This window comes from Centruroides vittatus, unplaced genomic scaffold (assembly GCF_030686945.1).
Source record: "Centruroides vittatus isolate TY-2023 unplaced genomic scaffold, ASM3068694v2 contig_596, whole genome shotgun sequence".
In the NCBI taxonomy this organism is placed as follows: domain Eukaryota; kingdom Metazoa; phylum Arthropoda; class Arachnida; order Scorpiones; family Buthidae; genus Centruroides; species Centruroides vittatus.
Genome location: NW_027122360.1, coordinates 1,348,018 through 1,398,615, shown reverse-complemented (window position 1 = coordinate 1,398,615; position 50,598 = coordinate 1,348,018). Strand labels below are relative to the sequence as shown.

The 50,598-nt window shown below is 34.8% G+C and overlaps 1 protein-coding gene and 1 long non-coding RNA gene across 2 annotated transcripts; both read right to left on the bottom strand.

The window, feature by feature from the left end:
- Nucleotides 1-4,236: 4,236 nt before the first annotated feature.
- On the bottom strand, nt 4,237-27,499 carry LOC136979228 (uncharacterized). The gene is made up of 3 exons (XR_010881359.1): nt 27,457-27,499; nt 4,452-4,492; nt 4,237-4,372 (listed from the first exon to the last, which is right to left on the bottom strand). It is a non-coding gene; the product is annotated as an uncharacterized lncRNA (long non-coding RNA).
- A 6,147-nt stretch (nt 27,500-33,646) lies between these two features.
- On the bottom strand, nt 33,647-50,332 carry RpL17 (ribosomal protein L17). Its single transcript, XM_067275172.1, has 6 exons — nt 50,228-50,332; nt 50,024-50,073; nt 44,903-44,943; nt 44,691-44,825; nt 33,935-34,130; nt 33,647-33,867 (listed from the first exon to the last, which is right to left on the bottom strand). Exons 2-6 carry the CDS (start codon nt 50,061-50,063, stop codon nt 33,722-33,724), a joined length of 558 nt encoding a protein of 185 aa, XP_067131273.1. The 5' UTR covers nt 50,064-50,073; nt 50,228-50,332; the 3' UTR covers nt 33,647-33,721.
- Between the last annotated feature and the right edge of the window lie 266 nt (nt 50,333-50,598).

Genomic DNA, 50,598 nt, shown 5'->3' with positions numbered 1-50,598 from the left:
TTAGCAAGCTCATCCGCCCTTTTGTTGCCTATCAGGCCAACGTGGGCTCTGACCCACCTGAATTTGATGGTTCCACGTCCTCCACAGCTTTTAATAATATTCTTGATTTCCATCGCAAGATGGTTGCTGTCTTTAAATTGCTTTAATGCATCTATAGCACTCCTGCTATCTGAACACATGGTTACATCCTCGTCACTCATCTTATCGCTATAATACTTGACTGCCATTTTAAGAGCCAACAGCTCGGCCTGAAATACACTGCATCTTCCGTCAAGCTTATATTGTCGGTTGGTCAGTTCTTTCCCATGTTTGAACACCACGAAGGCTGCCCCGACTCCTTCATCCGTCTTGGATCCATCTGTATACACTTCTATATTCTCGTGTCCGTTCTCCGTTGATTCCATTATAGTTATCCGATCTGGTGGGCTGGGAAGGTCGGTGAGAGCCGGCCTGAAACCATAGGTGCCGGCATCAAACCTGAGATCCCCAACACTGATGGCATCCCCTTTCCTGACCCGATAGCGTTGGGCCTTTTCATGTAGCACAAGGTCAATTGGTAAGATTCCACATATCACCAGGAGAGCCTCTGTAGAGACAGTCCGGAAGGCTTTGGCCATACGTAAAGCAGCATGCCTCTGGGCGGCCAATAAGGTCCGTTTGTTCCTTACCTTGTCTGCTGCTATATGCCATGCATTCGCAGCGTAAGTGATCTTGGGAATAAAGACAGCATTGTAAAGTTCTTTGATGGCTGCTGAGTCTAACCCCCAATCAGCTTTGGCCACCCTGGCAAGGTGATTGAAGAGTAAGTCGCTTCTGGTCTTGACCATAGTGATGTGATCTGCCCAATTCAGGTTCTTGTCCAGAACCACCCCTAAGTATTTCATGGATTGAACTATTTTGATCGAGTCGTTATTCATTTTTATAGTCGGGACTCTCTTATAAAGGTCCGTTTCTCCCGGCCTATGAAACACTATGCCTTGCGTCTTCTTTGAGTTGAATTCAAGCTTGTAATTATGCCCGACTTCCGTAACTTTTTCAAGCAGGGTTGTTCCAACTATCTCTATCTCCCTTCTGGAATTGGCACCAAATAGAAGCACCGTATCGTCAGCATAGGCGTATTCTGTCACTCCTTTGTCAACCCTCAAGAACCCGTCATACAAGACGTTCCAGAAGAAGGGGCCTGAGTTCGACCCCTGTGGGCATCCTCTATTGACCTTCCGAGTAATCTGGACATTGCCGTGTGTGTAACTGACGTTCCGGTTATTGAAGTAATTCCTCACAAGATTGTAGAGGTTTTTCGGACAGCGCCATTGCCTTAGATGCAAGAAGATCTGCGCCCACCAGGCGTGGTCAAACGCCCCTCTAATGTCCAAGCTTAGGAGGCAACAATACTTGTATGCTTTGATAGTGTCTTTGACATCGGTAACGACTGAACAGATGACATCTTCAGTAGATTTGCCCGGTAGGAATCCGTATTGTTTCGGGCTAAACGCCTTTTCATGCAGGACTTGGTAAGTTAGCCTTTGGACGATAAGGTAGTCCAAAACCTTTCCCATCACGGGAAGGAGGCTGATTGGCCTGTAACTGCCCGCCTCGTCTCTCGCCTTTCCTTCTCCTTTAGGTATTATAGTCAGTTTTCCCTGTTTCCAGCGTTCTGGAAAAACGCCATGTTCAAGACATGCGTTGTAAAGCGTGACCAAGGTGTCTGGTATCATCGTCCAAATCTTCTGAACAATCTCACTAGTCAGGTTATCCACGCCAGGGGCCTTGCCCCTCTTTAAGTGACGCACTCCATCTTCCACTTCTGCAAAGGAGAACGGAGGCCCATCCTCTGCCTGATAACTCTCTTCGATGGTTTCCCTGACCTTCCTATGCTCTGGACGGTCAGAGTCAGGGTCATCGACCGGAAAAAACCGGTCCATGAGGGCATTGATAGTGCTCTCAGTATCCATCGTAAACTCGCCGTTGGCATTGAGGCTCCGAAGAATGTTTGTTGTTTTAAGCTTTCCTGTGCAACTTTTATATAAATAACTCCATGGCCTGTTGGAACTAGAAGTACAAAAGTCCTTCCAGGAGGCAAGCTTTGTGCTCAAGATAGCCGCCTTATATTTCTTCTCGTGTTCTCGATAAAGAGTATATTTCCTTTGCCGTTCATTCTGGTCCCTTGCCCTTTGATAACGCCGCCTGAGGCAATTGTTCTCAGACCTTAAAGCCGAAAGCTCAGGGGTCCACCAGGGGACGGCCCTGTCCCGTTTTTTCTTCCTTGGAATTGTCTCACAACAAATATCCTCGAGGACATTAATAAAAGTACTGATTTTATATTCTGCAACTGTACTGTCCTGAATCTCATCCAGCCTAAGGGCCTCAACCGTTTCCCTAAGCTTTGATTCAAGGGTGGCCCAGTCGGCCCTTTTAACATCGTATTTCAGGACACCTTCTTCAGTCTCTCCCGTAATTCCGATCTTGTAAAAGATATAAGAATGATCACTAAGACTAGCGTGTGCCGACACTCTCCAGTCCGTAACATGCCCAAGCGACCTGCCGTTACAGCAAGTGATATCCACCCAGCTTTGCCCTATGGCGGCATCAAACGTGGGGAGGGAACTGGGGTCATTAATAACGTACAGCCCTTTGGCGCTGACAAACTGTAAGAATTCGTCGGCCCGGTCATCGTTATCGGGGTCGCCCCACAGTTGGGAGTGGGCGTTAATGTCCCCACCTATTATGATCTTCTCTCCTCGAAACTGCCCAACGATATTGTCCAATGGGGCAAGAATCTCCTCAAGATCTACGGTTATTTGGCAGTAGATGCTGACCAGAACATACTGGTTGGAACCAGTGCCTATAGTGGCGCAGGCCACCCTACGAGTGCTAAGGTTCCCGTGATAGAAAACTGGGATCCTGGCGTTCCTAACCACTATGGCGGCTAGTGGAGAGGGCTCGTGCAAAAGCACGTATTGCTTCCGAACACAACCTATTGAACCCCTAATACAGTAGGGTTCCTGAATAATAGCAACATCCACTCGCTCCATCGTTTTACATAAAGCTGCCATGGCTCCTTTAGACTTTTGTAGATTAACTTGTAAAACAGTCATTTCATTTTCTTGATTAATGACGGGACTATTGTCCATAATCGATCTTTGTCATTATCATTTTTCTGATTCTCATTATTGATGGGCAGCTCTTGTCGCATGAATTATGGTTATAGTTACTTCCCTTTTCTTTCTTGCAGTTAACACACTCCTTAATGGTCTTTTTGTTTGGACACTCACGATATGTATGGTCTTGGCCGCACTGACTACATACCCGTTTTCCTTCCGGGCAATCCTTGGCGAAATGCCCGAGACGACAACATTTAAAACATTGTATTACAGACACGAAATCGTCGACTCCACATCTGATCCACTGTATGTTCACTTTCTTGAATATGTATCCCCTTGTAACAAGCGACCGCCTATTATGTTAATAAACTGATTATGATTATGATTATATTTTCTTATTAAAGATTACAGCATTACTTCTTGCCGCCTGCAGATGGCTACGCTTGGTCAGCCATATTCAGCAAACAAAATCAACAAGGCAGTTAAGGAGACTAATTCCCTGACTTTCCACGACTTTTTCCGAAACTAATGAAAATCCCTAATTTTCCCTGACTTTCCAGGTGCATAGGAACCCTAAATATATCTCTCTACAATATTTTTGTTGTGCTGCTAAACATCACTACAGAGAAATTATTCTATAAATATTTAAAAAAAACTACACACAAGATAATGGAATGCAGTTGTTCTGGTCAAAGCATTCAATAAAAACTATTATTTGATATTTGCTTTCAATAGATTTTATAAATTCATTTTTTGACTAATTAATTTAATATTAACTTTAGCATTTAATAAAGCTCAAACAAATCAGAAATTTAAATCTCTATCACACAATCTTCTGATTCGCTTTCTTATTGTTCATACTAAATTCCTCAAAGCATTAATTTTTTAAATTTCATTTCAGATGTTGTTGCTTTCTTTTGTTCTCTGCAGTTTTTACAAATATTCATATATATTCGTGTAATCTTTCTCAACAGTTAAAACTCAATAAAATTAATTATATCATCAAAAAACTAAAATAAAATTCCATGTTATTATATTTAAGATTGGAAAGAACTAAAAAATATTTTTCTTCAAATGAGTTTCTTCTAGTTTAATTTCATTTAATTAAATTTAAACAGATTAGAAACAGATTTTACCTGTGCTTTACGTCCCACTCCTCCATTGAATCTTCTGAAGGGCACAATTTCTTTCTTAGTCATGACATTCTTTAAAAATCGTTGCGCACGTCTAAGGGGCATTCTTTTGACAGACTGAGCAGTCTCTCTTGTATTCTGTAACATATTTTTCATTATGTCGATGCTCTGTCACGTTTCAAACTTTAATACGTTTAAAACCATTTAAATCACTTACCTTAAAATGAACTGTAAGATTTGAACCTCGAGCTTTACAAGCTGAAAATATTCAATAAAATTTACTTATCACAAAACCAATTAAAGAAAAACTACATAAATTTATTTGCATTTTTTGTTTTTTAAAGGATCTCTGATAAAGAGTCACAAATTCCTATTGGCACAAGTAGTAGTGGTTTGGGAAGCTTTGAATCACAAAATTACCGAGTAAATTTCACATTTCAGGAAAGTCTTTTAACTATTTACTTTATGCAAAATTTTAATTTATTTTACAAATTACTAAAATATGTTTCTTCTAGCAACAAAGATTGTTACTGGTTTCATAAATCATCTGGAAGAGTTCCATTTATATACTAGATAATTATTACATGTGCAAAATAAACATTATGTTCATTTTAACTATTCATATGTATTTTGTAAAAATTATTTGTCACTAAATATGTACGTACAAGTATTTCATACATTTTAAACATTAAAAATTTAACAGAACATTTTATTTCAGTATAATATAAATGCTTCTATTGTTTAAAATTTACAGAATATAAATCAGTCAATATAAGAATTATATCATTTTTTATTTATTGTAAATAATTTTAATTACACAGCTATTATACAGTGTAATTTTTATTTACATATTTACATAAAATGGCTCCTGAGCAGTTGTTTTTGTATTTTTCTGGCTTTGTTGCTAAGTGAGACTTCATCTCCAAGTCTGGAAACTGTAGGAAATTCCATTTCTCCCATCATTTCATCATATAAATCTATATTCTCATCAAGAGAAATTTTATGTACTATGCTCATATTGTGTAAAACAGCACATGCATTAATTATTAATCCAACTTTGTAAGGTGAATAATTTAACACTCTGTGCTTGTGTAAACATCTGAATCGGGACTTTAGAAGTCCATTACATCATTCTACAATGATTCTCGTTGATGTCAAGCTTCTATTATAGTTTTGCTCATTTTGCTGCTGAAATCTAATATAGGTGTCAGAAGCCATGGTTCCATTGGATAGCTACTATCACCTATAAAAAGAAAGAAAAAAATTTTGATAAATGAATTTTGCCATACTTTCATATATATTTATAATAAAGTGAAATGAAAAACATAGATATTAATAAAGACAGTTAAAATATATTATAAAATAAAAACAATTGACATATGACACAAAAGATATTGTGTAACCATGGTCTTCTCTGCCTTGTTTTAATTAAACTTTTAATATTTTTACTGTTCTATTTACATATAATAAACCAAATATTCTAAACTTTCAATGAAGTTTCATGTGTACAAGTGAAAATATCAATATATTCATTTCACATACAACTTCAGTACCATTGTTTCTAATAAACTAAGTGAATACCGTATTACCAAATCATTTGTAAAATAAAATAACTAAAAATAAATCAACTATTACATATAGGAAGTATTATTTAGAAAAATCTAAAGAATATGTAATACTAGCAGGTAGGCCCGGCGTTGCTTGGGCAAAAGTAACGATAGCGAAGATTGAGATTATTACGTTATAGTCACAGAAGAATAAGAATAATTTCATCAATAAACTAAATATTTCTAGAGAGAGATCGAATTTAAAAAAATTGAATGTTCTAATATTGTTCAATTTTCATGACGTGTTCTGATTATATCGTTCGATTTTCATCGAATGTTCTAAAGAAGAAAAGTCGAGAAAAACCGAACTAATCTGTTTAAATTTAAAAATCGAATATGTTCTAACATATTACTCTTTTTCTTTTTTTTCCAGAGCCCGTAAATCTTGCACGTCGCTTTCTCTTGTTCTCCATTGTTACTTAACACTTTGGTACTTAAATTTGGTACCCTGTGTACCGAATTTCAACTCTCAACTCCTAACAGTTTTAGCGAAAATTAAGATTATTACGTTATAGTCAACTTTACCCGTTTTCACAGATTGCAAGAATTGGGACCCCTATTTCCAGACTAGAAAACCTTTAGATGGGTCTAAAAATAATGTTCGATTTTCAACAAAAACGAAAAAACTGCATATGCGTCTTGTACGTCGCTTTCTCTAAACACTTCCATTGTTGACATTTCCATTGTTGACACTTCCATTGTTGATGGAAGTGTTAAGCCTTAATCCTGTCTCTCTCCCCGTGAGAAGGAATTTTGAAAAATCCCTTCTTAGTGTGCGTTCTCGTGACGTACCCTAACTATGTACCAAATTTCAACTTTCAACTCCTAACCGTTTGTGCTCTTAACATTTCCATTGTTACGTAAAGCTTCCATTGTCGACTCTTCCATTCTTAACGCTTCCATTGTTGACACTTTCATTGTTACTTAACACTTACATTGTTATTTAACACTTACATTGTTGATGGACGTGTTAAGACTTAATCCTGTCTCTCTCCCCCGTGGGGAGGAATTTCGAAAAATCCCTTCTTAGTGTGCGTCCTCGTGACGTACCCTAACTGTGTACCAAATTTCAAATTTCAACTTTCAACTCTTAACCGTTTGGGCTCTGCACTGATTATTATTATGTTGGGTTAAGTAAGATATACCCGGTTAACACCGGTGGCTGTGTACTATGCCGGACCAAAGTCAAGGCATAGTATAAATTAAAGAAGTGTATCAGTGTGTGTGTCTGTATTCAAGAATTTTCTCACAATATGACATGTATTCAATATAGTGGCCTTCTGTAGTGAGATGTATGTGTTTCTACTCAATTGTAATGTGCCCAGGCTTTTGTGTAGTGTGTGTGGTATGACACCTGTAGAAGAGAGAACAACAGGTACAATAAGCACCCTATCCATCCTCCACAGATGCCTTATTTCCTGGGCGAGTTCTGTGTACTTGCTAATTTTTTCAGTGCATGCGTTTTGTATATTGTGAGTGTTTGGCAATGGATATGTCTATAATGTATGTGATTTTATTGTGTTTGTCAATGAGTGTGATGTCTGGTCTGTTGTGGTAAATTGTTTTACCTGTGATTATGGCTCTGTCGTAGTACATTTTGTGCGTGTTGTTTTCCAATACTGTCTGTGGAATGTATCTGTAGTATGGTTCGTGGATGTCTGCTAATTTGTGTTTCTTTGCAAGCTCTTGGTGTATCATATTTGCTACTTGGTTATGTCTGTGTAAATAATCTGTCTGTGCCAAGAGCTTGCAACCAGAGGTGATGTGTTGTATAGTTTCTGGCATAATGTGACATTTTCTGCATGTGTCATTTGTGAGTGTTGCATCTTTGAGTATGTGTTTTCTGTAGTTTTTAGTATTTATGACCTGATCCTGTATGGCAATCATGAATCCTTCCGTCTCCCCAAAGAGGCATCCCTGAGCTAACCAGCTGTTTGACGCAGTTTTGTCAACAAAATCCTGGGCCAGATCGTAAGGATGCCTGCCATGGAGTGCCTTTCGAGCCCACGATTGCTTAATGGTGTCTATGCTTTTTATATGTTGTGTTGTAACCATATGATGTGAGTGTAAGTTTAATGGTGTGTTATTCGAGTCTGCTAGAGTTACTGCTTTATGTAATTGTGATGTTTCTTGTTTTTTGTAGAAAAACTCTCGCAGTGACTGTATTTGTTTGTAGTGAAGGTTAACTATGTCAATCAGGCCACGTCCGCCATCTTTACGTGGAAGGGTTAATCTTTCTGTGGCAGATTTAGGATGATGTTGTTTATGCTTAGTAAGTGTTGTTCTTGTTTTCCTTAGGAGTTGTTCAAGATCAGTGTGAGTCCAATGTATAACTCCAAAAGAATATGTGAGTACTGGGATGACATATGTGTTTATTGCTTTAACTGTGTGTTTTGCATTTAATTGTGTTCTGAGAATAGCATTTAACCTACTTTGGTATTCTTTAATTAATCTTTGCTTTATTTGTGTATGTTCTGTTAGTTTGGCCTGTTGGAATCCTAAATACTTGTAGAACTCGCCCTCTTCCATGGATTCAATAATGTCTCCATTTCCAAGTGCAAAATCTTCTTTCTTCAGGATTCCTTTTTCTATGTGAACTGTTTTGCATTTATCTAGGCCAAATTCCATTTGTATGTCCTTGGTGTATGAATGTGTGATTTGTAGGAGTTGATGAAGTTGTTTTTGTGTGGATACATAAAGTTTTATGTCATCCATGTACATGAGATGTGACAGTGTAAACTGTGTTGTTTTTTTCGTGTCTGATATTGTAACCATATTGCGTGTTGTTTAACATGTTGGATAATGGGTTCAGGGCTAAGCAGAACCAGAGAGGACTCAAGGAATCTCCTTGAAAAATTCCTCGCCTAATAAAAATTTGGTTTGTTTGTATGGAAGTGTTATGGGCCCTGAGATGTAGTGTTGTTCTCCAGTGCTGCATAGTGTTTTGAAAGAATGCAATGAGTGATGGATGTATTTTGTACATGTGTAGGATATGTAGCAGCCAACTGTGTGGAACACTGTCGAATGCTTTTCTGTAGTCTATATATGCCATGTGTATGTTTCTGTGTTGTCTGTGTGCTTGCCGTAGAATGACTGAATCTATGAGTAACTGTTCTTTGCATCCCCTGTGGTTTCTACGACAACCTTTTTGTTGTTCTGTTAGAATGTCGTGTTCTTCAACATGTTTGTATATTTTGTTTGCAATACAGGATGTCAATAATTTGTAGAGTGTTGGAAGACATGTAATTGGTCTGTATTGTGTGGGGTCTGTGGTATTGTTGTTTTTAGGTTTCATGTAGGTGATGCCCTGGGTAAGAAAATTTGGCATGTCTTGTGGATTGATGATGATGTGTGTTAGATGTTTAGCTAGTTCCTGGTGCAGTGATGTAAACTTTTTGTACCAGAAATTGTGAATGTTGTCTACACCAGGTGTCTTCCAGTTGTGTGTTCTGTTAACAGTGTATTGGAAATCATGTATGTTTATTTCAACACAGGGCATAGTTGGTATGTTGTGCAAGTTTCTGTTCTCCTCCTCGATCCAGCCTGCATCAGCATTGTGCGTGACAGCACTGGACCAAAGAGAAGACCAATATGTTGTGAGTTCTTCTTCTGTTGGTGTGCCACTGTGCTGTGTATCAGTGTTTGCTTTGTTATTAATTTGTCTGTAAAAGAGTTTTTCATTGTTTGTAAATAATTTATTTTGTTGTTTTCGTAGTGTACATGTTTTGTATCGTTTGAGTCTACGTGCTTTGGCAGCAAGTTTTTGTTTTAGTGTATCAATGTATTCTGTAATGCGTGTGTTGTGATGTTCATGTTTTGTGTGTGTTTTTATTTTCTTGAAAATGTTTTTGAGCTGTTTCCTTAATTTGGGTGTTATGTTGTTTTTAGTGTATTGTGTCAGCCTGCCTAATTGCTGTCTAATGTCATTTATTTGTGTTTCTATTCTTCTCTGCCAGGCAGGCTTGTGATAGAATTGTGTTTTCTGTGTATTTGTCTGTGATTGTACTTTCAGTCCATGGTGTGTCACTACTGTGACTGCCCCAGCATACACTAATGTATGAATGTCTGCGAGTGTAGAAATTGAATGAATGTAGTGTTGTAGTGAGTGAGTGTTTACATAATTTAGTGTTTTTCCTACTTCCTTTGACGTGTTGATTTTTGGTATTCGTGGTCGTTGTGTGGGATCTGTACCTGTATATTTAGTGAGTGTTTCCTGAAATATAAGTGAGAGCGTATTAACTAAATCCAAGTCTATGTTATCAGTGATGGATGAGGAAGTGTCTGTAGTATCATTAGTGGTAATTGTTGTATGTGTGTTATTATCAATGCTTATTGCTGGATTATCCTGACAGGTTACATGATCTTCATTAATGTTAGATGTTTCTGTCTGTTGATGTATTTGATCAGCAACCTGTTGTTTGATAAGTTCAAGTGTTGTTTGTGAGATAAGGTTGTTGTGTATAATTGTTCTTTTTTGATCAACAACCCTTTGTTCGGTAACAGTGAGGTGAGGATATTGTTGTGTGAATTTATGGTGTAGTTGTTGTCTGTATGCTGTCATGTTTGTTTCGAGTTTTGTGATAATGTAATAATTACGGATGATAAACTCGTTCATTTCTACTGTCCATTTCATCCATTGGCGTGGTTTTCCAGCCTTTGTGGTCTGTGGATGCATTGCCACAGAAACACCAAGGCTGGGTTGATTCCTCACATCTGTTGAGGGCATTGCAGTAGCCATGCTTGGGCCGGTGCTGCTTTCGCCACCGGTAACCAAGGGAGATTGTGGCCTATTTTTCGAACGTGAGCCTCTGCCTAACCCATGAATGTGAACCTTGTTAACCCGGGCGACGTCCGATCCGGTATCACATTTAGATCTGGTTACTACCATGATATATATCTCCACAGAATGTGGGTGTGTGGTCACTCTTAGCTTCATTTCTCCCCATAGACCTTACTGGCATGGGTGTCCCTACCAGGAGCTTGTGCTCCAGCCTGCATTGCCCTATGGATCAGTAAAATTACTGGGCTCTCCCACCACAACCAGGTGGTGACCACAGGAGAGTTATTATTATTATTATTATTATTATATCATCATCATCAATCATCATCAACTCGTCTCAATTATATATATAGATTCAATATCAAAAATCTGTTGGTTTAATTTTACTAACCTATTAACCAAGCATTATTATTTGTTTTGATTCTTCCCTCTATAAAAGCTTGTCTTAAGTTGCAGCTTTTCCATATATACGAATAATGAATCCAGGAAATTTTGCATTAATGCTATTTATCTTCATGTCAGGATCACACACGTGACAAATAATGTAAATATAATAATTCATTGTATTATTTTTGTGTCATGAAATGATATTTAAATATCGGTACGACAATTTTCACGCCAAACACCGTATAAACATTGCGAAAAGTTCACTGAGTTCAGTGTTATATCCAGATTTGCTTGTCGCAAGTACTTTTGACGAACCTTACTGTCGTCGTCTTCAGGTGAGTGCATAAATTTGCCGAAAAACTTTAAAAAGGAACAAATCCGATGCAGAATAGGACGCGTAAAGCTTTACCAAAGCTGTTACAAACGTAAAGCAAAAATTCAAAACGTTTGAAAGCTGATTGAGCATCTGGCTCCGCGACTAGCGAGGCCACGCATGCGCAGACCCACGCTCACGCTAATCGTATATTAGATAACGCTAAAACGTGCTTAAATGCTTGAATAACATAACCCAAATATTGGGCAGATCAAGATTGGGAGTGTTGCATGCTTCTAGCATGGTGGTAAAGAGGGATTCCCAGATGAAAACTATTTTTCTATCATTGCAGCACTTCAGCATATGCACTTGCGACCACAGCGGATTGTAACCCTGTGCGAGAGCCTTTTTTGCCAGCTCTGTGGTGTATCTACCCCTCACCACGTCATCTTGGTGCTTGGCAAGGCGGCTGGCAAGCATTCTGGTGGTGGCCCCGATATATCGTGTGCTTACTCCCGTTGCTAGATTTTCCAGTGGGACAGCATAGACTCCCAACTTCTCGAGCGTGGAGAGCTTGTCTCTGTCGTTACACAGAAGCTTGCGTAAGCTTGGAAGTGGAGCTAATGGTAGTACCAGGTTGTGCTTCCTAAATATTCTGCAGATATGTATAGAGAGGGGTCTGAGGTATGGCAACGATGTTTGAATCACCGAAACCTCCCTGTTGCTGCTTAGCGTGGTACTTGGAAACAGTGATTTCTTTATCCTACTGAGCACATGTGTAAATTTTGCACATGAGAAGCCAGCTGTGCATACTGCCAAACTGATGTTATCTAACTCGATATTGGCCAGCTCCCGCGTGGAAGAAAGCAAAAGTGCCCTTCTTATGAGGGAGGTAATGGCTGCATTGACATATTGAGAAGGCTGAAAGGCCTCTGCTGGGATGATGTACGGAGCTATGTTGGACTTGTGGTGTACCGAGAATTGTAGACCTTCCGGAGACTTACGTATATGCAGGTCTAAGAACGTAATTGCAGCGTCGTTCTCTTTCTCCCAGGTAAAATTAATAGAAGGGTATACGCTTGAGAGGTGTTGCTTAAAAGTAAGAAAGGCCTCCTCTGTGTCTTCCCACACTACTAAAATGTCGTCTACATAGCACAGATACAAGCACGGGTAGCAAATAGCAAGTGGGGAATCGAACGTTCTGCGCTCTCTCTCTCTCATGATGAGTTCTGCCAAGATGGCAGATAAAGGAGAGCCCATGGGGACCCCTTGCTTTTGTAAATAAATTCTCTGGTTGAAACGGAAGTAGTTATGCTCAGTGACGAAAACAAGCACATCTTGTAAATCAAGTACCTGCTGAATGCTGAAGCCGTTTTTTAGTAGGAGAGAGTTAGCCAGCATTACGACCTCAAAGGTGGGTACAGAAGAATATAAAGAAATTACATCTAGCTTGAAGAAGGTGTAGGCGTCATGTGGTAGAACTCCAATGCTTAACGCGATGGTGGACTTGGCAATAACTTTAATATATTTTATAATTGGTTACTATAATTTAAAATTTATACTTTTATATATTTTGAAAGCAGTAAATGTTAATATTAATAAATCAAAATATATCAAACTATAGTGTATAAAGTTTAATTTCTTCAAAGCTGCAACTTACATTGTATATATAAGAAATAATGTTTATTCAAAATTCTTGTTAAAAATTACATTTAAAGTGTAACCTGCATATACTAATCTCCACGAAACTTTTATATATTTGTATTCAAAGCTATCATTTTAATTTATACATATGCAAATGAAACCTATTTCAAAAATAATGTTCATGCTATATCTACTTACTTTAAATTTTAACAAAATAGCAATTATAAAATAGTTAAGGTAATTATTTTTAAGTGATACAACAACATAGTTTATTAACATTAAAAAGCTACTTACTTTTATTTCTGTAGAAAGAGCATTTTTCTTAAAACATTTTGGCTCTAGCGTATCTTGTAATTCATCACATATACATACAACTAATGGTTTCGGAAAACAATAAAGTTGTTTAAACCATGTATTGTTCAACCGAAAAGCATCAGCTTGAAGATTAAATTGAGATTCGCGACGTCGAATTCTAATTTCCCCTCTCTCCAACTGTTCGTAAAGTAAAATCATTCTTACACCAAAAGACACACCATGTTGTTTTCACTTTCATTACATTCCTAATGGCAGCTCCAGAGTGACCAATAAGAAAAACTTAGTTATCGCACAGGGCTATCGGCACCGAAAACGAAACGTACGGCTCGGAATAGCATTTTTCACAGTTGATTAAACGCCAATCACGTGGTTCCGATAAAAACTGGTTTTTATCGTATTCGTTAGCTTAACGATACTACTCAGAATAGGTCCCCCTGGTCAGACAAAGTGGTGATAATACTTTGAAAAGTGATTATTTGACATGTGCTAGCCAATCAGCACTGGCACATATGTATTGCGTTTATTATCGAATTTTAAATTGATAAACTTGTGAAACATTTTCATTTTATTTTTGTCTCTTAAAATACTGTTTTCTTCTTTGAGAAAATAACAATCATGCAGCAATCATTAGTGATTTGAATAACCTTGTCAACAACTAATGAAACGAGTTAATATCAACAAATATCATCAAAGTCTTAATTGCTTGAATAAATAAACTAAAGAAATATTTAATTTTTTATACATGTTATGCCAAAAATGACATTCCAAAAGTTTCCTTTATACTTCAATAAAAATCAACTGAAATTTGCTAATAAGGCTTTTTGTTAACATTAGTTTAATTAATACAGTTAATAATAATACAGCGAAACCTCGCTTAAACACCTCTCATAACGAGCAAAGCAAATTGTAAAAAATTGACTTGTTTAACAAGCAACATTTCGCATAACGAGTGACGAGGGGAGGGGAAGTCCCAGGTTGTGTGTTTCTTACATCAGTCTGTGTTTAGTGCTCATTCTGCTAATATCTTAGTGTCGCTTATGTTCACACATTTTTCCAAACTTCTGTTCAGACATACTACATATAAACATCGACAACCATAGCCCGTTATATAATAAACATGCCAGACAATATGCCAAATTTGTGGGCTATGTAAAAGCTATAATTAAATATTAGAAATTACTGTATTTCGATTTTTTTTTGTTTTCTGCAAATCAAATTCAAATTCGAGGTTCGTTTATTCGACGCTAGAAGAAAAGATGAAGATGGTTCACACTCCAATGTATATTGTATAATTTTTTTTTGAATAAATGTTATACATAAAATATTTGAGTATTTTGTTTTGGCTTGGAATGCACATTGTATTTTACATTAACTTATATGAGAAAAATTATTTTGATTTACGAGTAACATTCTGGAACAAATTATGCTCGTTAAGCAAGGTTCCACTGTACTTAGTCTTAAAAATCGCATGTAGTTTTTAAAATACTTTGGAACAATTCACAAAAATAAATAATTCTTAATGAGAAATGTGGAGTTTCTTTTTGAAAATCAAATTGCCCAACTACAGGAATTGTCATCATAATTAGGTATGTCTTCAGAATTTCAGCTATCTGAATTAGAAGTGGATGAAATTTGAAATGGTTTAGCAGCATTGAAGAAAATGCTTTAAGTTCAGAAAATTTCTATGTACCCGAAAACAAAATTTTATCCCTCAAGCTATGTGGGGAATTTGTATAGCAAAAACCAGTCAAACAACTTTCTCTTCAGGCAATTTTGTCTTGAACAGATTAAGCCAATTTCATGTTTAAAGAGTTAAACACAGGATAGGAAACATACTTTTGCTAATATCTTTTCATAGTCAGCCAAATGGCCGAGGCAGTTAAGGCCTAAATCTACCATCCCCGTATTCACCAACACGAGTTAGGGTTAAATCTTGAGTTATTGGTAAATTGGTATTCACCAATAATTCAAGATTTAAGCCTAACTTGTGTTGGCGAATACAGCCTTAAATTCAATTCAGAAAAGATTTGAAAACCTATTAGAGAGGTTGAGGCGCAAGTACAAACGTTAGACTTGTACAGCAAGCAGAAGTACACATTTGACGTTTTAAGTCCAAGTAAAAGACCTTGTGGCACTCGTTCACAACATCACTTGACTCAGCGAACGTCAGGCATTGACTTGCGGAAGTTTGTTGAAAAATGGCGGATACATTTAACATTGAGGGTTACCAGCAAAGGTAAATAAAGAAATTAAATTGTTTAAAAGTATTTATAGGATGTTTAATAACACTAAATAATTATTTTTAATTAGCGTCGTGTCTCCTACCGTATGATCGGATGATAGGACTACCTCACACTTTTGTCTAGGGAAGTAATGGCTTATTAAATTCGAAAGCAGCTCGGAAAATTAATTTTTTGAAAATTTACAAACATATTACACTGTTGATGGTAGAAGGTGCCATGGAAGAACAAACCTACCTTAAGATAAGCTATTACGAAGACAAATATATGTAAATTCTATAAGCACTTTGCATCACTTGCTAAAAAATTTAATAATTAAATTTCTTGATTAAAATCGTCTGTTTGTTCACAATATTATTCGTAAATGCTTAAATAATCATTATTTTAATAAAATAGGTCATAATTTTAACCACAAACACAAAAAAAATAAAGTTTAACCCGATCGTCTACTCGCCGTTCTAGACGTAGCAAACGCCATTATCGACCATATAGAATTGCTAGATGGCGGCACTCGTCCGTCCACCGTCCACGTTTTGGGCTGAATACGTGCCCAAAACGTGAGTACAATAATGTATTTAAATTTCTTAGTGAATTTGGAGAAACTACTGAAGACAAAATTTAAAAAATCTTGTTTTGATTTAGATGTCACCCTTCAAATTAACAAAGGAGGCATGAGAATTAAGAACATCGACAGTCTCAAGCTCTTCAACGAGCCAATAACAGGAATTTGAACAGTGGAGTTGCAGATGCATTAAAAAACTTGACATCTATTGCAAAAATAACCAACAGTATCATTTCCTAATCTGTTCATAGCTTTAAGATTTTTTCTGATATTAGCCTACCGATTAGTGTAGCAATGGCTGAAAGAAGTTTTTCAAAACATAGTTAAAGAATGTCAATGACTCAAGAAAAGTTTAATAATCTAGGACCATTAGCAACAGAAAAGGAATTGTGTGGAAGTTTAGAATTATCAGATGTTATTGACGAATTAGCAATATGAAAGCAAGAAGAGTGCAGTTCTAACTTTTTGGATATACTGTATTTGTAAAGTACTATTTTTAGTATCGCAGGAAACCGACACTAACTGTGGCCGGTAAAACTTCCGTTAACCTAACGGGTACTTTATGCGGATTTGAGATTAGTTTGCCAGGCCTGAGCTTTTACACGTGCACCGAAAAAAGTAGTAAGAATAACGACAAATATCAAGTCAAAGAAAAAGTTTCAAATATATTTAATTAGTAAATCAAATTTAACTATGTACAAATGTCTATAATCCAAAACAAAATTTATTAACGAAAATCAACAAGTCAACCCAACAATAAAACTCAGCTACTTAGCTTAACTTAATCTTAATTTCCCTTTGAAAATTCGACACATCAAATACTTAAGAACTATGAACAAAATCTCTTACGAACTTAACGTCTATCCGTCACCTCACTATACTAGGAACCTGTTTCCTCAATCCTTTCACTATCATCAAATTGAATTCCTCTTTAAACACCTTGGATCGCCTAATACTCAATCTGGACTTCGCCTTGAATTTTTCACTCAGTAGTACACCTCAATCAGGAATCACCTTGATTGTCTTCGGTTAGTGTGCTGGTTTTATGCTGTGAGGTGACGTCACAATTCAGCTAGGTTACTCCCCTTATTTACATACTTAATTTTCTAACATCAAATTTCTTTCTGGCAGTTTCAATTCTCCGACAAAATCTTATAAACCGTTTACAAAGCTTTAGCACAATTTTCTGGGATGTTTTATGACAGTTTAGTAAGTATTTCTTTTCTAGTGAGTGTGGGGATTCCCCCCTCCATTTTTTTCTGCAGACTGTTCATTTCCGCTGGGCAGCACAAGTGCACATGATTTTTCCTACGGTGCTCGTTCTTTTGTGAGTTGATTTATTATCTTCTTTTTTGGTTACTAAGAGAGTGGTGGGGAACCTTTGTCCTAACTAAACATAAGCCCCAAACAAAATATAATAAAACGAAAAATAATAATAAAATAAAAATAATGCTCGGATTCAGTTCCTTACATATTTTGTTACTCCTGTTTTATATTTTGTACATTTTTGATTTCAATAAAACTAAAATAAATATGTCAAATATTTTAATGGATTTTTTAATCTCTCATCAACTATACAGAACTATCATAAAGACATACTAGTAAACTCCTATTGGTTGGATTAAGTTATAAATCTACTTGTGATTCACATAATGAGGCCGGGGGCAGGAGTGGCCAAATATCTCTAGCACACAGGCAGCTAATGGCCCAGAATACCGGGAGTTTAGTCGCAGGTTTGCGCCCGGCCATGTGGAGTTTATTGAGTTTTCTCCACGTCCATAATGCCTAAATAGGGACCAGTTTTCCTTAACCTGTCATCACGCGCACGCTCAGTCAAATAGAAATCACGCACCCTCGGTCAATTCGGCACCAATTTAAAAAATTAATTAATAAAAATTTAACATCAAAAAGCGGGTATTTTTACTTTAATCCAGTTTAATAATATGTTTGTAGTCGAATTCAGTCAAAAAATTTTAATCTCATTATCATTTATTGAAGATTTTAATTTTTTAATATTAGAAGGTAATTAGCATAAATTACAAAGTGTCGTGTTTCATCTCCCGTTCAAGTTTATTGCTCTAGACACGCGCCGATGTTTGTTTTTACTTCTACTGGTGATTAGACTATTATTTCAACCTTGTCCGTTTTGGTTACAGAAGATGGGGAGGCGGGCATCACGTGATCGCTTACCTCATATTTTACCACAGAAATTACCTTACCTTAAAAGTTTTATTTTTTTCCTCGATTTTAATTATCACTAACTATTTTTTTTTTTTTATGGAATTTCATATTTGTGTGTGTTATGAAGTTGCAGATATTTTTTTTATTATGTTTTACACATTTTTGTTTTTTTCTTAGATTTTTATATATAAAATATACGAAAATTCACATTTATTAAAAGTTATCAGAAATGCTAAACTATAAGTACAGTGTGTTTTACAATACTATTGAGAACAGATATAGTCGATTATTTTCTAAACATATTTGTTATTTTATTTTTATAAATTATTTAAATTGATGCAACGCAACGCGCTCAGAATCAATTAATTACTGTCGCAGGTTATTTAAGATGGCAGCGGGACTCGATTCAATTACTTCTTCATTTCAGGTGTTAATTAGAGAATGTTATTTTAATGTAATTTTAGATAGTGTATGTTTATTATAATTAATAAATCTATATAGGGATAATATATATTAATTACTGACTGTATTTAAAAAATAAAAAATGGGACAAAAATATAATAGAAAAAGATATGCTTATACAATACCAAAATGTTATACACCTATTCTACTTTTAATACAAGATTTATTTAAATAATAATTAAGATAAACAGCATAAATTGGTAATACAAAAAAATTATATTATATATCATTTATTTATACATTTAAATATTATTCATTTCTATTATTCGTTTATACATTTTATATTATACAATGCTAAAATTTTATGTACATCTTGTATTGCAAGAATTATAATTAGCGTGTGCAAAATAAGTTAATTTTTTATTTTCTGGGTTAGGCATAAGGGGTTGCTTTCAGTGACTTGCAAATAGGACCTTTTAGATGCAGTATTCAACAAATGAACAACTTTTATTGATATATATGTGGTGCCCGTCCCCCGCGCTAGCGACATGGTCAAGCCGAATGTCATGCGCACCCATTCTGGCGCACGCGGGAAAAGACGAAGACGAAGCTTAAGCGCATTCTTCTCCCCCAAGGCGAAAAGAAGACGACGGTAAGAGTAGGAAAGGAAGAATCTGCGACGTGTCTGCCTCAAGACGATTTGTTAGTGTTCTTTGTGTTGTAACGTCCTCTGTATTATATTAAAGTGTACGTCCTTATATGTTATAAGAAGTTCTTCGTGTTTTCTTAAACTGAGTTCTACATACGCCTCCTAACGCTCAGCTCAGCCATCCACAGACACCACATTTTCTCAGGAGCGGGATGCAAGTGACTGAAAGTGATCTAAGTGATTGTGGATTATCGAAATCATAGTGTTTGAAGATTATAAAATGATTCGGATAGTCCAAGGTTGATGTTGGCAAAAAGGAAGGTTTTATTTCGATGTCTAAGCTATTTGAGAGCAGCAGAGAAGGCGAGTAGGGAAGTGGACAAGAGTTTACATAAGGGTCATAAGTTATGTCACCTGTCTGACACCTGGCCGAGGTTCACATACTTTTAGAGAGGAAGTGTGAAGTGACAGGAAATTCCATGAAACTTGCTACAAGTAGTTGCTGCACTTTTAGATACAAAAACACTCATCTTGGAAGCAGAGTAAGGGGTACGTAGACTTTTATTTTTCAAAATGATCCTAAATGACATAAAAGAAATAAGCGTTGCATTGAAAAATTGCAAATTTGATAAAATTAAAATTCTCCATAAATTTATTTTTAATACCGACAGTGATCGCTCAAATTGAAAGAGAATAAGAAATTTTAGTGGATTCACGTTTGCTTTAGACCAGGGGTGTCCAAACCGCGGCCCGCGGGCCGCATGCGGCCCAACGCAAGTTGCAATGCGGCCCAATGAACGTGTAAACAAAACTGACAAGTTTATTTATTTATTTATTTTATTTATTTATTTCAACGGCATCAACCACAAAAAAGAAGTTTCACAAAGCCGTAAAACTTTATATATATATACTGTTGAGATGGCTATTTTTGGGCTACTTTTTAGAAAATTTTGCTACTTTTTTTTGCTCTTTAGCTAACTCCGGCCCATAAATCCATGATTTCGTCCAATGTGGCCCAGAGAATCTGAAAGGGTGGACACCCCTGCTTTAGACAGTGACGATTTTAATAAGAAACTGAAAAGTATAGAAAGTGACTTTTCCCTGAATGAGCTGATCACGATTTCCAACATTCTAAACATATCTTTCGAGGGTAATAAGTCGGAAGTGGCAAAGAGAATTCTAGCCGATTTGTGTGTTTTGGAGTCCTTAGCCCAGCATGTCCAACTCGATGTTTCGTCCGGCTCTGAGTCTGAAGCCGATGAACCAAATGAGAAAAATGAAAGTGGAGGTGAACTTTCAATGCAGTGCGATATGGATAAAAATAAAAACAGTCTCGATTCCTTTATCCAGTCTGAACAAAGTAATGCTGCCGCTAGTTCCGTTCCCAATAGTGTTACCATTAATTATTCCGATATCGAAAGTACCATTTCTAAGTTTAATGCAGAATCGCACGAGAATGTTATTCGTTGGATCGAACATTTTGAAAATATCTCTAAATTATTTAGTTTGTCTGAATTACAAAAATTCATTTTTGCGAAAAGATCCCTTGGTGGTAACGCCTCTTTATTCGTAAGAACAGTACCCGAGATTAATTCGTGGCAAAGACTAAAACAAGCCTTGATAGATGAATTCTCTTTTGAAATTAATTTGGCTAAGTTGCATGAGATTTTAAGTAAGTGCACAATGCAAGACTCTGAGTCCGTTCAGAAATATTATTTAAAGACGAAAGGGCTGCTTGAAGAATACGTAATGAGTCTTAAGACGAAAGCTGCTTCTTATCCATTATCCAAGAAGACGGACGTTTGACAAACTTAAAAGACGATCAACCTTAGAACTTTTACTTTTCAAAGACTTATATTTTTGTAGTTCTGTTTTCTTTGGTTTTCGTTTGTATTTTAGTGTCGCTGGAGGTCCAGACGAATCCAGGACGGCCGAATGTGGTGCCCGTCCCCCACGCTAGCAACATGGTCAAGCCAAATGTCGTGCGCACCCATTCTGGCGCACGCGGGAAAAGACGAAGACGAAGCTTAAGCGCATTCTTCTCCCCCGAGGCAAAAAGAAGACGACGGTAAGAGTAGGAAAGGAAGAATCTATGACGGGTCCGCCTCAAGACGATTTGTTAGTGTTCTTTGTGTTGTAACGTCCTCTGTATTATATTAAAGTGTACGTCCTTATATGTTATAAGAAGTTCTTCGTGTTTTCTTAAACTGAGTTCTACATACGCCTCCTAACGCTCAGCTCAGCCATCCACAGACACCACATATATATATCAATAAATATCGTTCATTTGTTGGACACACTTTTCAAAAGGTCCTGTTTGCAAGTCAGTGAAAGCAACCCCTTATGCCTAACCCAGAAAATAAAAGGAATACAGAAAAATAGGCAATATAAAAAATGAATACATTCATGTAGTGTTAACTTTCTAATTCTATTGTTCTTTCTGAATTTTCTATACATGACTTACATAAAGTATGTAAGTGCTCACCACAAATGTATTTATTACATCGAAAACATTTATTTGTCGTCTTTCTGCCCTTTTTATAACCGCAATCAGAACAGGATGATTGCTTCAGTGATGTTGATGCTGCAGATGTGGATGCCACTGATGTTGATGCTGCTGGTGATGTCTCTGTTGATGCTGTTGTGATTCGCGATTCTGATGTTTCATGTTGCAACTTAGAGAATTGAAGGGCTGCCGTTCTAATGTTTCTGGGTAAATTTTCTTTTTGTGCACGTAATTTTAATTGGGGGGTCATTAGTTCGATCGATAGCAGTTTCATGAAGTGTCTTCTGCGTTAATTTTGTGGAAGTTTATTATTCAGATAATAAATGACATGAGAATTTACGACCGAAATATTTAGCAAACTGTAAGAAATAACAAGAGGCCAGCATCGGCAGTATCTTGCGCAATTATAACGTGACGCCAGTTCATCAACAACGTCGACGCCTCCCTTTGTAAGATTGTAAAACATTACGATTTCGGGTTTGTTTTTTTCCTTGGTTGAAGAATCAATGCTATTGTTGTGGTGTAAAGTTGATAGTAAGAGAGTTACTTTATTTCTTTTGGGAGAATATGAAACTAAAATACTTTTTTTGGAATCCAAACATGCTACTGAATACAGTTCTGTTTCTCGAACTAATGAACTTTGGCGGTATTTCTCTTTTATTTTTTTTTAAAGTACCGACTGAAGTCAGCTTTATGTCTAATAATTTTAATACAAGTTCGTAACTCATAAACCAATTATCAAATGTTATATTCCTTCCAGAGCCTGATACAGGTTTACATAATCTTAACACAACATCTTTAGGAGAATTACTTATGAAATATTGGCCCTGCGGTTGCACTCTCGCATATACTTCTAAGTTGCTACTATAAAAAGTCCTTGAATCTGTCAATGCAAAAATTTTTATCCCATATTTTGATGGCTTGCTTGGAATATATTGCCAGAATTGGCATCTGCCCCTAAATGCCTCCAACATCTCATCTATAGTTAAATATTCCGATGGGCAATAATTCTTTTGGCAATTAGTAACAAATTTCTCAAAAAAATCTTGCACCGCAGCGAGTTTGTCAGTATTATGACAGTCATTTCTAGTAGCTTTATCGTCAAATCTTAATGCTCTTATTAGAAAACTAAATCTTTTCTCTGACATCACAGGTTTTATAATTTCTATTCCGAAACCATTGGAGGTCCAAATATCTCGTAAATTTACTTTATTTAATTTCATCACCGCACATGCAAACAATATTCCTATAAAAGTTTTACTTCACAAATATTTGTTGAGATGGCATCACGCTGGCGGCTAAATTTTTCTTTTATTTTCTCTATATACTTATTTGTATTTTCGACAATATGATTTAATATATCGTCATCAAAAAATAACTTCCAGCATTCCGAAGGTGTTTTGACGAACTTTGCTCTTCCATTTGGGCCAGGCAAATGAGTTATAATATTTTTTTTTCCTCTCCTCTGAGTTTGAAGGGGCATTTCCTTATTCCACCTAGTTACATGGTCTTTACCCATAAAAAATGAACCAGAAGTACTAACCTCGTCTAGGTCTAAACAAGATTGTTCGGATTCAGAGTCCGATTCTCGCTGCTCCAAAATATCATCCTCTTCCTCCGAAGAAAAAACATTATCATCATCTTCAATCATCTCTGTTATCTCTGAAGATGAAAGCAAATAAAAATTACTTTTATCCATAGCGCTGTTTTAACACAATCGTAAAAAAGAAGAACTATACTCAAAATCAACAACAGTAGCAAAAACAATGAAGAGCTAATGCGAAAAAAACTGCACTTATATAGTATCAGAGTAAAAAGTCACGTGACAGAGAAGGGAGAGGACCAAAATTTACCAAATATGGAAATATGTAACTAGGGTTCCTTATTTGGTAAATTTTTTGTAAGCTCCCTTTTCTGTCACGTGACTCAATAATTACTGCCCTAGACCAAGCCTAACCTTGTTTGAAAATCGAAGTTTTAATTCAAAAAAATACAATTTGACAGGAGATTGATTTATTTTATTTATTTGTAGTTTTGTATCATCTTATGAAGTTTTATGACAGTAGTTCCAATAAAATTTTTATTTATTTAAGTAATAATAATTATTATTTTACCTATCATTCAGTGTTTTTACGGCAAAAATTAAAAATTTTAAAACATTCCAAACTATCCTTCTTAAGCCTTTACATTTCCGGTACCCAAGACGAAAAATTAATAACGAACTAACGTTTTCGAATCTCATCCGAGATCTTTGTCAGGTTCTTTGACAGTTTTGAAATTGGAATGCGATGATAATCGAATGCTTTTGAGTTTCAAATGATAGAACATCTCCCGCGTGCAATAACTAAGAACATTCCAACATGCATTTAATATATATGAGATTGTCGTAAAAATGACGCTGTCCATCCGTATAGGAATACTACACGGCTACCATTGTGGGTGCACCTCGGATATATATCGCCACGCATACGATAACACGTTGCCATCCTTGAAATTAATACATTTCCCCGATTTTGATGCTTTGTAAATCTCAAGGGTCTCCAAGGCCCTGATGCGGTCCATATCGAATGACCTTTTAATAAGGCTAATGTTGTCAAAATCTGCCTTTACATCGGGGTCCATGGCGTACGTCGACAGGGCGTGGTGTGTCTTTTTTTGGCAACGTCGTACTTGTGTTCCGAGATCCTTCTTTGAATGGACCTCTTGGTAGATCCGATATATACTAGGTCCCTTTGGAACCTGTGATCTCTTATCGGGATGCTATATACCCCCGGCACTCTTAGAAAATCCGATCTGTCTTTGGCGTTCCTGAGTAGCAAATAGATCGATTGTGTTCTTGAGTACGCCAACTTGGTGCCCTTCCTCTGTGCTATTTCTTTGTATTTCTTAGACCTCTGTTGTACTGTATCACCGTGCGCTGGGTCGGACCCGAATTGGACCCATCCCGCTCCACTGGGGTGTGATGTGCTGTGTTTGTATTAAGGAAGTTACGCGCTAATCTACGGACAAGGCCACGTCTGTATCCATGACTAGCGGCTATGTCTCCCATGCATCCCAGCTCTGTGACCGTGTCCTCCCATTTAGAATTATGAGTGTACGCCCTCCTAACTAAAGCCCTGAACACCGCAATCTTATATGGATACGGATCCTCAGATCCAGCAGGTATGTACAGTACATAGGTAGGTAGTCGGGTTTGTAATACACCCGCGTTTCAATACTGTTTACCCTGAGCTGAATAGCGACGTCTAAAAAGTGCACATCGGTGCCCGATAATTGGTCTAGTTTAAGCGTTAGCCCATATGGGTTGTCATTTACACTGTGCGAAAAATCATTGACATTCAGCTCGTTTTTCCATATGATCATCACGTCATCCACATACCTACGATATAAAATAATATCTTGTGTAAACCTGGGAAAACCTTTCAAAACCGTCAAAGAACCTGACGAAGATCTCAGAGGAGATTCGAAAACGTTAGTTCGTTATTAATTTTTAGTCTTGGGTACCGGAAACGTAAAGGCTTAAGAAGGATAGTTTGGATTTTATATGTACCGGTATGAGGATTGTTTTCTTTAAAACATTCCATTTCTGGATTCATCTGAAGACAGGTACTAGAGTTATACCATTTATTTGAAAGTCTATTTAGATTCTTAGAACAATAATACATATTTGAAAAGACGGCAAACAAAAAAAAAGCTCATAAAACCCATATGATCTATAAGTATTAAACCAACAGCAACAAAAAAATATTCCAATTCATGAAAGACAAAATATAGGGGAAAAAATGTATTTTATAAAACTTAACATTTTCGATGCTACATTTTTATGTGCATAGTCATATGTGTTTTACAAGCGATTTTTTATATCGTCTATTGAAATGTGTACTATTGTACATGTGAGATTCCAGACAGGGTCCAAATACCTCGCAAAACGTAAGAGAAATAGAAAAATTTCTCTAGAAAAAGGACTGTGTAACATCAATATATCGTGAAGGTACAAAATAAACAATGTAAGTCGCAGGTGTGACTTGATCATTAGGTGTTAAATGTCAAACAGAAAGATTGAACTTCAACTTGGACGCTTGTATCAACGACAAAATTTATATAAAATGCAAAAACCTCATGGCCGGAGAGAAGAAAAAACAATCGCGTGATGGTCATAAAAATGTTTAGGTGACAGTTGAAAAAATATCAGGATAGAATATAAGAAAGGAAGTTTCAAAGTTCGAATCAAAGCAGAGACACCATCTCTTTAGTCTGATCCAAGTAACATCCCTCCATTGGAGCGGAGAGGTGGTGTATAAATAAAACAAAGCGATTATTAGAATTAACCGCGTGTTGTATCTATGCTGTTTGTAAGCGAAATTTTAAGATTTCAATTTTAAATGATTACTTCGTGCAATGTAACGGCAGGATATATAAAGCAAATTAATGCAATTTTTATATTTTTACAGATATACAGTATATGCTTGACTACAGTTACATCCTCGATTTCCTCGTTTTCTCTACTATCTAACAGAATAAAATACTCGTTGGTGTAATAAAAAATGAAATTTTTATTATATTTTCTGTAATTTGATTTGTAAATGCAAAAATTAAACTTAAAAAACATCAACTCGCTATAAATAATTTTATTTATTGACATCAGATTTGTTAAATTTCACGGGATTGTATTATTTTCAATCTGAGTAGTAAAGCTTGTTTTTTCTAGCAAAAATAATAGACTCGCTAGTCCTAAACTGTCAAAAAGAAGAAACTACTAATCGCTTTATTACTTTGTTTTCAAAAATTCCCCTATCAGGTGAGAGTAAAATGGCTAACAAATTGTTTACTTCCACTTAGAGAAATGTGATGATGTCATAAAACTTTATAAAAACATTAAAAAATACCAATGGAAAAATTTAAATTATTTCCGATCAAATTTCAGTTTTTTGGAAGTTATTCGCTTTAAAACAACGCGACTATAAGCGAAGAAGCACGCGCGCCGCCGCTGCGACTATTTTTAGTAACAGCGACTGGCGGGAAATTTGAAATCAGAGATCACGCGCGCCATAGTGCCGATTTGACACCAATAATTAAATAAAAATAACGGAACGCTTTAAGCAAAAAATGAATAGCGCATCGTAAAATTGAAGAAAAATTAGACAGGTAATAATTTTTTCAGATTTTTCGGACAATTAGAATTTTTACACGAACTAATTAAAAATCGATTAGTGCCGAATCGGCACTAGGCGCGACGATGGGTTAAGACCTCCCGAAAGGAATCATTCCCCGCAAGGGTGTAGGGTCAAGCGAATAATAAGCTTAAGCCGGCTAATTGGATGCTTGCATCCATTCATCGTGTCTTCAGAGTCATTGCCTACTCCACATGAACAGAAGTAGATAGAATAGAATGGAACAGCCCAGAACAGGTTCTGGTCGCTCGTACAGGTAAAATTCCTTTAACTTGTTTGCTTGTATAAAATGGGTCTACAAATGAGTCGAGAGGTATACATAACACCCGGAAAAATTTAAAAAAAAAGAGGACAAATTAAATTTTACCCTAAATATTTGGTATTTGCACGATAAGTAACTCATAAACTGAACTTTTACAAAAATCAAACTTATAATTTATAAAAATATGAATATTTCTTTCTTACGTCTGTCTCTTTGTCCGAATCAGATCTAACTTGGCTGCTTTTCATGTAATTTAATGTTGAATTAAGTAAACATTTCACAAAGTAAAACGGACGACCTTAACCTTCTGGAATCCGAGGTCGCTAGCCTTGCACGAATCGAGTCAATACAAGCGCCATCTGCTGGAATATTAATTATAACTATTTTATAAAACTACAGTATAACTTTCGATCAAAATATTAATTATTTTAAATTTAAAATTATGGGTTATATTTTATATACATAATTAATATAACGTGAAAATATTCATTAAGTAAAATTTATCAATTAAAGAAGTACAGCGGCCGGATGGCCGAGCGGTCAAGGTTAGCAGCCTGCCGCCCTGGGGGACCCGGGATCGAATCCGGACGGGTCGAAAAATCCCCACGAATTTTTCGGGGGGTGGTCCGTCCGGATATGTCGGTCCCCGCCCCTCACCACCCGGCCGCCCCATTGTGGGCCTGGCCGAACCCATAATGGGCTTGCTACAAGAGGCCCTCTTAGTGCCCACAGGGCGGAAAGAGTTAGAAAAAAAAAAAAAAAAAATTAAAGAAGTACTGTATAATGTATATCACTTATTATGGCTGTTTCTAAGCACAGCCTAGTCATTCGCTCTGAACGTGTGTCAATGCCTGAGGCGGTTAGCACGTTTTCTACACTAGGAGCGCTGATAACCGGACTATTCGATCACGTGATCAAAACTGATTTGTCATTCGATCCTACTGATCTTTAGAACTAACACTAAGCAGTCACACATGAACAGTAACAAAAAAACTTTATTAAAAAGGTCAGAGCTGTCATCTACATCCTCGAGCAGATCCAACGAACTTTCGCGCGCTTTTTCTTTTTCGACGTTGCCAGCCAACTCTCGTTAGCAAGTGTTGCCAGACAGTGTTCGGGATCTCTGGCGCTGCCGGCCACAGCTACTCCCCCACCGGTGTCTGCGACACGAAACGAGCGGAAAAGGATACATGTCGGCCAGAACTTGTGGTAGTTTGTCGGATTGGGGCTGGATTGTTTGTGACATGTTTAGTCGTCGCTGAGCTTGGCATTGGAGAGGTTGGGGGTAACTCATCCGACTCGCTCGCTGCGAGAATAAAAGTCGGTTTTATGCGATCAATGGAAATGACAGTTTCTTTTCCCTTTATGCATAGAGTGAATATTTTGCTACCATGTGACACGACTTCGTAGGGTCCATCGTCGACGGCCGGATGGCCGAGCGGTAAAGGTGGCAGCCTACCGCTCTGGGGGACCCGGGATCGAATCCGAACGGGTCGAATAATCCCCAGGAATTTTTCGGGGGGTGGTCCGTTTGGATATGTCGGGCCCCGTTCCTCACCACCCGGTCGCCCCATTGTGGACCTGGCCGAACCCATAATGGGCCTACTAAAAAAGGCCCTCTTAGTGCCCACAGGGCGGAAAGAGTTAAAAAAAAAAGGGTCCATCGTATGGAGGCTGCAAGGGCTTCCGTACAGCATCATTGCGAAGAAATACGTGGGAACACGACTGCAGTTCTTTGTGGATAAATGGATTGCGATAGGAGCGGTGCACCACAGGCACCGGTTTGAAGTTTGCCATCATCGTCCTGAATTTTTCGACGAAATTGATGTCCTCAGAACCTGGGACGAAAAATTCTCCAGAAAGTCTGAGCATCTCAGCTGCGGTAGTATTGGTGTCTTCACGGAGCGCAGTTCGCAATCCTAACAAGACTGTAGGTAACACTTCTGTCCATCTTTCAGTAGAGTGACACTTGATGGCAGTTTTAAGTGAACGATGAAAGCGTTCAGCAATGCCATTTGCTATTGGGTGGTACGCCGTTGTCCTAGTGACGTGTCTCAGGATCTTCGACCACTAACAGGAAAAGCAGGTGCGAGACAATGTCTGGCAGTCTTTACTGATGGATGGCCAAACAAATTTTGCTTTTACCAATCTGGTTGAGCTCCTTACACCTGGATGAGACAAGTTATGGACAGTGTTGAGGGAAGTGCGACGATAATTAGGCGGAATTTATGGCCGAATGCAAACTATCGATACATCACAGTAAATTTCGACATCACTGTCAGGACAGACTGGAGCTCAGGATCATGCTGTTGGTCTTTTGCAATCTTGCTATAATCTATAGATGGGCTACTAACTTTTTTGCATTTCTTGACGTTTCAAGAACCCCGAGTACAAAAAATGTAAAAATGTAATGGTCATGTTTTGACCGATCGCCATACTTTCCCTCCGTTATATATAATAGCCGGAAAAGTAAACAAAATAAAAAAAGGACAGGCTCTTACTTGATTCGAGGCCAGACGTTTCTGATGGAATGACAATCTCGCACGTTGCCATGTAATTTATGTCACACTGTAATGAAAGGAAACATCTCGATAACACCTGACACACTACTAACAATTAAAAAAACACCGAATTTCAACAAGAAACTAAAACAGTTAACCTGACAATTGACAAAAACCTGCTGGAGATAGCTTATGAAATTCAACATTTTTCAAATCAAGTTTGGTTAGAATTAGATTTATTAACTCCGAGGGTCGTATACGAGATTTTGGTAAACACAGAAATATTTAATTAATTTGTTTTTATGTTCCTGTTTCGTTAACTTTTCACACCGTGTTTCACGGTCAGAAATCACGTGTTACGTAATTCTGAAAATTCCAGTCGTACTAAGCGTGGAAACTTTATTCGTAAACACCATATTTAAAGTTCAAAGCATATGCATGACATCAAACGTTAACACCACCTTCCACTTTTCAATGAAACCAATTATTTCAAAAACCTGTGTAATTGTTCACGTTGTTCCAAGTCTTAATTAACCTGTTGAATGGAAGAATTGTTAATCTAATTGTTTTCCGCAGATTGTGCCATTCGAGTGAGGAAATTGTTTTAATGTATTCGCAACGCGTTTATATACGCATTTCTCCTATCTAATGCATTTTTTCTCTTTCGAGAAACAAGCAATTAATTAAAAAACACTCAGGATGCGCATTAGACATTCCATTTACTAATACACAAAAGACACGAGGACTTTCCTGTTACGGGAATTTAACATAATACAGCGAGTTGTAAGTTAAACAAAGCTGAATTAATACAACATCCTTAAGGTCAACGAGACGTGTAATTCCTTTATCCAAGGCTGTCTGCTTAGTAAAAAAAAATTACAATAATTTTGAGTTTATTTCTAGATTTAAAGAATGATATCCAAACCTTTCTGAAGAAGATCCGACAACTTAATGAGATTTTTACACGAAAATTAACAGAAGATTTCTTAGAAAATTTCATGGTTGAAAGAATGACGAAAGTATTTTACGCTAGCTTCGTCTCTATTCAAGTAAAGGTGTAAAAGTTAAAAAAAAATGAAAATAAATATGTTTGCAACGAGCCAGACTTCAATTCCGTGAACAAGAAATTGTAATTTTTTAAAGACAAAAACACGCTAACAATTATTTTATTTACAAATAAGTTAATTCTTTCAAACACTAATTTAAATTCCATTATTTAGGTCATTTATTAATGTTTTTAACAAAAGAAACCAGAAAGCGCTATAAAACTCATTTCTTTAAATAAAAAAGCAGCTACAATGCACAGTAATTATTTATTTCAATGAAGTTCCTCCTAAACTAGAATAGAAGAGAAAATATATACCTTCTGCATCACTCCTATGTAGATCACGAGGTGTGAAGCTGTTATTAAAGGTATTAACACCTTTTTGTTTGAAGTTCTTGAAATTGCTCATTCATGTCCCCAATCTCGTTATTAGCTTCTGCAAGAATCATCTTTTACTTTAGCTCTCATCATTTCTACGGCCATCAATTTCTTATTTTTAAGTTTTCGAGCTACCATCTTTGGGCTGTATTTTGAGTTGTATGTATCAACTGTTTTGATATATCCAATTTTCCCAATCCACAAGCTAGCGTGACTGTATGATGTACTACAGTACTTTCCTGTCTAAAATTCCTATTTATTTTGGTCTTCCATTAAGCATTCTTTGTTGATGGAAAATCCACATTTCAATAAAAATTACAATGGACATAATTAAAACCATCTTCACAAATGTTTAAAATTCACATTGACATGGCAGTGACAAGAATTAAACCTGCCATGCTGTCTGTAATAGTGTTTAACCATATCAGTAATTCCTCGGGCTGACAAAGTATCGTATTGTTTAGCAATTTTGTCATCTATAGAACCATTCATCCACAAGTTTCTAATATGCAAGTTTTTGTGCTTTCTATTCCTTCCATAAGCTGAATTTATGACGACTGTCCCTTGATCGAATTGTATTTCGGTGGCAACTTTACCATCGATTTGAAGGTTACTTGTAAGGAGCTTGCATTGTCCTTTCAAAATTCTAATACAGTACCTGCATCAGTTACTCCCTTCAACTTTTCTAATTACATCTATGGTGGCATATCAAAGATCTACTGTATGTACTGTGCAGAGATTCTCTGCTTTGCTGAGATCCGTATCAGTAATGGAACTCAAAATGTTTTAATTTACTACCAGCAATTTACAATCTCAGGGTCAGAACTGACTTTTATCAAGGAAATAGCTAAAAAAGTAACAAGTGTAAAGAAAGTAGTGACCAAGAAGTTATCATTTCCATATCATTATTAAAGAAATGCAGGCATAGGAAGGCATTCACTGAAGAACATCTCACATCCCTGAATGAAAAGTTATTTAGATATTACAGATAAATTACTGTATATGAACATATACAGTATTTAACTAAAACTATTACTCTTAAAACTATTGTCTTCATAAAAAAAAAAATTTATTATGAAATCTACCTTTACTGTCTATTAACTGAAAATTAAAAATCTGTAGCATGTGAAACTTGATTTTAATAGTGAAATCAGTTTAAATTAACGAAATTTCAATAATGATTTTGCCCAGTGTTGCCCAATTAACCATAATGAAATCTGTTCAATTAGTTAACAAATTTAACATATAATACTGGAAACAATACTAATGTCACTTAATATGCTTTGCTTCTGAGCTCCTCATTTATACTTTGAATCTAATGCACACTTCATTTCTCAGCTTCCCAAAGTTAATAAGGGTGCATAATAAAATAGAATAAATACAGTATCATCTTTTCAAAAGGATCTTTTAGTGGCATTTTGCAAAAATACCGACAAACGAAAAAAGTGGCCAGTTCCAAACCTTTCAATCATTGTAAATTACAAGATTGCTGAAATATAGATTCTACACACCATTTATTCGGTAAGAGCGATCTGTCTCCGCTACAACCTCATTTCCAAAGAAAACTGACTAATATCTAAGGTTGCCAAGTACATTTCAGTGAATCCCACAAAATGATACTTAAAAATAAGCTATTTAGGACTTCGCTAATTTTTTCATAAAACAATTTAAAGCCACATAATTAAAATTTTGTACTTTCTTAAAATATTAACTCCATACTTAAATTTAATCAGCAAGCGTGACGTAATCTTAGATCATGCATATCACGGGGACATTCAAATCACTTATGTTGTTCACTTTTCCAATTATATCATGTATTATACACTAGAATGATCATTTTCCCCTCGTTCCAGGTTTAATACCAAATACCCTGAGATTTCAAAGTCCATTGAACATTCTGAATAATTTTTCGTTTGGAAATTTTCTGAGCAATATTATTGTTTCAAGCTTTATCTGTACACAAAACTAAACCTTGTTAATACAAAAAAAAAAAAAAAAAACACTGAAATTCAGAAAAAATAAATAATTATATCTTATGAAATGATTTAATTTTTTTATGGTAAGATCGAATAAATAATTATTTCTGTTGTTACTAAAATAACTTTTTTGTCTGTATTAAATGTGTGTGTTATTAAATAGAAGTACTCTAGAAACATGTTTTGTCTACATTGTTATGCCAAACACCTCACTTTTTAACATTAAAAAGATCTTTTCTTACCATGCATATCAATTTAAAGTATTTATAGAATCATGATATAGTATATGAAATATGGCCTGTTCCAAATACAGCATAAATTTCAAGATGCAAACTAGAAGTGATCTTAAAAGTGTGAAATTTTATCTATAAGAAAAATTATTATGATTAGCTTTTCCAATCCATTAAATATGAAGATACCTTAATAGTACAAATATAAGAATTCATCAATATAAATTAATTGAATTGTATTGCTTTTTAACAATGAATCAAAAGATTTTTCAATAGATTTTATTGTTATTTATCAACACATTTCTGTTTGCAGTCTTTTGCCTACAAACAGAAAAAATCTAATCTCTCTGCATTAATTTTTGTCTCGCCATCTTTTTCTTTGACAGCTTCTTTTTGGGTGCCTCTTCCTCTGCCGTCGGCTTGGCCACCACCTGTTCTTTTTCAGTCAGAATTACTTCTATGTGGCAGGGGCTGCTCATGTACGCTATAAATATCAATTTTATTAAATTTTCTCGCCAGAAAAAAGGAATTTGAAAGGAAAAAGTTCTTACGGTTGATGCGTCCATGGGCTCTGTAGGTTCTCCTCCTCATCTTGGGTGCTCTGTTGACCTGGATGTGTTCGATGACCAGTCTGTCCACATCCAGACCCTTGTAGTCGGCATTGCTTTCGGCATTACGCAACAACTGCAGCAGAAACTCTGCACTCTTTCTGGGCCACCTTCCTTGAGTGCATCCCCATTGCTTGGCCTACAAAGATTTTTTAAAGAACATTCAAATCAAATGGCAAAAATAATATGATAGATATTGAATTTATAAAATAGCTGAAAGGAAACAAATTTCTGGAATTTAACAATGTTAGTTCTGTTAGTTAAATTTAACAGATAATCGGACTTGGTATACGTGGGAGGACCCAAAAATAATGGGAAAAATTTCAGGAATAAACTGTATTTATTTTAAAAACTTCATATTTTAATCTCCTTCAAAATCCTCTTCATTAGCCTCAATACACTTGCCAAACATTTTTTCCATTGTTCAAAACACCAAGATAATTTCTGTTCTGAAATGCCTCTATCATTTCATTTTCACCTCTTCTGAAATTGTCTGAAATTGCATTTGAGTTCCCTTCTTCATCCTAGGGAACAAAAAAAATCACAAGGTGCGAGATCATGCCATTTCTTGTCAAAAGCTGTTGCACGGCAAGCGCCATGGAAGCAAATGCGTCATCGTGATGTAAAAACCAATCCCCATTTTCCACAAGTTCCCTTTTTTCCTTCTCATAGCACCATGAAGTGTTTTGAGGACTTCCAGATAACAATGTCAATTGACTGTCTGGCCTAGATAGATGAATTGAAATAAACAATTCCTCACACACACACACACACGGAAAAAAAAAAAAACAGATTAACATGGTTTTCACTTGTCTAGCTTTTTTGGAATGAGGAGATCCTGATGCTTTCCACTGGCTGGATTGACATTTAGTTTCTGGATTGTAACCATAACACCACAATTCATCACCAGTTATCAGCTTAGAAAACAAGTCTGGATCATTTTCCAAATGTTCTTATAAAGTCCGACAAGCTGCCAAGAGATTGCCTTTCTGATCAGCAGTCAATAAGCACAAAGACACTTCTCATGCAGAGTTCTTGCGACAAAATTCGTTGAATTGAACTCCATAAAATCTCAGACAAACCAACAAGTTCATCAATAGTTTGACAGCAATCTTTGTTGATGAGATTACAAATTTTCTCAACATTTTTGTCAGTTCAAACGTTGGATGGACATCCAGACCTGGATTGATCTTCAAGAGACATTTCTCCTTTCTGAAAGTGGGAAAACGATTCATCAACCTTTGTCTTACTCATGGCATCTTGTTTGTAAGCATGTTAAATCATTACCAATCCACCTTTCCCTGACAGGGAACAAATTTCACAGCAGCATATTGCTTTTTAAAATCTGAGGTGTTTTTGGCAAAAACAAAAACAGCTCTCACAGAAGAAATTGCTATAGGCCAAGTAGTCTTGAGATGCCAATGCCACTTCGCATACTGATTCCAAAGGATTCTGTCTACTATCATCTAGAAGCAGATACACATACTACAAACCTCCTGCCCTCCACAAAATTATTCCCATTATTTTTGTGTCTCCCACGTAAAAAGGAGTACAAATCATATTTATAATCTTTCAAAAAGCATAAGGTTCTGATTCTTTATTTTCTATAATTTTATATATGGTACTTTAATGCCAGATATACTATCATTTTTAAAGCATTATCTAATTGCTTAATGTAGATAATCTACATGGAACACAATAAACTGACTCACAGTTGTTAAATTAAAAAAGAGGAAAGACCTTAAGTATTTCCAAGTCTGCTAGAATATTTGAATGAATAGATGAAAAGGACACAGAAAGTCTCTCCAATAAATACAGAATATCATAACAGGCTCACAGTCTCATCAACTTATGGCATCCCCTAAATCATTTTCTCCCTACACATCAAATTGGCATTTTTTATTTTCTACATACTGTATGCAAACATTTCTTTTATTGATTCCCTAATATGTGATAATATAAATTAATATGGAACATAGGATTCTATTAAAAGACCTACAAGAAACAAATTTAAATAAGGCTCCTAAAGTGTTACCTGATCACACCTGTTAAAGTTTGGTTAAGAACATTACAGTCTGTCTACAGAAAGAATTGACTCGAGAACAACATAATGCATGATGTTTCGGTTAAAACAATCAGCACATTTTCTAATGATGTCAGCACTTTTTGCTTAATATGTCAGGCAATATATGAATTTTATTTTCTGTCACTAGATGATAAAATGACTTTTCTATTAATTGTGTTAATTTTTTACAGTTTCTTACAGTTACAATTCTTTACAGTTAATGCATGATATTTTTATATCATGCATTAAATCTTATATATAAAATTCTCGTGTCACAAGTTTTGTTACCGTACTCCTCCGAAACGGCTTTACTGATTTCTACCAAATTTCATATGCATATTCAGTAGGTCTGAGAATCGGCTACTATCTATTTTTCATACCCCTACACCATTTCCCCCCTTTCAAAAATATATTTATATATGGATTAAGGCTTTTATGTCCAACAGATGGCGCTACCTTCCAACAACCTAAGTTTGCTTTTCTGTCAGGCATTATGCTTTTCTGTGAGAATGGACTGAAGCAGATCATTTTCTATCTATCTATATAAATAAAATATAACGTTCATTTGTTCCTACCGATTCCTTTGAAATTTTGACACAACGTTGCATTCGAATACGCACGTGTTTTTATATATTATACATGTCGAAATTCCCCCCAGTGGGGGGAGATGGACGGGATTAAGGCTTACCGTGAAGAACTCGGCTTCTATTATACTATTTTACATGCGGTTTTTTGCGTTTTTAATTGCGTTTTAATAGGTTACGTCAACAGAATATACACTAAAAAGGGATTTTTCGATATTCCCCAGCGGGAAAAGTGACGGGATTAAGGCTTACTGTGAAGAACTCGGCTTTTATTATACTATTTTAGATGCGTTTTTGATTGCGTTTTAATAGGGTACGTCAAGAGAATGTACACTGAGAAGGGATTTTTTGAAATTCCCCCCACGGGGGAAGTGTTATACATTTATAATAGATACATTTTGAGCCACAACAACGCGTGGCCGGGTCAGCTAGTAATAAATAAATTTAACAACTATTATAGCAAACTTCCTCATATTCCAATACCAGAACATGAAGCTTCTATAACATTGTTTATAATGGCAATGACATGTATAACAAATGAGAAAAAAACTAAAAGTAACTTGCCACAACTAAGAGATCAATAGCTAATGTTCACTGGTTAATACCCAAGATGATTCAAAACATGTGACTCACATCAACCACTCACGTGTTGTACAGTTAAGTAATCAAGTTGATTCTTTTCATAGACAGACTAGTTCTATAGTTCTACCAAATTTAACTTCGATGGAATCTCATTGTGGTGTTTCAATTAATTTTGTTTCCAGTTTTGTTTATTAATATTTTTTAATGTTTTAATTATATAACCAATCAATTAACTTTGCTCTGAAGACTAGCACATTAAATTACATTATTGGCAATTATACAGAACTATGTATCAAGCTAAAATCAACTTTCCAAAATTTTATCAAAAAGCAAAAAATGCTATTAGAAATAAGAAATTAAATCAAAATAGCCAAGTGCAAGTAAACCAGCTGGACGATCAAAGTGACTCAGACATACATCTCTTACACCAAAAAACCTGGTAGACTAGACTCCCTGGATTTCAGCTCCCTATAAACTTTCCAGGCAGCTCAATCCGACCTTCATCACCAATTCTCTCTGTCATTTTTGACATTGTTCAATATTTTATTTCACAAAACAAAATAAAAGCAGAATGTAATATGAGAAAATGTACAATTTGAGCTTTGTTCTAGTTCATAAATCAGTAAAGAATAGTGATTCCAAAACAAGCCACCACATCCTTAGTTCCATAAACTTATACCCAACAGCCCCAACCTGTTTTCCCTTGTGGCTTGGTAATATTCTTAGTAAAGCTTTTCTACATTGTACTGTACTTCACACCTGAAAACCATTAAATGCAATATTTCTTCTTACCCATTTTGACAGAGGGAAAAAACAGTTGTCAGTGACCTGCATTCTCACCTATGGTCACTGTTCAGTCAGGACACTCCCTCCAATGCCCCTTGCTTCTTTTTGGCCACCCAGATTTACTCACTGTCCCCAGGGACATTAGCACTCACATTGGAAACCACTACAAATTTAATACTTGTCAAAATAAAAACAAATTTATGAAAAGACACTAATCAGTTTACATCAAATTGTGAACTTTAATTCTTTTATGATGCGCACACACTAATCCAACATACACTGTATGAGACCCCAATGGTGTCAGAATTAAAGAGACTGCTGGACTACAATGCAAGGTTAATTCAATGACTAATTAGTTAGAAAGAAAACATTTATTTGCACGATGATAGTACAAAGGCTATTTTTTAAATAAGGTCCATTTTTTAATAAGAAAAATATTGTAAATATCATTAAAATATATTTTTTTCCATATTCTACATAATTTCCACTTTTTTGTTCAAACATTTGTCATATGTTCAACAATTTTTTGAATTCCGACTTCGAAGAAATCTGCCACCTGTGAAAAAGCCCAATCCATGACTGCAGTTTTCACTTCATCATCGTTGAACCATTGACCACCAAAAAACTCCTTTAAGTTTCAAAACAAGTGAAAATTACTGAGTTCAAGGTCTGGACTGTAAGGTGGATGATCCAGTTGTTCCCATCCAAAAGAACTGATTAGATCTTGTGTTTGTGCAGAAACATGTGGCCTTGCATTGTCATGGAGCAACATCACACCAGAAGACAGTAGACCACACCACTTGTTTTGTATGGCACACAGGAATTTTCTCAAGGTCACACAATATGCATCAGAATTGATTGTTGTGCCTCTCAGCATAAAATCCACTAACAAAATCCCTTTCCTGACAATTGCCATGTTATTTCATGCTGAAATTGACTGTTTGGCTTTCATTTTGATTGGCAAAGATGTGTGTCGCCATTCCATTGACTGTTGCTTGGACTCAGGAGTCATGTGAGACACCCAAGTCTCATCTCATGTAATGATGTGGTCCAACAATTCATCTCCTTCCTAATCATATCGAGTCAAAAACGATAAAGCACTGCCCTATCTTTTTGTTTTGTGATTGTCAGAAAGCAGTCTTAGAACCCACCAAGAACAAAATTTTCGATAATTCAGTTTCTCCGAAACAACGTATACAAAACTGATCTTAAAACCCGTGGAAATTCAATTGATAACATTGAAATTGTCAATCGTCAGTCCTCTCGAATTTTGTTATCCACATCACAAACCAAATCTTCAGAAATCAGAGAAGGTCGGCCAGGGTGTGGCTCATCATGCACATTAACTCGCCCATCCTTGAACATTCTCATCCACTTTCGAACTTTACTGTCACTCATAACATTATCACCATAAACTTCCCAAATCTGACAGTAAATCTCCGCTGCTGCCAAGTTTCTTTCACTCAAGAATCGAATGACAGATAGTATCTCATAGTCAGTGGGTGACTCAATTTTCTTAAACATAAACTTTTACAGCTCAGCACATAGACATACAATACAGCTGCAAATGGTGTCTAAACACACGCAAAGCATGCACAGAGCAGACACACATACGCACTGCTGCAATCGCACATCATTCTCACTCACAAACGGACCTTATTTAAAAAATAGTCCTCATACATTTCTATACATTCTTTTGATTAATACAAATTAAGAAAATATGAAAGGACAGCAATTATATGTTACTGCATTTTAGAGTACTCAAATTAATCTCCAATCCTCTTAAAATACTTTTCAATTGTCAATGCACTATGTTGATAAAATGACATCAACATGATATACAATTGTGCATTGCTGTCATCAGCAACCAATGTTGCCAAGTTAGTGTATTCCTATAATTTTTGAAGGGCTGATTTTTATATATTATCTTAACACAATGCCAAATAAATATCTTTTTCAGCACTCTTAAGGTGATGAGCTTAACAATCTTTAATACCATTCCCAAGCTCAGGACACAATATTCTCTTCTTTTGGATCTGGGAAATTAATGGAAAGGAACTTAACTTATAAGAAATTAAGAAATATGAAATATCTTATACTTTTATAAATACTGTAGCAAGAATCGGTGTCCAATATAATATAAATAGAACATCAGAGCATATTCCAGCAGCTTTCTTTTCGAAGACTTTAGCATTCCAAAGACTATTGGTGTCTGAAGAATGACTCTGCTTCGATTAAGAGACAAGAATAAGTTTTGAAAAGATTCTGGCTTTCAGACAGGATGTGTTCTTAAAGCATATAAAAGCCAAGCAATTTTGTTTGACTAGTCCCACAAAGAATGAAGGCCCCCTTACAGCCATATTTGCCAACAGATTTTCAAATTGAGAACTTCAAAATCCAAGATTTTGAGCCAGCAACTGTACATTAAGAATTACTTTACTTTTCATATTCATTGACTTGATCTAAAACATAGCTCTTCTTTTCAATTTGAAGATTACAGAATCATCAAACCGAAAGGAAAAGCTATGTTACAAGTTCTTCAATTTGTTCTAATGCATTGTGACTTGTCAGTGCAAATTGATACACACAAAATAAGAATATAGTTTCCACACTTAATATATAGTATGGTTCCTTTAAGTATCAAACAACAGACACATCAGTTGTTAGTATTGTGTCCATTACTTATTATTTGATACATGCTCGCAAGCAATCTCTTGTCTTAAGCAGAACACATTGTGGAAATCAACAGTTCTTTCAAAAAGACAATGCTCCCATTCACACATCAAACCTTACATACGAATGGTTTCTATCTAATGGGGTGTCTATTGTTGATTGGCCAGATCTACCTCCTGATCTTAATCCAATGAAAAATCTTTGGGAATTTTTGGCTAGAGCTCTATACATAAATGGGCAGTAATATAATAGTGTAGAGGAACTAAAACAAGCCATAATTCACCAAGGAAAGAAATAAGCACACCTGTCCTCCAAAAACATGCACAATCAATGCCAGAGAGCATTTACAAAGTTATTTTAGCCAAAGGAGACTTCATTGAATATTAATTTGTTGTTAAATGTAATTTATATTTTTGAGACAGTAAAATTAATTGTAAATCTTTGAAATTATTTTTGTTTTGTCTTAATAAATGGTTACCACTTTTTTTATATGTGCATTTGTGAAAGTTCAAGCTAGCCAAAAATAAATTATTTTTGCCAACTCTGTAGTGTGAATAATTTTATAGCGAGATCTATTAATGCCATTATATTTATGGGCACCTTAAAACAAATTAAAATTCTTAACATTTTTTGATAACATTGGTTTTCTTATAAGGCAGTATTTTTCAATCTTTTCTATCTGATGACACATTTGAATCTATAATTAAATTTTAATGACACACATTTCCTCAGAATAGATCACATCATTTAAAGTTGTAAGAGACATACATACACAATTTAAAGTTGTGTTTGTAAACATTCTATCCTCATATTACGTGCCACTTAATTCTTTTTGTTTATATTTTTTGTGAATTAAATAAAACACTATTGTTTTCCATTAAAATAGCAGCAGGTTACAACAACAGTTATTTAAATTAAAAATTTTCATTTACATGACAAAAGCAATTAACTTTAAAGCTTAATTTGTGTTTAAAAGTTGCTTGGTAATTGCTTTGGAAACCTACACAATGTCCTGATATTTCTAAGTTAAAATAATTTAAACTAAATATGGACAGTTATAGATACGTTTTTGATTAAACGAAAATTTCATTTTAAATGAAATAATCTGATGTTATGCGCACACAGTTTTGTCTATGAATATATATTTACTACTACATTATGTATATGTTTATTTATTATAACAATGAAAAACTCTTATAATTAATTTAAAGGGGTTTTAATTTTGACACATACAATTATTATTCTTTTGGCTTATTTTGAAAATAATTTATTTAATAACCTTCAAAAATTTTCATGACACACCGGTTGAAAATCACTGTTATAAGGTATATAAAAATTTTAAAATAACAATGCATTTATAGATTATTTTCATTTTTCAATGGATTTTTTTTGGTCATTGTTGTCACCAGAGGAGAGTACAGTGGCCAGATTTAGCATGTTTTAGGTATTTTAATACTTTACATTTAACATTTCAACTAAACAAAGCAAGAAATAACAATTAATTTTATGACTTTTGTGAAATCTATCATTCTCAGTTTTATCAAGAAATTATAAATTATAGTAAACCCATATGTTACAAAGGCCAAAATCCATCAGAGCTGATTTTACTAAGAAAAAGTAACTGTAATTACTTTCAGAATTAGTGTAATTTGCAACACTAGGAAATCCATATAAAATGCAATCTATTGTATTTAAAATTGTCATATATCTCTACATTTCAAGTAGAGTCTCTTTGTCAAGTTCTGGATCTAATTCTTTATTTAATATATTTCCTTCCCCAACATCCACTAACTGATTCCGATTTTAAAATGTTTAAATGATGTTTGATACAGAAATCAATTTATGTGATGTAAACGTAACAATTTGTGTATCAAACATCGTTTAAACGTTTGAAAATCAGCAAAGTTTGAAATTTAGAAACTTTTAAAGGATAGAACTGTTTTTTGTTTTTCTGTGCATTCATTCCAGATGAGGGCCTCTAAAAGACTGCCGAAAACTTATGAACATTAAAATTTTTTGGTTTATTATGTGCTGGAATTCATATTTAGGTGTCAGTTAGTTGATTACATAGTTCCAGTTTAAGTGTCCCATTTTTACTAGGACATCCTTAGATAATTTCTGAAGAAACTTTATTATATAATTTTAATTACCTGCCTGTTTTCTAGAAGATTGGAACATTTAAACTCCTTTAACCACTTGCCGTCCGGACCCGAGTTAACTCGGGCAAGTTTCATAGCGTTACAAACAAAACGGTACTTTTGGCCCGGAAAAATTTTTTTTTTTTTTTTGCATCTTTGGAATGTTTTCTAAGTCTCCAAATTTTTTGAAAAATTTTTACCCGCGCGAAAAAATTTTATTGCGATTTTAATTAACCTTTAATGACGCACGATTAACGCTCAATTGTTTTTTTATGGGATTTTTTTATAAAACTTCATTCATCCTTCTAAAGTTCTAGAGCGCCGATTTTACTTCGGTAAAGTTATTTAAAGCTATTTTCTGTTGTCAAAAACAACATCCAATAGTTTTTAATTTTTTTAATTAATAGATTTTATTATATATACGTTTAATTAAGTCGGGGGGGTCGAAAATTTCAATTAAAATCGTAATTTTAAAAAAATATTTAGAAATATACCGCCATCTAGTATTCACCCTACTTTTTACCCTTCTCCTCCCGAGAGTTTCATGAGAATGTCCCGCGAAACACGACACCAGCTGTTCTCAAGGTCATCCAGCTGTGTAAACAATGACTCATCAGTGTCAAGTTTCGCACTAAGGCGAGAAAAAGGAAATTGTACTTTGAAGCTTTTTCTTCAAAATTAACACATTTCTTTCGTTTTTTTTCAGTTTTAAATATTTTTTATTGCTTTTAATATAAGGTTCTAAAAAAGTCCGCGTTAAGAGGTTAATAAAGTTCTCTTGAAAGATCATGAAAATATCTTAGTGTTGAAAAATTACACTTAATTAAAATAATTACAAAAACTCTCTCTTTCAAATTGTATTTTAGTTTTACTTAGTCAAACTAGGAAGAGTTTTTGACTAGGTTTTAGGTTCTGACTGATTAACGATTTTCATGCTTAACATACGTATACTGTAGAATAAAAAATACATAGAAGAAATTAAAATGTCTTCACTTTTTGTCATGTCCAATCACCGGGAACAAGAGTCTTCCATTGCAGAGATAACCTCTCATTACAGGCTACTTATACAAAACATTTTAGTTTCTTCTATGTATTTTTTCTTGTGTAAATATTGTCAGCCATTTTAACATACTTAAGTGATTTTGATACATATTATTTTTAAAATATTTTACTAGATTAGATTAATAATAATTCCTTTTTTTGTCTAATATAGGGTTATTTTTACAAAATTTTGTAGTCCAACAATGTTAAACGCAGCAAGAAAATATTATTTAAAAACACTCATAATAATTAGCGGCACATTGTAGAGAGATATATCTCTCTACAATGTTTTTGTTGTGCTGCTAAACATCACGACAGAGGAATTATTCTATAAATATTTTTAAAAAATTCCACACACAAGATAATGGAATACAGTTGTTCTGGTCAAAGCATTCAATAAAAACTATTATTTGATATTTGCTTTCAATAGATTTTATAAATTCATTTTTTGACTAATTAATTTAATATTAACTTTAGCATTTAATAAAGCTCAAACAAATCGAAAATTTAAATCTCTATCACACAATCTTCTGATTCGCTTTCTTGTTGTTCATACTAAATTCCTCAAAGCATTAATTTATAAATTTCATTTCAGATGTTGTTGCTTTCTTTTGTTCTCTGCAGTTTTTACAAATATTCATATATATTTGTGTAATCTTTCTCAACAGTTAAAACTCAATAAAATTAATTACATCATCAAAAAACTAAAATAAAATTCCATGTTATTATATTTAAGATTGGAAAGAACTAAAAAATATTTTTCTTCAAATGAGTTTCTTCTAGTTTAATTTCATTTAATTAAATTTAAACAGATTAGAAACAGATTTTACCTGTGCTTTACGTCCCACTCCTCCATTGAATCTTCTGAAGGGCACAATTTCTTTCTTAGCCATGACATTCTTTAAAAATCGTTGCGCACGTCTAAGGGGCATTCTTTTGACAGACTGGGCAGTCTCTCTTGTATTCTGTAACATATTTTTCATTATGGAATGCTCTGTCACGTTTCAAACTTTAATACGTTTAAAACCATTTAATCACTTACCTTAAAATGAACTCTAAGATTTGAACCTCGAGCTTTACAAGCTGAAAATATTCAATAAAATTTACTTATCACAAAACCAATTAAAGAAAAACTACATAAATTTATTTGCATTTTTTGTTTTTTAAAGCATCTCTGATAAAGAGCCACAAATTCCTATTGGCACATAGTTAACTTTATTGAACATTTAAGTTTATATAACAAAAAAGCCTTTAAAACAATGTTTTTTTAGATAAATGTTTACTCTATTAGGTTCAGAGTCTTTTTATATTGAAATGACACACTAAAAAGAGACACATACTTTAATATATTGCAGCAATTTGAAAATAAGTAACGACAAAGTCTACTAAATTCACATGTGTAACTGAATATAATTTTAATAATGATTAATACAAGACTAAAAATGTTATTTGCCAAATGAGAGTAATCATAAATTCTTATTGTTTTGGGTGCAATAATGACTGGTAGTAATCATGCCAACCTCTGAACAAACAGAATTTGTTTATTGTGTGGGAACAATCATAGAACAACACAACTGCACAGGAATTATGTCATTACTACCCAGACATGGAGCCTTCACATCAAGCTATTGGCAATATCACAGTGAAATTTAAGAAAATATCCAGAGTCCCAGATGAAAACATGTACCACTTATTATTCAGAGACCAGTATAAATACAGTAGAGCGATGTTTATCCGAATCAATTGGGGACTAGGGTTGTTCGAATAACTTATTTTTCGGCTAACTGATTATGTACAAAAAAATATATTAACCTATCCCATGTTGAAATTTTTCTCTGTTGAGTGTCACTTCGTGTTGAATTTTTGTCAATGTTAAGCCTAACGTAAATTTTTTGAAATAATAATCGAGGCTATTGTATCATTAAAAATTATTTCTTTATTTTGTACAAACAAAATAAATACATTGAAAAATATGAAAACAAAAAAAATATATTTTGGAAGTTAATCTAGTATCAAAAACATTTGATTCAGCACGAAACAGTCCGACTAGAATGCTTTTGGTTAACTGACGTTTTGGTTGATCAGCTTTCAGATAAACGATGCTCTACTGTATTCTTCCAATCTTTATAGCACGTGAAACAATAACAAGTGATTGCCCCCATTTGAGCAAGTGACTTTTTGACCAAACTATATAACCTATGTTTTCAAGCTTTATTAAGATAATTACATTTATACTATATTCAGTCAGCCATGTTCTATGAGACTATAATTCATTTTACTTTCCTGGCTGTTATGTATACATTATTTATATAATGCCCGTATTAATCACATAAATCACGACAAACAAAATCAGGCACTGTATATAAATAATAACAAACAAAAATTGGGCACTGTAGTAGATTTCAGGTTTTTTAATCATAATTTATCAGAAAGACCAGTCACAATGAATACTGCTATCACCTGGTCAGACAAAGTGGTGATAATACTTTGAGGAGTGATTATTTGACATGTGCTAGCCAATCAGCACTGGCACATATGTATTGCGTTTATTATCGAATTTTAAATTGATAAACTTGTGAAACATTTTCATTTTATTTTTCTCTCTTAAAATACTGTTTTCTTCTTTGAGAAAATAACAATCATGCAGCAATCATTAGTGATTTGAATAACCTTGTCAACAACTAATGAAACGAGTTAATATCAACAAATATCATCAAAGTCTTAATTGCTTGAATAAATAAACTAAAGAAATATTTAATTTTTTATACATGTTATGCCAAAAATGACATTCCAAAAGTTTCCTTTATACTTCAATAAAAATCAACTGAAATTTGCTAATAAGGCTTTTTGTTAACATTAGTTTAATTAATACAGTTAATAATAATACAGCGAAACCTCGCTTAAACACCTCTCATAACGAGCAAAGCAAATTGTAAAAAATTGACTTGTTTAACAAGCAACATTTCGCATAACGAGTGACGAGGGGAGGGGAAGTCCCAGGTTGTGTGTTTCTTACATCAGTCTGTGTTTAGTGCTCATTCTGCTAATATCTTAGTGTCGCTTATGATCACACATTTTTCCAAACTTCTGTTCAGACATACTACATATAAACATCGACAACCATAGCCCGTTATATAATAAACATGCCAGACAATATGCCAAATTTGTGGGCTATGTAAAAGCTATAATTAAATATTAGAAATTACTGTATTTCGATTTTTTTTTGTTTTCTGCAAATCAAATTCAAATTCGAGGTTCGTTTATTCGACGCTAGAAGAAAAGATGAAGATGGTTCACACTCCAATGTATATTGTATAATTTTTTTTTGAATAAATGTTATACATAAAATATTTGAGTATTTTGTTTTGGCTTGGAATGCACATTGTATTTTACATTAACTTATATGAGAAAAATTATTTTGATTTACGAGTAACATTCTGGAACAAATTATGCTCGTTAAGCAAGGTTCCACTGTACTTAGTCTTAAAAATCGCATGTAGTTTTTAAAATACTTTGGAACAATTCACAAAAATAAATAATTCTTAATGAGAAATGTGGAGTTTCTTTTTGAAAATCAAATTGCCCAACTACAGGAATTGTCATCATAATTAGGTATGTCTTCAGAATTTCAGCTATCTGAATTAGAAGTGGATGAAATTTGAAATGGTTTAGCAGCATTGAAGAAAATGCTTTAAGTTCAGAAAATTTCTATGTACCCGAAAACAAAATTTTATCCCTCAAGCTATGTGGGGAATTTGTATAGCAAAAACCAGTCAAACAACTTTCTCTTCAGGCAATTTTGTCTTGAACAGATTAAGCCAATTTCATGTTTAAAGAGTTAAACACAGGATAGGAAACATACTTTTGCTAATATCTTTTCATAGTCAGCCAAATGGCCGAGGCAGTTAAGGCCTAAATCTACCATTCTCACACCCCTGTATTCACCAAGTTAGGGATTGTTCACCCCCATATTCAGGCAAGTTAGGGATAGGGAAGTTAGGGACACCAGCACGAGTTAGGGATAAATCTTCAGTTATTGGTGAATACCAATTTACCAATAACTCAAGATTTAACCCTAACTCATGTTAGTGAATACAGGGGTCAAGGGTACAAAATCAAATTGGCACTTGTGCAGATTTGGTTTTGTAGGGGGGCTGTTTGAAAGGTTTTCTTCCATAAAATTAATCGATTCTAGACTAATTTGACTCAAACATTTCCAAAACATGTATAATTTTTTGGGAATAATCCATATAAAATAACAACTATACTTCTTACTGTAAACTGGATGAATTATAATTTTTTCTTCCACGTAAAACCTTCACAATCCAGTATTAGGTGTTTATATAACCATATAAAATATTCTATAAACAAAAAATCATCAGAATACTTATCGAGTGTACGCTGTTTGAAGACACCGTTGCTAAGCTTGTTTTCATCGTGGAGCGGCACATCGGACAGCAAACGTGTAAGAAGCATATCATGTGACATTTGTTGGTGTGGTTCAGTCACATAACTACTCATCTCTGTGTTTCCTGATAACTTATTCTTTTTGTGAAGAATTCGCTGAACTTTGGAGACATCACATAATAGATCCAGCAGAATTATTAGTTATTTATTGCATTATCATATGTTATTATATGTTGATGTGACATGCTTCTTACATGACCTCCGTCCGACGTGCTGCTCCACAACAAAAACAAGCTGAAGCAATGGCGTCTTCAAACGATGCACTCTCGGTTAGTATTACCACAATTTTTCGTTTATAGCATATTTTATATCGATCATTTCTAAAAAATTATATGTGTTTTGGAAATGTTCAAGTCAAATTAGTCTAGAATCGATTAATTTTATAAAAGAAAACCTTTCAAACAGCCATCAAATCTGGTCAAATCAAAAACATTGGGTCCATGTGAGATGTCAAGCCTCATCCTTCACTCACCAAGGGCTTGAAAAAATGGTCTTGTTAGTGTCCACAGGACAGAAAAAGTAATTAAAAACAAAAACCCTCACTTATCATTTCTGGTTACTTAATGATATTGTGTTTTCATTTTTTTACAGCAATTGTGATTCATTATTTTAAACATAATGTGAATTCTCTTAATGCAGGCAAGGAAAAATATTAGCATCAGGATACATAGTAAATAGAAGTGTTTCCCTAATTCAATATGGTTTAAATATTGGTTGATTATATACAATAAACTGATTTTGTTTCCATCTGTTATTTCTTCATGTTCTCAAGCATCATGTTTAATATCTTCACCTTACCAAAATGGTTCAATCTGCTCAGATCACTTGGAGTAGTGTTGCTCCATTTCCAACAGCATTGAGGTGTTGATAGCATGCACTTAAAACACTCAATACCAGCTTTAATTATGAAAAAAAAAAATTTTTAACTTGTATATCTTTCATCTATTATATACATATTGTATCATTTAACCATAGATTGGATAAGGGTCATCTGCAACACCAGCAGGCACTTCCATTAGGGACTCAAAACAGATTGGATGCACACATACCTGTTACCACCACTTTTTTTTTTAGGAAATGTTTATTATAACTTGTCAAAAGTGGCTTTTGTAAACAGTAGGAGTCCACTGGAACTTTGCAAACAACAAAATATCAAGGTTCAAGTCTCAAATCTAAAGTATTATCCAAAATCATTCTTTTCACACAATATGCTTTTTGATTAATCTGGACAACATAAAAATTAACACACTATCATGTTCTATGTCAGTATAGCATCATGTTTGATCATAATTTTCTTTCTCAAGCAACATTAATAATAAATAGAACTAGCTTGAATTATCCCTGCTAGAGCATATCGGCAAGACTTTTCTTCATACAAATAATCTTTCAGTTCAAAAATGTAAGATATATTGGTCATCCTAAAAGTTAGATTTATTTAGTAATTTTGTCAAAAATTAATTAGAAAAAGTAATATACCAATATTGTTACTTACACTTGATATATTAAAGGTTAAAGGTAACTATTTAACATTTACCGTATGCTATACCTTAGCATTTTATCCCTAAAATTCCCATTTATATGTATTTTTCAAACACTCTGAGTACATATTTGAATATTTCGATTGAATTCCAAATTTCAGTAAATTAAACTACGAAAATTCAAACTTCATAAAAACACTGAGTTTAATTTTACTTACATTTTGTAGCATTCTCGGGTTCTTGTGAATAACGACCCATCTTCTATTCTCTATTGAAAATAAAATAGTGTAAATATCTATTCATTTTTACTCGAAATTATTGTTAAAATATAGTCTTTTACATTACGAGATTTAAAAATAAATGGTATTATCGTAATATATTCTAAAAATTAATTAGATGGAGACGGATTTATAAACACTCACCAAACGACACCTTTTCCTCGCTGGCTACAAAAATGTCGTCCACTAAAAGAATTCAGTGTTGCCAGATATTGCTCGTATGAAAATTATTTTAAATGTTTTTAATTACTTAAAATAACGATGTTATTTTACAAAAGTGATATTATGCTACATTAAAAATAATTTTAATTTATTTAACTAAAAACAAAATTATAAGTTCACTAATCGATTTATTAATAAGATTGTAAGTACTGTATACAATTCCCGACATTTGTCCTATATTTTTCCCTCTGTATTTTGTACAGTACTTCCTTTCCAACAAATACTACTTTCCGCCCGGCGGGCACTAAGAGGGCCTCTTTAAGCAAGCATATTATGGATTCGGCCAGGCCCAC

Coding starts and splice junctions, on each gene's coding strand:
- RpL17 (XM_067275172.1), bottom strand. CDS start 50,063: ATGGGTCGTTATTCACAAGAACCCGAGAATGCTACAAAAT. Junction 44,944..50,023: donor ACCCGAGAATGCTACAAAAT/GTAAGTAAAATT, acceptor GAATATTTTCAG/CTTGTAAAGCTCGAGGTTCA. Junction 34,131..44,690: donor GAGTGGGACGTAAAGCACAG/GTAAAATCTGTT, acceptor AAATCTTTGTAG/GCCAAGCAATGGGGATGCAC.